Raw genomic sequence first — 58021 nt, 5'->3', positions numbered from 1 at the left:
ATTAAACCAGAGCTACCATACGACCCAGCAATCCCTGTACTGGGTATTTACACAAAAACACTGAAAGCAGTGTCTCCAAGAAATATTCGCACACCGTGTTCTCCGCAGCATTTTTCACAGTAACGACAGCCCAAGTGTCCACCGATGGATGAATGGATAAGCAAGTGGAATATTACACACAATGGATTATTCTTCAGCCTTGGAAAGGAAGGGGACTCTGACCCAGGCTACAGCGAGCAAGGACCGTGCGGGACAGTGTGCTGAGTGACAGAAGCCCGTCACAGACGGACAAATCCTGTGCGTCCTCGTACACGAGGCTCCTGCAGGAGTCAGTTCAGAGGCAGATAGAAGATGTGGTGCCAGCAGCCAGGGACGGGGGAGGGGGAGTTAGTGTTTAGTGGTATAGGATTTCAGTTTTACATGATGAAAAGAATTGGCAGGATGGAGGGTGCCAATGGTTGCACAATAATGTGAATGTATTTAACACCACTGAACTGTGCACTTAAACGTGGTTAAGGTGGTAAATTTCATGTTTTGTGTATTTTGCCACACACAAAAAATGGCTACACAAAAAGCAGTGGCTGTCGGGCTGCAGGAGGGAGGGGTAACTGGGGCACAGGGTTTGGGGTAGATAAACTATTCTGGGTGATACTGTAATGGTGGGTGCACGGCATCACATACTTGTCAAACCCCATAAAATGTCCACAGGCAGGAGTGAGTTCTACTGTAAACTATTGACAAGTTAGCAACGTGTCAATATTGGCTCATTGATGACGAGCCAAGTGTGACAGTCATACAAGATGTTCCAACAGGGAGAATGTGGGCCTGACAGGTAATCGTGGGCGCTCGGCTTTCTGCTCAGTTTTTCTGAAAACATAAGACTGCTCAAAAAATCAAGTCTATTAAGAGAAACCAAAGGCTTCACATTGGCCAGAACCAGCCATGGAGCCACTTGACACAGAGGAGGCTGGGAGAGCAGGGTGTATCTCTCCTGGGCCGGGGACATGCTTAGGAAGGTGCCAGTAGGTGACCAGACCCCACATCTCAGCCTGCAGGCTGCTCACCGCCACGAGCCACAAGTGCCAGCAGACGGCTCGAACCCACGCTGGTCAGAGCCTTGCACACACACAGCAGGGGGCATATCACCCAGGAGCCGGGGCTGGCCGAACAAGGTCGCCTTACCCGACCTCAGCCCGGCTGGCAGAGCCCGAACGCCCCTGGAGCCATGCAGCCAGCCAGCCGTGGGCGGCCTCCTCCCGCCCCTCTTCACCCCTTCTTGTGCTCAGTGACTGGGTTCAGCCCAGTTCCCTCTCTGGGCCTGCTCGGGCCTATTCAAGCTCACTAGTGATCAAGGAAAGTTGAAAATGAGGCGTCATGTTCCAATTACTAATTTGGAAAGACAGCACAGATAGAATGCACACAGCGGGTGAGGTTGGTGACCAGCACCTTTGGCTCTTGACGGTGTCAGCGGAAAGAATGTCAACCCCTGAGGAATCGATGTACGGGAACCTGATAATGAACTTCTCCCCATGTCCTAGACTGCTCGAGGGAGGGGCAGACGAGCTACGCACTTGGGGTCATAAACATGGCACTCTGACACACTAATCACATCTCTAGGATCGGGGTGTAAGGAAATAAATGCAAAAACAAGGAAATAAGCTATTAACCAAAAACTTACTCATCATAATGAAATACAGTAACCAGCCAATGGGGGAGATCCGTCGTCGAGGGGACACACCCAGCGATGAGCACCCAGCCTTGCGGGCACCACATCAGAGGGGCCAGGGCAGTGAGACTGGGCGAATCCGCCCTGCGTTTTTGCTTCCTGTCTGGGCTGCACATCTAGGGGGCGCCCCCAGGGCCACCCTCGGACTGACAAGTGCCACAGGGGCCTGGGACTGCAGCTGCAGGGAGTGTCCTCAGCTAGCGCCCGGTGGGGGGGGGGTAGGCAAGCGGTCTCATCCTTGCTGCCTGGAGGGCCCAGGTGTGCCCCCCCAGTCTCCAAAGGGCCCTGGGGAGCCCGCTCTCCAGTGCACCCTGGTTGGCCTACCGCCTTCCCCTGCTCCCCTGCTAGTGCCATCTGGGGTCACCTCCCAATCGAACTGTTTGTTCTGGAGTCCCTGTCTCAGGTCTGCTGCTGGGGGTACACCCAGGAGGACAGAGAGCCCACGTGGGGGCTGGGTCTCAGCACCTGCCAGCCACGGAGAATGGGAGCAGGGCCTGAACCAAGCACATGGTGATCACTGCACACGGGCAGGTCTGGCCTGTGGAAGCTCCTCTCCAGACTCAGGGCTGAGGTGTGGGCCCCAGCCTGCACTGGTCCCCCCACCCCCACCTCTGTCTTCCCGGACCTGCACTTGGGCAGCTCCCACTGGGTCAGGCCAGGGTCCATGAAGGAGACCTGGAAGACAGCAGGTTTCTTTCCGCACCCGCCCGGTGGCTGCATGGGGATGTTCCCCACAGGCTGCCCTTACCAGCTCAGCCTTGATAAGGGGACCAAGGTCTGGCCCATCCTGGTGATAGGAAGATCCCTATCGGAAGAGAGCAGAAGCTGAGAACCAAGTACCTGGGCCCAGGTAGGGCAGCCACTGCCGGCGTTCCCAGCCAGGGCTGGGGGAGGCATGAGGGAGAGGGGCAAGGCTTTCCCTTCTGGGACCTCTGTGCAGGGTCAGACCCCAGCATGCTGGCCTCCCCTTCCACCCAGAGGAGACTATTGTCACTGCGTCACTCTACTCCTGAATTGTCCCTTCTGTTATCAGGCTGTTAATATTAATAACAGTTGCTAAGGATGACAGTGCAAGGGTGTGCCCACCCAGACCTGGCCTTGTCCCAAGAGGGGGAAGGGGACAGTGGTGGTCTGAGGCTGGTGGTGTCGGGGGCATGTGGAGGGGTGAGTGGAGGTTCAGAGGGCCATGCTGAGCCCACCCACCTCCGTAGCAGAGGCTCAGTGTGTGGCTGTGGCAGGGCTCCAGCTGGCTCAGCCCTGGCTTAGGTCAATTTGGAGAGGGTGATGGGGAGATCTCACACCTCCACTGGGAGACTCATCTAAGAGGGTGGGGCCAAAGGTGGGAGGGGTGAGCTAGGTGTATCATTAACCTGCTGAAGGTCCAGGAGGCAGGGCTCAGCGCTATTGGTCCCCAGCCCAGTCAGGCCAGGCTGTCTCTGGCAGGAAGCTGACCTGTGTGTGTCCCCTGGAGCCAGCCCTTGGCTGTGTTCAGCTGTCCCAGTGGCCAGGTCCCTCTAGCCCCTTCCTGGTGCTGGCATGGCAGAAGCCGGCCTGGGAGGTTGGCTGCTCTGGGCCCTGCTCTTGCATTCGGTGAGTCTGATGCCTGTGTCCATTCCCACTGCCTCCCATTGGGGGTGGCAGGGCCTGCTTGGTGACAGTGAGGGAAGGCCTGGATCTGGGGGCAGGTCTTTGGGCAGATGAGGGATCCTAGGCACCCAGAGGAAGGGTGTGGGAGGGGGTCCTGGGCTGCCCACGTCTCCAGGTAATGGGGTTAGATGGACACAAGGGTTGGGGAGGGGGCAGCTGGACTGGGTGTGACTGAGTGTCTCCCATTCCTGGTCGGCTGTGGACACTGGCCGGGGGTGGGGCAGCTTCCCAGAATGGCACACTAGACTCAGCATCTGGGGCCCCACCCCTCACGTTTCTCTCCCACTTGCACATGTGGGAGGCTGGTGAAGGGTCTAGGCCCCCAGCTGGTGAGGGCAGGGGAGGCCCTGCACAGAAGCCCAGCAGGGCCCCTGGCCTTTGGCCTGGCTTGCAGCTTGGTTGCCATGGTCGCAGGTGGCCTTGTGCTCTTGTGTGCAGGGCCTGGCGCCCACTCAGCTCCTTGGAGTGGGTCCCGGACCCGTCCAGGGGCAGCGTTTCTTAGCAGGACCCCGCAGAGGCCTCCAAGGGTCCCCCCACCCGCCCCTTACTCCCTGGCCTGACCTCGCTAAATTCAGATTGGTGGGTCACCTCCCTTTCTTTAGTGACCTGGCCACTCAGGATGAAGGCCTGGCTGCACCCATCCTCCTGTCACCCCAGACAACACGGGGATTTCCCCAGTGCCGCTGGGGCACCCCCTTCCCCAGGGCTCCCTGGCACCCCGCTGTGGGTGCCCGCTGCCCGTCCCTCCTGCGCTGAGTCCCTCCCTGACCCTCCCCCCAGAACCCGCCTCTCCCCCCCTCCCGCGTCCTGACCTGCTGGGCCCATGCTGAGGCTGTCCGCTCTGCAGGCCCGGGCCGAGCTGTACACGCCCAAGCATCAGCCGGGCTACTGCGCCTCCTACGACGAGTGCGGGAAGAACCCGGAGCTGTCCGGAAGCCTGGCCTCGCTGTCCAACGTGTCCTGCCTGTCCAACACTCCTGCCCGCCACGTCACCGGCGCCCACCTGACCCTCCTGCGCCGCGTCTGCCCCGGCCTGTACACAGGCGCCACCACCACGTACGCCTGCTGCTCCCGCAAGCAGCTGGTGTCCCTGGAGGCGAGCCTGGCCATCACCAAGGCCCTGCTGACCCGCTGCCCGGCCTGCTCGGACAACTTCGTGAGCCTGCACTGCCACAACACGTGCAGCCCCAACCAGAGCGTCTTCATCAACGTGACGCGCGTGGCCGTGCGGGCGGCCGGCGAGCCCCCCGCCGTGGTGGCCTACGAGGCCTTCTACCAGCGCGGCTTCGCCGAGCAGACCTACGAGTCCTGCAGCCGCGTGCGCATCCCCGCGGCCGCCTCGCTGGCGGTGGGCGCCATGTGCGGCGTGTACGGCTCGGCCCTGTGCAACGCCCAGCGCTGGCTCAACTACCAGGGGGACACGGGCAACGGGCTGGCGCCGCTGGACATCACCTTCCACCTGTGGGAGCCCGGCCAGGCCGCGGGGGGCGCGGTGCAGCCCCTGGCCGGGCCCGTCACGCGCTGCAGCGAGCCCCGGGCCGACGGCGCGGCCGCCTGCTCCTGCCAGGACTGCGCGGCGTCCTGCCCGGCCATCGCGCGGCCGCAGGCCCTGGACGCCGCCTTCCGCCTGGGCCGCATGGCGGGCGGCCCGGCGCTGGCCGTCGTGCTGTGCGCCGCGCTGGCCGCGCTCGCCGCGGGGCTCACCGCCTGCCGCCTGCGGCCCGGCCCGGCGCCCGGCAGCTCCTCGGGGGCGCGGCCCGGCCCCGCCGGCAGGCTCGGCCTGCGCACCCACCGCCTGCTCAGCCGCGGCTTCCAGAGCTGGGGCGCGTGGGTGGCCTCGTGGCCGCTGACCGTGCTGGCGGTGTCCGGCGCTGCGGTGCTGGCCTTGGCCGCGGGCCTGGCCTTCGCAGAACTGACCACCGACCCCGTGGAGCTGTGGTCCGCCCCCAACAGCCGGGCGCGCAAGGAGAAGGCTTTCCACGACCAGCACTTCGGGCCCTTCTTCCGGACCAACCAGGTGATCCTGACGGCGCCCCAGCGGCCCCGGTACAGGTACGACTCTCTGCTGCTGGGGCCCAAGAACTTCAGCGGCGTGCTGGCCCCGGACCTGCTGCTGGAGCTGCTGGGCCTGCAGGAGCGGCTGCGGAACCTGCGGGTGTGGTCGCCGCGGGAGCAGCGCAACGTGTCCCTGAGCGACATCTGCTACGCGCCGCTCAACCCGCGCAACGCCAGCCTGGCCGACTGCTGCATCAACAGCCTCCTGCAGTATTTCCAGAACAACCGCACGCGCCTGCTGCTCACGGCCAACCAGACGCTGACGGGGCAGACGGCCCGGGTGGGCTGGAGGGACCACTTCCTCTACTGCGCCAAGTGAGTCCCCCGGCGACCAGGCCCGGCGCGCAGCTGCGGGGTCGCCCCTCTGCACGCGTCCGTGGGGCTCCCGCTCCCACGTGCGCGGCCGTCGGGCCTCCCCCGCCTCGCGCTTGCAGGGCTCCCGACACCGCAGGAGCAGCCTCGCACTTTCCCGGTTTGCAGGTCACAGGGCACTGAGGGCGCTGCTCCCGCGCCTGCTTCTGTTTCTTCTTTGCTTCCGGGGGGCGGGCCAGCAGGGAAGCTCCAGAGTGTCCTTGGTCCAGGGCAGGGGCTGTGCTCCGCCTCAGGCCCGACCTCTTGGGCTGGATGTCCCTGAGCAGGCCCCAGCCCCAGCCCCAGCCCCTCCCACCGTTTGCCTGGTGCAAGCTGGATGCCAGGAAGGCCCCTGGGCCTCAGCTGGAACCACCCACCCCACCCGGAGGGAGCAGGCGGGCAGGTGGGATCTCTGAGCTTGGACAGGGCAGACGTCCCCAAACGCCTGATTTCAGGGCCCCTCGCACTCTGGCTAAAGGCTGACGACCCCACAGAGGCCTGGTTTGGGCGGAGGTGATGTCCTCCGACATTTGCCCTGTGAGAGGAAAACTGAGTAGTGACAAATATTAATTCTTTAAAAATAGCAATAGAAGCCCATTACATCTTGACACCAATGGTATATTTTTATGAGAAAATAACTATATTTTCCAAACAAAAAAATCATTGATAAGAGTGGCATGTTTGCAAATCTCTTCAGTGTCTTGAAGGGGCCAGATTCAGTGTCCGGTTCTGTGTAGTGACAGCACTTGGCTCACCGCAGCCCAAAGAGGGAGAGGTGTTGAGCCGGCCTTTCCTGGTAATCGTGCATCTTCTTCGACACTGCACCAAAACGCAGCTGGTGGTCTTTTTCTAACCATTAGCTTCAGTGTGGTCTGGAAGCCACGTCAGTGAACTTTTGTATTCCACACAGTCAAGAGCAAAAGAAGGTAAAAAAGCCAACAGCATCGTAGCATCATGAAAACAGTTGTGGCTTGCCGACAGGTCACCTTTGTAGGGCCACACTGAGAGCCCGTGGAATAGAGGGTAAGCCCGTCTGGGGGCTTCCTGGAGTCTGTTTCCTGGGCCCCTAGGCCGCCCTCAGAGCTGCAGGCCAGAGGGGAAGCTCTGACCTGGGCTCCCAGCCCTCGCGCTGGCTTTATTCTGATTCTGGACGCTCACAACCACTCTTGGGAGGTCCAATGAGCCCCATTTCAGAGACAGGGAGGGGAAGGCTCTGCGCGGTGGGATGAGCTGCTCAAGGTCACACAGCAGCCAGGACAACTGGTGACCAAAACACTCACTCACTCAGAGCACTTGCCGAAGGGGCTCTGTTGAAGGGCACTGAGACTGGCCCACGGTCAGTGGGCTTGTAAACTGTCCACATGAAACAGAGAGATCTGACTCAGGGCCTGGAGGGTTCCAGGCAGCAGGAGGAGAGGCTGAGGGCACCGTGAGGCCTGTGAGGTGGTTGGTGGTCAGGACTCAGGGGCGGTCCAGCTCCATCCCAGGGGACCGTGTGTGATGCTCGCTCACCTGCCTTGTCCGGGACGCGATGGTCATGGAGCCTGGAGGGTCCAGGGGCGTGAGGCGAAGTGAGCTCAGGCACCCCGGTCTGGGGAGCTCTGGTCCACTCTGCACTGGGCAGTGTGCAATTTTGTCGGGACAAACAGTTCTGACCACAGGGTCAGGCAATGGTGCTGGGAGACTGGGGTGGGGCAAGGCAATGGGAGTGGCCCTAGAAAGGTCCTTCCTCTCGCTCCAGCGCCCCACTTACCTTCAAAGATGGCACAGCCCTGGCCCTGAGCTGCATGGCCGACTACGGGGCTCCTGTCTTCCCTTTTCTCGCCGTGGGGGGCTACAAAGGTAAGTTGGGTGCCCCCAGGGGAGGCCACAATGGGGAACATGGGGCAGGAGGTGCTGATGGGCTTCTGGCTGCCTGGGGTGGCCGGGCTGGTGGGGGCCTGGTGGGAGGCCACAGACCTGCTGGTCCTGCCTCCTTTCCCGGCCACCTCTTTCATCTTCTCCCGAGGCTGTTCTGATTCCCTGCTTTTGTGCCTGGGTCCACAGGACTTGCCTTTGGCTGAGAGACAGAAGTGGGGTGTAGGGGTTAGACAATGACTCAGATGAGGAAGCTGGGGGGCAGGATGCAGCAGGAGTGGGGGAGGCGAGGCAGGGGTGCACTGGAGGGTGGCTGAGTGTTCCTACTCCCAGGGAAGGACTACTCTGAGGCAGAGGCTCTGATCATGACATTTTCCCTCAACAACTACCCTCCTGGGGACCCCCGGCTGGCCCGTGCCAAGCTCTGGGAGGGGGGCTTCTTGGAGGAGGTGCAAGCCTTCCAGAGGCGGACTGCCGGCATGTTCCAAGTCACATTCATGGCAGAGGTAAGGGCTGCAGGGCCCCCGGCTCAGGGACAGCCCCGCTGACTTTGGGTGGGTGCCCTCTCTTGAGTGACCCTGGGCCTGGGCATGCCGCCTAGTGGGGTCCAAGGCAGTCAGGGGTCAGCGGGCTGGTTGGCTGTGTCCGCAGCGCTCCCTGGAGGACGAGGTCAGCCGCACCACAGCCCAGGACCTGCCAGTGTTTGCTGTCAGCTACCTGGTCATCTTCCTGTATATCTCCCTGGCCCTGGGCAGCTACACCAGCTGCAGCCGTGTGCCGGTGAGCAGGGGGAGGGGCACGGCAAGGCGCATCTAGAACCTTCCCAACCAGAGCACCTTGCTGCAAAGGAGACACAACACAGTGGCTCCCCTGGGGGACACCTCCCAGAAACATCCCCTGCTCCCTGACAGACCCCACCTGTGAAATGCAAAACTACTGGGAAAAGTGCCTTGCGAGGTGCGGCCTCCTCTTGCTTGGGGTGAAGCTGATCACAGCAGGAGGCCGACCAATCTCATTGCAGGTCGATGCCAAGGCCACACTGGGCCTGGGCGGGGTGATCGTGGTGCTGGGAGCCGTCATGGCCGCCATGGGCCTCTTCTCCTACCTGCGCGTGCCCTCCTCCCTGGTGGTCCTGCAGGTGGTGCCGTTCCTGGTACTGGCCGTGGGGGCGGACAACATTTTCATCTTTGTCCTGGAGTACCAGGTGAGCACGCCGTCCGGGCCACCTGTGAGGTGTCCTGAGCTTCCCACATCCTGCGCCGCGGTTTACCATTCACGCAGAGCACAGTGCTTTGCGTTCACTCTGTCCCGCATGCGCCCCGCTTCTGGCTCTCCGCCAGCCACATGCCTGTGCTGAGGGGGTCACACAGCACGTTGGAGCCCCTCTTGGCACGCTGCCGTGTGGTGTTCAGTGATGGAGTCTCTGCTGTTGGCGAACACTGAGGGTCCCAGCGATCCTTGGGGCAAGCGTGCCACAGACCCCCCGAAGCACACCCAGCAATCCTCTGGGCTGGCCCTGAGAAGAGGGACATGTGACAGAGCGGTGTCAGCGGGCTTTGTTCCGACTGGGGAGGGTCTCTGGGCGATGGCCGTGGTGGGGGTGCGGGCCTGTGCCAGCTGCCTTGGCGGGCCTGGACCCATTCTTGCTGTCCCCACCCAGAGGCTTCCGCGGCGGCCCGGGGAGCAGCGGGAGGCCCACATCGGCCGAGCACTGGGCAGCGTGGGGCCCAGCATGCTGCTGTGCAGTGTCTCTGAGACCATCTGCTTCTTCCTGGGTGAGCCTGGCAGCCCCACCCTGCGCGAGGAGGCTGGGAGGCCGTGGGTGCGGGAGCCCCTCCCTCTGCACCGTATCAGCAGCGGCTGTGCCCTGAGACTCAGTTCTGGCCCCCAGGTGCCCTGACACCCATGCCCGCTGTGCGTGTCTTTGCGCTGACCTCCGGCGTGGCGGTGATGCTGGACTTCCTGCTGCAGATGTCAGCCTTCGTGGCCCTAGTGTCTCTGGACAGCAGGAGGCAGGAGGTAGGGGGCCGTCCCAGCCCCACCTTGGCCAGATGGGGCAGCTTCCTGCTACAGAGAAGGCTCAGAGTGGGGTTGCAGCGGGAACTTTGTGCTGGAATGATTGAGTCCCAATGTCCCACAGAAAAGTAATTTTGTTTTGGTCATCTTGGGGAACGTGATCAAACTTGCTAAAGTACATGAACTCGCGAAATACAATATAAGTCAGACGTTGACAGGGAGCTGCTGTTACAGAACTTGAAAGTGATTCCTCAACGTAGAAAACAGAAGCAAACAGGCCAGCACACTGGTGTCCCCATGGTTCCGGGATGGAGGTGGTCCCCGGGGTCTGCTGTGGGGCCACCAGAAGGGCTTCTCCCCCCAGGCCTCCCGGCTGGATGTCTGCTGCTGCATCCGCACCCGGGAGCTGCCTTCGTCCGGCCAAAGCGAGGGGCTGCTGATCGGCTTCTTCCGAAAGGTCTACGCCCCATTCCTGCTGCACCGGGTCACGCGTGTGGTCGTGGTGAGTGGCCAGGAGCGGCAGTGTGGTCCTTACAGCCTCGGGGCAGGGGCTGCACAGCCTGGACCTCTCCTCGCTCAGGTCCAGGTGCCAAGGCACAGGGTGGTGGCCGGTGGCTGGGACTCAATGGGCCCAAGAACAGAATGTCCCCAGGTCACCTCCCACCCCCTGCTGACCAGGCGGGGGGGGGGGGGGGGGGAGGGGCGTGGCATCATGCGGGAGACCCTCACTGGCGCTTCCCTCCTCAGGTGCTGGTGTTTCTGGCCCTGTTCGGGGTGGGTCTCTATTTCATGTGCCATATCAGCGTGGGGCTGGACCAGGAGCTGGCCCTTCCCAAGGTGAGCTGCGCTGCGGCCTGTCCCCTGGGGGTGGGAGGGTCTGCAGCACACAGCAGCTGGGTGGCCTGGGCCAGGGGTCTGTTGGGGGTACAGGACCGCTCCCCATGTGGACCAGGGGAGAGGGCCTCATCACCAACCCCAGGCCACGAGAGGCAGATGGCCAGGCATCTGGAGGGGGCATGTGACACAACTATACAGGCAGAGTGACCGTCCGCTGGCTGAGTGCCTGCCCTGTGCAGCCCAAGGCACAGCTCCTTCCCGATAGACGTCGAGGATTGGGCGCTCCGGGGCAGGAAAGACCTCCCAGAGGCTCTGAGAGGCTCCTGGCCAGAGGAGAGGTTTGAGGGGGGTCCCAGCATGTGTAGGGTTTGCGGAGAAGGCAGCAGAGTGACACCACTGACCTGTGGGAGTGACGGGTGTGTGGCAGGGTGGGGAAGGTGCTGACCGCCCGGTCAGGGCTAGCACGTGGGCTTGACAGGGTCATCTAAGAGGGGCCAGGGACCTGCTGCTTGTCTGGGTGTCAGGGCTGGTGGCTGTGAGCAGCACGTCTTGGTGCCCAGGACCCAGGGGCCTCAGACAGCCAGGGCCACTCTTGGGACAGTGACGGGCCTGGCGTTGGAAGGAGCCCAGCCTGGATAGTCATCTGCAGGTGCTGCTGGCCTTGGAAGTGACATGATGAGGGAAGAGTGGATAGCGGGACAGCATCTTTCAGTCGCAGGGAGTGCGAGCCGGCAGCACGTGCAATGACCACGTGCAATGACCACGTGCAATGACCTTGCCACCCACAGTCCCCTCACAGGGGCTGACAGTTGTTTTCAAGCCTTCGTCCAGGACACCCACCATCTGGTCTTTCTCCGCGATAGTGTCATTGATTTATTTTTGTTCCTAGGTAGAGGCCATATTTGTCTGATTCTTTGTATGTCTTGTGGGTTTTTTGATGAAAAATGGACATTTGAGTCTTATGTGGTAACTCTAGACCTCTAGAGATCAGATTCTCTCCCTTCCACAGGATTTGCTTTTTTTTTTCTTTGTAATTTGACTGTTCCTGGTGTCTTCATCCTGGAAATTAGCCTGAAGTGTAAAGTTAAAGTCTTATCAGCTCTTTTCTGAGCCTTGTGTTTCCCTGGCTTTTGTGATGACTTTGCTTTTGAATTTCCTATTCCTTAAATGCCTGGCTTCCAAAAGGAAAAAAAGTGGAAAAAAACGACAACCCCAAACACCAATAAATCAGGCATTTTTCCTTTACATATGTTGGAAGTCACTTCAGCCTGAGGTGGTGGAGGTCCCAATGGCAGCCTGACTCTGTGCTCAGCGAGATCAGAGAAGCAACCGGTGGTCAGAACCCAGATCCCTGACATCCAGGGGTGGGGTCCTCAGAGCCCGCCCTGGATCCTGCAAGCTGTGTGCAACCTGCGCCCAGAACCCGTGTGGCCGCCTTGCCTGCCACAGGGCTGGGAGGACGAGGGACTGGGAGCTGCAACCACGCTGAGCTGAAATCGACCCAAATTAACCACAATTCACCAGCCACATCTCTCTCTGGAAGCTTCAAGCTGTCACTAGTCCCCAGAGTTCCAAAATAATTGCACAAGACAGATAGTGCCAGTGCAGGTGTTGTCCGCGTGGGGAGATGCACTCCTGGTGCTGCCTGTTCCTCCATCTTCCTCAATGTCACTCTGAAGATTTATGGTGTACGAAAGGGACAGGCCTCAGGGTGTGCTCATGGATGCTTACAGGTGCACACGCACATGGGCTGTGGTCACAGACCAGCCTGGTAGACTGTGGCTGTGCCAAACAGGGGATGATAAGAAGGGGTCAATTACATGTACGTGCATGTTTGTGTGTTTGTGTGTTCACGTAGGCTGGAGATTGTAAGCTGTGCTTTTACCTCCTTGAGTGTATTCTGTGCATAGTCCTGGATGTGTGCACCTTGTGACGTGAGCTTCTGTGGGTATACTCTGTGAGTGTACACCTGTCTGTACCTGACGGCACATCCATGAGTGTGAGCTGGAGCGAGCCCCTGGCGATGCGTCTGGTCTGGCCTTACTGACTGTCCTCCATTCCAGGACTCGTACCTGCTTGACTACTTTCTCTTTCTGAACCGCTACTTTGAAGTGGGAGCCCCAGTCTACTTTGTCACCACCGGGGGCTACAACTTCTCCAGCCAAATGGGCATGAATGCCATCTGCTCCAGTGCGGGCTGCAAAAACTTCTCCTTAACCCAGAAGATCCAATATGCCACTGAGTTCCCTGAGCAGTGAGTTCCCCGCCCACACCCACGTCCGTACCCCAATCACTCTGGTGCCCTTCCTGCCTCTCTGACCCCACCCCGATGCCCACTTGCTGCCATGTGCCTGGCGAGGCCCAGTGTGGGTACTGGGCCACTGGAAGGAGTCGCCGCCTGCCTGACCTCCTCTCACTGACACTCAGATCTTATTTGGCCATCCCCGCCTCGTCCTGGGTGGATGACTTCATTGACTGGCTGACACCGTCCTCCTGCTGCCGCCTTTATGCCTTTGGCCCCCATAAAGACGAGTTCTGCTCCTCGACTGTCAGTGAGTGAGAGGCCTCTGGGGGCTCCTTGCCCACCACAGCTTGGGAAAACTGAGGCAAGAGAAAGGCAAAGACTGGCGAGGCTCCTTGAGCCCCTCATGCGCTCCTACAGGGTCAACTGGGGTGGGGGCACCAGCTCAGAGCACACGTGTGGGTGACCGGGCCCAAACTGGATGCCCAGCTGGATCGCCGGGTGCTGCTGCACTTGTGTCCCTCCTGAGTTGTGCCCATGCTCCCAGGGCACGCGGGCTCTCATGGGCAATGGGAGTTGGGGGGGAGCCGAGGTGGCACGCGGACCTGCCCCTGGAGCAGCTGTGTTTGTAGGTGGAGTGGGGAGGCCACGTGGGGCTGTTTCTCTGCCCCACACTTTTCCTTCCTCACCTGACCATCGGGGCCAGCAGGTTCCATAACAGAGAGGAGAGCCCCTCAGTTAGAGAGAAAGGCAGAGTGCTCTAGAGCACACGGGCTCCTGTCTCCTGCTAGGGGCACGGACCCAGCCCGTGAGGACATGGGTAGCATCAGGGGCCAGCTGGGCTCTCCGGGAGCTGCTGCCCAGAGCCCCTGCTGTCTTTGTAGACTCCCTGGCCTGCCTCAAGAGCTGTGTGAGCCTCACGCTTGGCCCCGTCCGGCCGACGGTGGAGCAGTTCCACAAGTACCTTCCCTGGTTCCTGAATGATCCGCCCAACATCAAGTGTCCCAAAGGGTAGGCCAGGTGGGGTGCCCACTGCGGAGGGCGGGGCCATGCAGGCCTGGGGAGCTGGTCGCGGCCACGCCTTTACTCTGTCCCCACCTCACAGTGGCCTGGCAGCGTATAGCACCTCCGTGGATTTGGGCCCGGATGGCCAGATTCTAGGTAAGTGCGGCTTCTACGGATGCCCAGTTTCCCATCTTCTCCCCTTGCTCCTCCATGGAGGCTTCTAAGCACCTCCTTGGAGGTCGGTTACTGGGCTCCTGGTCCCAGGCTTCACCCCTGCGTGCCCTGCTTCCTTCTCCCCACCCCAAATCCACAAACCAGCACCTGGGACCATTGGCCCTTCGCTCCATCTGTCGGAGGCAGGGCTGCTGCGAAATCAAGCTGCAGGCCCCTTGCGGCAAATTTATCGCGACTCCCAACACAGTGGCGGCTGAGTCCTGAAGCCAGGTCCCTGGGAGTTTGGAGGGCGCGGGGAGCGAGCTCTGACCTTGGCCTTCCTCTCCAACCCGCGGCAGCCTCGCGCTTCATGGCCTACCACAAGCCCCTAAAGACGTCCCAGGATTACACGGAGGCTCTGCGGGCAGCTCGGGCGCTGGCGGCCAACATCACCGCTGACCTGCGGAAGGTGGCGGGCACCGACCCGGCCTTCGAGGTCTTCCCCTACACGTGAGGCTGGGGGCCGGCTGCGGGGTGGGGCCGGGAGGGGCGCCCCACAACCCACGGCCCGCACTGCGTTCTCCTCCTGAAGCGGCGCAGGCCGGGCCGCGTGTGACAGCCGCACCCCCGCAGGATCACCAATGTGTTCTACGAGCAGTACCTGACGGTGGTGCCCGAGGGGCTGTTCATGCTCAGCCTCTGCCTGGTACCCACCTTCGCCGTGTGCTACCTCCTGCTCGGCATGGACCTGCGCTCCGGCCTCCTGAACCTCTTCTCCATCGTCATGATCCTGGTGGACACCGTGGGCTTCATGGCACTCTGGGGCATCAGCTACAACGCCGTGTCCCTCATCAACCTCGTCACGGTACCGCAGGGCGCTGGGCCTCACGGGCACACCCCCTTCTTTGCAAGGGTAGACGCTTTCCCTGGCCCTTGGGTGCTGAAGCCCCCTGTGCCCACAGGCGGTGGGCATCTCCGTGGAGTTCGTGTCCCACATCACACGTTCCTTTGCTGTCAGCACAAAACCCACCCGGCTGGAGAGGGCGAAGGAGGCCACCATCTCTATGGGCAGTGCGGTGAGTAGGTGGGCTGCTGAGGAGCCCTGGGCAGGGGGCCTGCCCACGCCGGCCTGACAGCTGCCTGGGGCCCCTAGGTGTTCGCGGGCGTGGCCATGACGAACCTGCCTGGTATCCTGGTCCTGGGGCTGGCCAGGGCCCAGCTCATTCACATCTTCTTCTTCCGTCTGAACCTGCTCATCACGCTGCTGGGCCTGCTGCACGGCCTGGTCTTCCTGCCGGTGGTGCTCAGCTACCTGGGTGAGTGCCAGGCCCCCGCAGGCACTGCCCACGCTCAGGGAGGAGCCTCAGGCACAGTGCGGGCACTCGTTGTGCCCTCCGGGACAGCCCAGCCGAGAGCACAGGCGCTCCTGGTCTGTGAGGTTCTTCCTCGTAACACATGAAGACGTTTTTCCTTGTCAGCGGACATGCATGTCAGACAGTGCTGGTGGCTATAGGCTCCTGGCCTTTTAACCCTGACCTTCGGCATGAAGTGCATTCCATGCTGAGCGGTGGCATGCACGTGACACCCGCACACACAGTGGGGCAGACGGCACACAGGACAGTGCTGCATGTGAAGTGCTCAGAGCTTCTGTCCCGTTCTGTCACCCACTCACATGTGCTGGTGTGATCTTCAAACCTGGTTTTGTGACTCTGACGGCTGACAGCTCAGTTTGGAGGCACGTCCTATAGTGTGGATGAACTACGCCCGTTGAACAGCACACAGCTGCTGGTCCTTAGATTTTTTTTCCGACCTTCCTGACTATTCCTGGTGCTGCTGCCCATCCTGTGGCTGACTCTGGCCCCGCCCTCCCATGTTCCCTCCAGACAGTCCAGTCCTAGAATTGTTCATGGCGACTGTCACAACCCTGCAGAAAGGTCACCATTTCAGCTTCTACCAGTAACATCTCTAGTGCCCACTCCAGTTTCTTTCTAGAGCATGGTCATTTGTCCCCACCCTGCGATTTCAAGGAGCCCCAGGGTGAGGGTGTGGCCCTGTCAGGGTGGGCAAGCGGGCAGCAGTTCAGTTTGCCCAGGGATGGTGATAATATGGTAACACGGAGCAAACATTTGCAGAAGGCTGTTTGTGCCCCAATATATATATGCCTGTCCTCCTAGCACCCCTCCAGGTAGATACTCACAGCTGGGGAAACTGAGGCCATGGCCCAGTCACAGGGCAGCTCCAGTGCCCACCCCCGGTGCCCCAGTCTTTTGCAGGGATTTCCTGACCCTCTTGGGAAGGACAGTGTGTGTTGGTGATGGTGGGTGGGAGGTGAGCAGCAGTCCTGGGTCGGCCTCTGGGAGGGCCCCAGAGTGTCGGCAGGCAGGGAAGGAGGAACTCGCAGGTCTCACCCCTGCAGAGTGGCCTAGAACCTCCCTGCAGTGTGGGCCCTTAGGCAGTGTCCCAGAAATGAGAGTGACAGGCACAGAGACCCCAGACTCAGGCCACTCCCTGCCCTGAGTCTGTCAGCAGTGAGGACCAGCTTCTCCCAGCAGGGAGTGCTCGCTGAGGTGTGAGCATGGGACGCTCCCAGAGACAGGAGAGGGGGAATGCACAGGCTGTGGGGGTGTCAGGGCTTCCCCTGCCAGTCATGCTGACGGCGGGGTCTGCTCTGGATGTTGGAAGGTCAGAGGGTCCGGCGCAGATGACAGCTGAACTGGCTGCTGGTTTTTCGGGGTTGTGTGGAGCGAGGGACGGGGTGCAGCGGGGGGGCTTAAGACTCAGCTGCAGACCTTTCTTGGCTGCACCGCCCAGCTGGCTGCCTCGCTGACCATGGTCCTCTCTGTCTGTCCCTCTGCAGGGCCTGATGCCAACCCAGGCCTGGTGCTGGAGCAGAAGCGGGCAGAGGAGGCGGCCACGGTCAGGATGGCTTCCTGCCCAAAGCACCGGTCCCCGATGAGCCTGGCCAAAAGCATCTACGTCAACTACAGCTTTGAACGTCCTGCCAGCTGTGAAGTTGGGCAGACATCGTGATGCACAGGGCCCCAGCCAGGCTGGAGAGGCAATGAGGACTCCCCAGTGGGAACGTTGACCCATCCTCCCACTCAGGGCCCAGGAGAGGCTGTCCCTGTGGGAATGTCCACGATGGGCACCTTCCGGCCAGCAGGTCCCTGATGGGCCCTCAGCCCTGGTAGCAGGGACCTCGTTTCCAAGCAGTTGGCACAGAATAGTCGTCTTCTCCCTGAGACCTGGGTCTCGGGTGTCCAGGAATAAGACACACTTCTTGACAATTGTTCCAGACTCAGAACTCTCCCATAATCTCCCACTTCCTACCCACCCCCCTCCGGTGCTTCTGGAAAAAAAGTCCCACTTATGGTGCCAGCCTTTAAGGCTCTTCAGCGTCCCTGAGAGCCTTAGGGAACAGACAGCAGGACCCTCACCCTGGCTGCAGTTTCTGCAGAAGGCCAGGGAGAGGCTTCCTGCCGGTGGGGGAGGACAGCAGAATGTTCTGGAAAACATACTGTCATGGATTGACCTCACTAGAAATGGCACTTGGTTTGGCCTCCAGCTCCAACCATTATTAAGACCTCCAATGGAGGCCGCCAGTGTGTCTGCAAGGCTGCGTGAGCTCCTGGGGACAGGCCGGCCCTCCCACCACTGTCACATGCCTGGAGCACTGGCCAGGGCCTCAAACCAGCCCAACCATGGTCCCGTGAAGTGTAGACCGAGGAATGCATCTTGCTCAGTGCGTACACACTAGTACTTAATAAATGTCTATTGAGGAGAAATGGTGTTTTATGTCACATGTCTTATTCTGGCTGCCTCTGGGTTTAAGATAATTTTTGTACATTACACAAATACCACATGTGGAAGGGTGATTTATGGAGATGTTAGTTTGTGTTTTCCCCTCTGCTTTTGCAAGAAAGTAGCCAGGCTATCATGTGCCCTTTCTTAGAAGTGACTTTCAGAAGCGGAGGCAACTCCCCCACAAGCAGGAGGCCCAGAGCCTGTGGGTCTGGCCAGTGCAGGGACCTGCCGCTGCTCCCTTCCTGTGCAGGGCCCTCAGCTGGGAGAGCACGGAAATACATGTGTCTAAACACATGAGGCTACGTGTACATACAGAGAGTTCTATCCGCAGCCATCTGCATGTATATTGGGCTAAACACAAGCTCATTCTGATGCCCCCAGCTCTAACCCACCACCACATGGATCATTCCAGGCTTCTCTCTTACTTCTCTGTAACCAGCCATGCGAACAGTGAGAAGCCTGGCTCCACCTTCCACACCACTGCCTCAGTTGCTCATTTCCACTGTGCAGATGCACGATTTTCAGAATGGATAACCCTGCCGGGAAACGTTAGAATGAAGTTTCCTCGTGCAGCCCCTTGGCCCCGCCCACTCCACTCATTTCCGGTTTACCCAGGTCAGCATCTCCATTCAGTGGGGCTGTCTCATACATTGGTAATAGATTGTTTTGTCACATTCCGCATTCCATTTCGAGCCCCAATCTCTTGATTGTTTAAAATTTGTGCACATTAAGGTCGTTCTTGGTGCTATAAACGTCTCTGGCTTTGACAATACATGTGCCAGGTGTCCAGCAGCAGTCGCGAATACAACAGCTTCACCCATCCGACTTTTCCTCTCACCCAAACCCTGGCAAACACTGCTCTGATTACCATTTCCACAACCCCGCCATTTTTCAGGATGTCATACTGCGTGGCAGCCTTCTCAGACTGGCTTCTACTCTGAGCAATACGTTTTCAAGATCCACCAACATCATTCTGCTGCTGGGGTGCTCATTCCTTCTTGCTGACAACAGTGTTTCACTATGTGCATGGACGAGTGTGTTTATCCATTCATCTCTTCAAGGGTGTCTTGGTTGCCTCCAGTTTTTGGCAATTATGAGTAAAGCTGCTATAAACATCTGTATGTTTTTGTGTGGACAAGGTCTTCAGCCCAGTTGGGTGAATACCTAAGAGTGTGATTGCTGGATTGTATGGTGAGAGTATGTTTAGCTTCCTACTCACTTTAGATATTTTATTTACTTTTTGAACAGAGAATGCAAGCACATGGTACCGAATTCAAAGGTGGCTTCCTCTGTTCTGTCCTGTTTCCCGAGTCCCCTCTGCAGAAGCAGTTTCTGTCGACCTCTTGTGATGCTTTCAGATAGCTTTCAAAACCTGGAAATACAGCAAGCAGATGGCTGCATGTCCTTCCCAAGTCAGACTGAGGCATTACGTAACAAGCCCATCCCAGGACTCCCTAATTCTCTAGGGCGGCGGTTCTCAAGAGTATATAGTCTGTGACTCCTGGGTGGTCTCCAAGATCAAAGTAATAAATGCGGTTATTTGCTTTTTCACTGTATAGACATTTGCAATGATGGTACAAGAGCAACGGTGGGTAACACTGCTGGTCTTAGCAGGAATCAAGGCGGTGGTTGTGTGTACTCAGGCTGCCGTAACAAAGTACCACAGACTGGGTGGCTTAAATGACAGGAATTAGTTTTCCCACAGTTCTGGAGTCTGGAGTCAGGGTTGGTGTCTGGTAAGACCTCTCTTCCTGACTCGGATGCGGCTGAAATGCTGCTGTCTGCACACGCGGCCTTTCTTCTGTGCGTATTCAGGGACACTGTACCTGTGTGAGTGTGTAAAAGATCCATTCTAAGCAGGACAAACGAATGGATATTGGTGTGACAAAGTAGGAAACATTTATTGATATGTTTCAGATTCCATATTGCACCTAATCTCTAAGAAACTACCACTAGCCGAATTTGGGTGTAGTTTCAAAGAATAATAAAGTTAGTTGAAAGGACAATAAAAACAGTCCTCTCATTTACAGTCGCTGACTGTGAGCTGGGCTTTCTTCATATACATCAATCCCAAGATATTGCTGCAGGGTTTGGGGCAGCAGGTGTCATATCCTGCTGTCTTCTCTTTAGCCAGATGCTGAAAAGATTCAAAACTGTAAAACTATGCTACTCTTTTCACTAAACTTTTCTTGCTTTGAAGAACATTATTTTTTTCATAAAAATGTTAATATGTAATGTGCTTTTCATAATAGATTAAAAATGAATACTTTAAAATTTTGTTTTAATCTCCCACACGGTAACTATCAATAAGCATAACCCACATGAAGACTACCGGAGTCTTCAGTAGGTTTTAACAGCATTAAATGGGTCCTGAGTCTGAAAAGTTTCAGAACCACTTCTCTAGGGCAATTTGAGTTTGACTTTATTTACAATTCCTTAGAACCCACACACCATGAGGATATATGTTGTTAACTTGTAGATCTGAGTCGTTGAGATGCGAATCATTTCCTATCTTCTAGGAAAGGTAACCTTCGGTTTTACCATCATGTAGGACCCCAGCTAGCTTTGCATCCAAGCCAACAACCTGGCTGTTTTCTCAGTAAGGACCCAGTTCCTCCCACTGCTGCGAACCAGCTTTATCACGTCACTGTTGACTTCGTTAATTAAACTGTTGAAGAAAATATTTGACACAGTTTTTAACTTTCGTAGTTGGACAACACGTGGGACAGGTGTATGTACACTGTGCACACGCACGTTTCCCAATGATGGCCCACTCGACTGTCGCGCACCTTTTCCACGCAGCTCTCGGGCACGCACGCACTCTACGTTCTCACTTCCACTTACGAGGCCACCTTGCATTTCACCCACCCTCTGTCGTTACCGGGACACACGCCACAGGCGCGCACGCAACGTTCCTCCACCCACCCATCAGCGCAAGGCTCGCGCGGTCGCGCCGGGCAACCAGGGATCCGGACACCCGGGCGGTGGCGCGACCCACAGACCACGTGACAGGACCGGGCCACGTGGTGCTGCCCCCGCCGCACTCTTCCGCCCGTTTCCAACATGGCGACGAGGCGCCCGCAGTCGCGCAGCCCCTGGCCCTCTGGCGTCTAGGAGCCACTTCGGGGCCCAAGTGCACCCCTCAGCGAGGCAGCCCGGGGAACCAGCGGGGCGGCGGGGAGGGGCCCGCGGCGAGACCGGCCAAGCGCAGAGCCGCCGCCGGGGCCGAGCGGGCGCGGACCGGAAGTTTCGCGGGTGCGCCAGCGGCGGGGCCGTTACCGCGGCGCGCCGGAAGTGGCCGTGGGCCGGCGTCCGGGCCGCGCCTGCAGTGAGCGAGCCGTCCTCCTGCCGGCGACGCCATGGAGCCCGGGGCGGCCGAGCTGTACGACCAGGCCCTGCTGGGCATCCTGCAGCACGTGGGCAACGTCCAGGACTTCCTGCGCGTGCTCTTCGGCTTCCTCTACCGCAAGACCGACTTCTACCGCCTGCTGCGCCACCCGTCCGACCGCATGGGCTTCCCGCCGGGGGCCGCGCAGGCGCTGGTGCTGCAGGTGACGCGCGCCGGGCGGGCGGCGGGGTGTGGGGCGGCGGGGGGACCCCCGGCCCCCGGCCATTGCCGGCCCTCGCGCGTCCGCCCGTCGCTCCGCGGCCGGCCCCAGCTCCCCCTCCGGCGCTTCCCGGCCGCTCCTCCTGGGGCCGGGCTGCGAGCGAGCAGAGACGCTGCGCGCGTCACGCTGCCCCCCGGTGGGAGCGGGCCCGGCTCTCGACGGCCTGGGTGGCACAGGGTGCTCGCGTCGGCAGTCGCTCGCCGGCCAGGGCCAGCCTGGCTGTCGCAGCCCGGGACCCCTGCAGGTGCCAGCGGCTGCCGTCGGGACGGAAACGAGCTCCTGGACGCCCCAAGCCGCGGACTGGAGGAGGAAGGCGGACTCTGGCGATCGATGGGTGTGGTCCCCTTGTTGCAAATGTGACGTCCCAGGTCAAAGGCAGCACGTTTGAGCGTGTGTCTGTGTGTCCCAGGGTACGTTTACTGTGTGTCTGAGGTCCCGTGAACACTCACTGGAGCTGGCGACGTACCTTGGAGGGTCACAAGCAAGGCCTTGCTGCTCGAGTTTGCACTCCGCTCAGACAGGCAGCGGTGCACGGTGCTCCGGCTGTTCAAGTAACGGTCTCTCCTTGTGACACTTGTTACAGTTAAGGAGGGAAGACACAGGCAGTGCCAGCCGCGCGAGGCCAACTGTGTGACAGCATGGAAGGAGAGGAACAGAAAGGACGGTTTGGAAGTCAGAAAGGGGAGGTGGGACTGTGATGGGATGGAAGTGGGTCTTCAGTGGAGCCTTGAGCCTTTCGCTAGGAACTTGAGAAAATGGAAACGCAGGTGGCTCCTCCCACAGTCCTCCAGCACTCTACAGCTTGTACAGTGCTATCCGATGTGACCCGGAGTCTTGCTGCAACCTGTGGGTTGCTCAGGGATTTCCCGGTGCCTGAGGAAGAAACCAAAGCTCGCAGTGTTTCAGTAACTAAAGATAATGCGGTCTAAGGAGGGGTGGAGTTGGGTGTCGGTCTCAGCCCTGAAGGCTCTCCCTCAGCCTTCCAGTGGCCTCGCACCGTCTCCCTGACGGCTCCTAGCAGGCCCTATGACAGTTTGCTACTTTCGTGGCTGTTCCTGTGGAGTAGATGCGGTTGATTTTTTTGGCAGGTGAGGGTGCTAGCTCAGCAAGGCCAGGTGATTGACCAGACTTGTAGAGCTAGAACTCAAAACTTCGTTTTTGTGATTCCAGATTTTTCTGCTCCATTATTTAATCATTCCACGCATGGTAGGGTGGGAATGCTGGGATCTAGGGTGACTGCAGCTTGCAGAAACGGCGCGGAAGAGAAAGGAACAGTTATTACGGTGGGGGTTTTACAGGCCAGGACATTATCTTACTTAATGCTAACACAACCTGAAAGGGTGGGCTTTGCCCTTGTTTTACAGATGAACTGACAGGTAACTCATTTCGCTGGTATCTATATGTAAACCTACTACGTTCACGGTTAAGACTTCGTGACCAGTTTAAGTGGAGGTGAGAGCAGGGCAGGGCAGGGCAGGGCAGGGATGAATCAGAGATGATCCAAGGTTTCAACCTTGGGCGGGTGGAGTAACGATAACTCATTAACTGTACTGTCACTTGAGTTTGGGGAAAAGCCTAGTTTTAGACAAGTAAATTTGGGAGTCGTAGACAGAAGCCCCTGCCCCCAGGCTGTTGGGTTTGGGACTGGACCTCAGGGAGCCAGAGACCTGAGTGGTCTGAGGGAGAGAAGAGCTGAAGGTGGAGGATCAGGAAGGGAGAGGAGAAGCAGGAAGCTGCAGAGTGGGAGGGCTGGGGGAGTAAGTGTCACAGAAACTGAGGGGGACAGTCCTGCAGAGGGTGGAGAGTGGTTCTGTTTCTGGAAGTGGCTCCCGCCCGTCAGTATTGCCCAGGAAGTTTACCAAAGCAGACATTCCCTGATGTCTTGGTTGGAGGGTCAGGGTGAATCCTGGGAGCTGTCCCTTAACTGCAGGGGCGTGTGGCAGGACATCTGTGAAGCCGGGTTCAGCACCACACAGTTTTGTTGCGGGTGGGACACCAAGGTACTGAGTGAGGACAGGTTTCCAGTTATAAAACAGCTAAGCCGTGGGACGAAACACACAGCTTAGGGTGGTAGTGCTATTGTGACAGCGTGCCATGCGACAGGGCATGGCAGTGGTCGTGGGGATTACTGAGGGTCCCGCGGTCAGTCGCTGCGTATATACCTGAAATGAATGGGACACTCACCGGGGCCTCAAAAAGAAAGAAAAGATGCCGGGTCAGAGCCAGGGACTTGGTACCACTCAGTGTCACCTTCAGTGGTATTGGATGGCCTCCTGACCTCACTGTGCTCGTGGGCCCCTGACTTGATGGCAAAAGAGTACTTCCTATGGCCACCCCACCTGAGAAGAGGTGCTTGGGGTCTCTTCAGAACACAAGCAAAGAGGGTTTGGATGGGAACCCATATCAGGGAACAAAAAGCATTCCCTGATAATTTGGGGGGTGGTGTAAAACTGGTCAGACTTTTCCTCCTAATTCTGAGGGCTTGCACAGCATGGATGCGCAGCCAAAGGCCCCTCATCAGGAAAGATGAAGGCAAAAAGTGCGTTTCTCTCCGTGATATGGCAGTGTGTTCTAAGGAAATAGTTCAGAATGACATTTTGTTTGTTTTCATTGACGCTGTTGATCTGGGAGTCTCTGGCCAGCCTGCGTGGGAGAAGCCCGCCCAGGAGAGTCAGGAAAACCGGCACCGTTTGTCCCTCATGGAGCTCGTGGGGAGACCTTGGGCCAGTGACTCTCCCCTGTCAGTTGAGAAGGTTGGTTGGAGGTCATAGGCGGCTCTTCCGGGCCTGTGGTCCGTGATTCTAGAAGGAGTGAGAGCTGGGGGTGCTGGTGAGCAGAGAGGCAGGGCTGCCGTGGGACCATCAGGCAGGGTTCGCGGGGTCCCTGCTGTTAGAGGAGCCCTGCTGTTGCTGTTTTTGTGGAGTTAAGATGAAGGTCTGGGGTGTCAGAAAGATGAGCAGCTCCAAGGGCAGAGGGTCAGGGTCACAAATGTGGATGCCGGAGAGCTCACGTTTCAGAAGGGGGAGCGGGTCGGCATCGTCTCCTGTCTTCAGCCTCAGGCCTTTGTCTCCCCGCTGCGTCTGTCAGTGGTTTCCTTTCCTCACTCACTGCAGGACCTCTGGCAGGCAGCTGCCCTCGGAGCCCGACTCCATTGCCTTTGAAACGGTAGTGCTCCTTTTCTCAGCACTGTCATGGGTCTTGAGAGACTTTGCCAAACGTTTGGCTGGCTCAGTGTGTTTGTACCTTCTTCAGTCTGTCCCCCGCTCAGTGCCCAGGACACGATTATTTAATGTCGGGGTATGTCCTAGCCTTTGGAAATGGACTCCTGCCCACTGGTAAAACATTTGTGGTTTTTCTTTTATCATAAGACAACTTTTTTTCGAGCAGTTTTAGGTTCACAGCAAAATTGAGGGGAAGGCCCAGTGTTCCCACAGCCCCTCCCACATGCAGCCCCCCCCAGAGTCAGGACCTTTGGTACAGTAGATGAACGCACACTGACGTGTCATTATCACCCCAGCCAGCAGCTGTAGGCTTGCTCTGGGTTGTGTGCGTTCAGTGGTTTGGACAAGTGCACTGTGTCACGTGTCCATCATCACAGTGCCACACAGAGTGGTTTCACTGCCCTGGCGTCCTCCATGCTCCCTCCCCCCTAAACGCTGATCCTTTTACTGTCTCTATAGTTTTGCATTTTACAGAATGTCACATAGTTGGAACCATTACAGCGTGCAGCCTTTTCAGACTTAGTAACTTTAGCCTTTTCTGTCACTTAGTAACATGCACTTGAGGTTCCTGCGTGTCTTTCCGTGGCTGACAGCTCGTCTGTAGTGCTGTTAACATCCCTCTGTCTGGATGGGCAGTTTGTCCACCCACCCTCTGAAGGACATCTCTGCTCCTAGTTTGGAGAGTAGTGAATAAAGCTGCTCTAAACATTCGTGTGCGGGGTTTTGTGTGGAGTTAGTGTTCAGTGTTGTTGGCAAACACCAAGGGGCACGGTCGCTGGGTGACTGGCAGGTCTGCTCCCACCGTGCTCCTAGGCGGGGTCTCCCAGCCTTCTGCCTTCAGTAGCCACAGGGACTTTTTCTTGAGGACCCCGCCTCTGGAGGCTGTGGTTTCCCGAGGAACACGGGCCTGCCTTTCGTTGAAGGTGTGACCAGACCCCTTCCTTCCAGGAAAGGGTCCCCTCCATAGGTCCAGGGTCCAGGAAACCCCTCCACGTTTCTCTCATCAGCAACGCTCGTTTGCCTCATTTTGAAGGCCTGGCGGGTGTGACCTCAGCCTCTGCCGTCAGCTCATCATATGTGGGTCTGTCCTGGCTGCACTTCCAGGGTTATGTGTGTCCTTGGACGTGTTCGGGCCATGTTTCATGTGCACTTCCTGGGGGGACAGTTCCAGCACTTTTATGGGCGTGACTGTGTCCCAGGAGAGACGGAGGCAGGGCTGGTTTACCTTCTGCGTTTGCAGAGAGCGGGAGCTGTCAGTAGGAGGCCGTGCTTTGCCTGGCACATCATGGAGGTTTGTTGGGCTGAATTCCCAGCCTTCGGAGACCCAGGCCGCCGAGCCAGGGAGGCCGCTGCCAGCTGCGCACAGTGCCTGCTGCTGTCCTGCGAGGGAACTTCAGCTCCATCTCTGCCGTCTGCCGTCTGAGCTGTGGGCCTGAGCAGCGCTCAGTACCTGGGCAGCGAGTGCTTTGCACGGCCGCGCAGCTGGACGGCAGCTGGACAGACGGGCTGAGGGTGATGGCGGCAGGGCCGTTCAATCTTGCATCGTGAGACGACAAGTGGGGCTCCTGCGGCCGTGGCTTGTGAGGCCTCCCTGGTCGGGTTGGAACTCCCCCAGGAGGGGACACTGCTTGGCAGCGGTCGGCCCAGCCGAGTGCATGTCCCTCCGGCCGATGGCGGCGCTGTCCCCCTTGCTGCCGTTCCTTCTTACTGTGTGTTGCTGCACCAGCCCTCGTGTGGTGCATTCTGGGAGGTGAGCTCATTGGTGCGTGGCTGTTTCATTTCAGGTGTTCAGAACCTTTGACCACATGGCCCGTCAGGACGATGACAAGAGGAGGAAAGAGCTGGAGGAGAAGACGAGGCGGGAGGACGAGGCAGCTGCGGAGCAGGAGCTGGAGGCTGGCCCCACTGCGGACACGGATGTGGACCCAGCCGGACCCGAGCAGCCCCTGGGCCGCTGGGGCGCCGGGCGGGAGGAGGCGGAGCCGCAGGGCACAGACACGGGCGCTGTGGAGGCCCCGAAGGAGCCCCCAGCCCCCCCCAAGTAAGAGCTGCTTCTTTCTCGCTGGGCCCGGGCAGCGGTGGGTGTGAGTGGGCCTCCCTGGTACTACGCTGACCTGTCTCAGCGTTGCCTGAGCTCTTCTTGTGTGCAGCTGCGTGACAAAGCTTTGTGGCACAGGGTGGCAGGGCAGTGGCCTCAGTGTCCTCCTTTTTCTCCTGGTTGGATCAGGCCGGGCCCGCCTGTCACATAGTCGTGAACACTGGCCGTTGGGAGACTTGCCCCAGTCCTGTTGCCGCCCTTCCTGCGGGGGCGTGTGCCCACGGTCCTCTCCGCCTCAGGGAACCCTGGAGAGGCCGTCAGATATGGGGGACTGCGCACCCAGAGCCTGTAGACACTGCCACCTGGGAAGTGTCTACCCTTGGGCGAGCTATGTCACCTTCCCACGTTTCCTGTGAAGTGGGGGTGGTCACAGCATCTCCTTCATGGGTTTTGGGGTGACAGTGAACCTGGCCGAGAGCTGAGTGCCCTTCCGGTCAGGCCCAGAGCCGTGCTCCTCACTCTCCGGCTTCATCCCCTGTCGGGTGGGGGTGGGGGGGCAGCCCACGGTCCTTGTGCATGAGTGTCAGTGTCGGAAAGGCTCCTCTGGGCCGGCGGGTGTCGCTGTAGCTGGGCTGGGCTGCCTCTGGCTTTGCCTTCATAACCACGAATAGAATTCCTTAAAAAAGAAGAGAAAAGGAAGAAGGTAGCACCGAGAGTAATTGTGTTCCGGAACAAGTATTTCTTCCCTGGGAGCTGGGCCTGGATGAGGGACAGAGTGCTCCCACACTGACCTACTCAATGGCTGTGTGACCTGGGTGCAGCCCAGCTGTCCCTCTGCCGCCCAGGGAAGGGGCCCACAGAGCCGCAGAGGCTGTCTGACTCGTGGCTGTGGCGGCCCATGTGGGAAAGCCTAGGGAACAAGGCTGCTTAGGAAGCTACTCCCTGATGTCGCTGCCTTTGGGTGGCGCGGACTTTGTGTCGGCAGTGGTTTCACACTTTGCCTAAAGTCACAGTCAGAGGTAGGGCCAGAGCTGTTGGGAGCTGAGGCAGTAGGCAGCGGGCTCAGTGGGCTAAACGGGATTCCAGGAAGGGCAGCCACTCCTAGTGCCGTCAGAACTGACACTACCAGCTTCTAGGTGAGTGAGCGTTTTCTGTAACACTAAAGAAGTGTGACTTTTATGCCAGCTTATTTTTTTCCATTGGAAAACGGGTATGCATCTCACAGAGGACGAATTAGGAAGAATCTAAATGCAACGCGAGAGCAGACAGAATATATCAAGCCTGCACCAGCTGCCTCTCCCCCACGTTGTTTCATCAGTGTTTAAACTTCCAGCTTTCACTTAATAGCCTAATGAACAAACCATAAGAGGTTTGTTTACATCTACAAATAAGGCTCCACTACACATTGCTTGTTGTTGACCCTCAATTTTTCTCCTTTCCTTTCCTCAAAATTGATCCGTCAGAAAACTCAAGTTGTTTGTGGGCTGAGTCCCTGCGCTCATGACTGCTGACTTGTCGTGGGGCAGTGACCGACAGTGGGTTTAGGGTGGACGTTGTGGAAAGCTGCAGTGTGTAATGGGAGTGAGTCTCCCTAAGGACAGCCACTGCCCGTGTTTTCTTCTGGAAAATGTTTCATATTGTATGTATTTTTCTTGCTGCATGTGCTGCGCCCTCTGTGTGAATTGTTAGTCTGTGCTGGGTCCGCCTCCGGCAGGGACGGTCTTCCTGTGGCCAGCGCCCTCCTCCTGGTCGCAGTCAGGTCCGGCCCACGCCCGAGCTGGAGGGGAGCAGGGGCACTGCCTGCAGTTCTGGGCTTTAAAATGCTGATCCCTGGGCCCGCCCCAGGAGAGCTGATTCTCCTGGCCTCGTTGCAGCCGCGGGGGGGTCTTCAGACGCTTTCCAGGTGACTGACTGTAGCTGAGGTATCTCTTGATGGCCTCAGAGCTTTCCACCCTGTCCTGTCACATCTCATGAGCCCCTGTGGCGAGTATAATGGGGTTGTCCCCAGTCTGCTGCTGTGGAAGTGGCATGTGTGCTTCTCGGAACACGTGCTGGACCTGTTCCCAGGCAGGGATTGCTGGGGCACAGGGTCTGGCAGTGTCGTTTGGTGGCTGTGGCTAACTTGGCCCCAGACAGCCCGGCAGTCTGAGCCACCCAGGTACCCGCTGGCGTCCCTGACCCACTTCTTGGCTGTTGTTAAAACACTGTCGCCTCATTGTTTATATTTGAAATGCCACTCACTGTGTGTATGTCGGAGTCTGACTGGCTTTGTGATGTTTCTGTGTTTTTCCTTTTTGTTCTGTGTGTTCACAGATACTAAAGCATTTGTGTCTCTGTGTGCCATTCTTTCCCATAATGCATCTGACACCTGAGATCGAAGGCTTCATCTCCCCTCCCCCAGGCTTTTTTTGAACATTAATTTTTCCAAATGAAAATGAAGGTCAGGTGTGAGGCTTTGATGCTACTATGGAGTGGAACCTTTAACGTCTGTTTACTTTGTGGTCTTTAAAAAACTTCCCATTTTAGATAATTCAGATCTACAAAAGAAAGTTGCAAACATCATTTCGAGAATTCCCAGCGTCCCCAGCTGCTTCCAGAGGGCCTTCCTCCCGGCCCTGGGTCGGGCCACGCCTCCTCCGTCTCGTCTCTCACGACCTTGACACTTACCGTGCCGACCTTGGTAGTCTGTCACTCAGTGTGTCTCGTGTGTCTGGCTTCTTGCTGAGGTTCTGTCCCCTTTGTAACTCCTCAGTGTCTGGGCGGGGACACTGAGATTACCGGCATCTGCTTCTCGTGCTTGCGCAGTGGCCTTAGCCGCGTCATTCACTTGGAGGGGCCCCCCGCCCCACACTCCCTGGGCTGTGCTGTGAGAGGTGCACCCTCACTCATTCTGCATGCAAGTGTGTGTGTCGGTGCTCAGTTACGGCCCACCATCCTGTCCTGTCAGTCGGTGTCCCCTCAAGGGGACGTGTCCTGTGACATCGGCACCATTCCCCAAGCACTTCTCTGTGTTCTGGTGGCCCAGGCTGCTCCTGTCGCCCGCATGTGGCCGTCCTGCCTGGACAGCCTCGGCTCTGGCTGGAGAGCCATCTGAGCCAGGAGCCAGCTGTGCTGTCGCTTTGGCGTGTCACCTGCCAGTCCTGCTGGAGGCCCGTGTCCCCTGCAGCTGTTCTCATCGTCCCCTTTCTCTCCTGCCTTCCCCTTTGGAGTCAGACACCCTGGTTGAGATGCCAGCTCTGGCACTACTCAGCTGTGTGAGAGGTCATGGCTCTCAGAGGGGGCTGTGGGATCAGGGAGTGCTGAGCGTTGGGTACAGGTGAGCTTTTTTGGGGTATGTGGACCTGCTGTGGGGCCCGGCAGGTGTCATTCAGGTTGGCCTGTGCAGCCTCTGCTTACCCCATGCTGCTTACCAGAGTGGGGTGGGGATGGGCATGGGCAGTCCAGGCCTGTGGTGGCCTGAGCTGTTCGGGATCTGGGGGAGTTTCTGTGCTGACTGCTCTGTGGGGGGATGGCTCACAGCAGGCACAGCCTTGGGGCCAGCGAGGGGCCATTTGGAAGGAGACTAGCCGGTACCCCTCAGGTTTGCGCTGTGGTGGCCCTGAGCCTGGACACTGGACAGAATCTCCTCCTCATGCAGAGGGGCAGTGTTCCTGGCCCTGCAGGGGCGGGAGACAGGTCTGGGCCAGCCCCTGTGAGGCTCTGCCCTGGCCAGAGTCCTGTGCAGGCTGGGGGGCTCCCCAGACCTCCCCGTCTGCTGCTGTTAGCCATGCAGTGAGCGCGCAGGTGCAACTAGCTGTGACCTGTAAACACTGGAGCGTTTTCTGGGGAGGGCGGAACAGTGGAGGGGGAGCGTCAGTCCAGGTGCCTATGCCCCCCCCAGGGGGACAGACTTCCAGGTCATTTCTGCTCGTTTCTGAAGGTGCCCCCGGCCTGGCAGGACGGGTGCTGCGCAGAGCGGGTACAGTGGCACCTCACCTACTCCCTGAGGCCTTGGCGCTCCTCGTGCTCACACTGGGCAAGGTGGCGCAGCCTCCCCCAGGGCCTCTCCATTCCATGACAAGCAGGGTCTCTGTCCATTAGCGCTTTCTGTCTGGGCATCTGCCTGGAGGTCAGTGGGGGATTCTAGGTGTCAGTTCCATGTGTGTCCATCTGCCAGGTCATCACGCAGTGGGCATGCTGATGACATAGGAGGGCTGCGTGCGTTTAGTCACCATGACTAGAGCCCTGGGAATTATGCCTTTTCTGTGCCATTTCACAGCAATTCATGAAATGTTTGTGAGCAAAATGTGTCTAGATCTCTGCCCAAGTTACCTGAATGTCCCTCAGGGACATGGGTCATGCCCACTTCTCCCAGTATCATGAGTGTTCTGGAAGATTCCTATTTTGGAGTGATGGACACCACCCAACATGCTCTGTGCTTCTGGAAAACCCCCTGGGTCGTCTGCCTGCCCAGCTGGCCGGCCTGAGCACGGCGCTGTTGGCTGTCAGCGGTTCCCATGGTCACCTGCTCATCGCACATGTGGTCCTGGGCTTGGGCGAGTGCAGAGCAGGGTGGCAGTGCCCCAGGACCTGCCACGTCACAGCTGTCTGGTGCTGGTTGCAAGGCTTCCCTCCTTGGTGCCCTCCATCTCGCTGCTGGGCTGAGAGCCTGGCTAGGTTGCGTTCACGACTGGTGCTGCTGGCCCGGCAGTGCTCACAGGACTCACTCCCGGGTTCCAGTGACGTGCCTGGTGCCTGCCCTCTGCTCGCACTGGCTGGAGGGGCCATTGTGGGGGCCCGGGGGCTGACACAGAGACTGTGAACAAGAGGCGTATTCTCAGCCTGCCGAGTTCTGTCATAGCTGCCATTCCTGGCAGCCTGCCGCGGACGAGAAGAATACTGTCTGCAGAGACCGGGGCTGCAGCAGCCTTAGCGCCTCCATGGAGTATCATTACTGCCTGTCGCTTTGGCCGTTCCCTGCTGGGCATGCCTCCCAGGTTGAGCTGTTGTCCAGCGTGCAGATGGCCACACTCTGACCAAGGCCCCGGTGTGTCTGGGAAGCTCTCCGTCAGCACGAGTCTGAGCGTGCACATGTGGAGTCGTGCAGACAGGTGGCGCCCAGAGGTCACAGCTGGGCCTGAGCAGTCCAGCCACGTGTACAAATCCGGGCTGAGGCCAGACCACCTGAGCCCGAGGTGGGTGCTGCGTGTCACCTACTGCCTGTCAGCTCCCCGAGTGAGGGCTGTGTCCCCATGGCACCAGTAGCTGGCTTTGGGGACCTGGGGCAGGCGAGTCCTCTATGACTTGATGTGGGTGACGTGCTTCGTGGGACCGGCAGGTTGGCGCTGAAGACACAGGGCCTGATTCCCCACCGATCGCGTGACTTGTGCTGAAAGTCCTGCTGGGAACTGTTCTGCAGGAGGACGCGGTGGAGTGACGCAGCCAGAGTCCCAAGGCCTCCGTTGCCTCCTGTGGGGGAGGTGTGGCCGGCACCGTGCGCCCACACGTGCACACTGTTGTGAAACACGCCTTGGCACTGGTGGAAAGCCCTCCGCTCGCTAATGTTTGCCCCAAAGCAGCAGGAGCAGGAAGTGATAACCCTCCAGGTAAAGCAAGTGGGCAAACATCGCCAGGATCTGCTGTGTCGGGCTGTGAGCGCTGCAGCCAGCGGGGAAATTAAACAAAGGGAAAAGGCTCTTCCGTTTGCTTTTCAGAATTGGGGGGTTGGGGAAATAGGGGCAATGGGGAGGAGGAGAGAATGCAGCCGCAGACGCAGGATCTTGACCAGAAAACGTTCAGGCCGCCAAGTGTTCGGTGGCACGTCCTCGTTACAACTCTGGCTGACTTTCTGCCTCTGCTGCTGATTGTAGAAATGGCTTCTGTGCCTCAAACACTAGCGCCGATCCCTCCTCCCTGGAGCCGCCCCACACGCAAGCATTTCATCGAATTTAGGTTTTAACCATCGGCCTTTTCTTCTGATGGGACGAATCTTGTTTTTGCTTCTCTACCTGGATATAGTAAAGATACTTCCCCATAAAAACGTAAAGTACAGTGTGCTTTTCTCATTTAGGTTTAGTTTTGTGCATTGGCCCCATTTGTCGGGCAGCCCGCCTCTCCTCGTTCCCACCCTGGTCAGGACTGGGGCAGTTTCCTACCTGAGTGCCAGCTGTCTGCAGGGGCTGTGTCCCCTCCCCTCGTTTTTCTTCCCTCTCACAATCATCGTGGTCATTCTTGACGTCCCGCTTGGTCTCCATTTAATTCTGGGCTTGTGTCTTTCCTGGACTCCCCTCCCCCTGCTGCAGTCTGGAGGCTGTCCTGCGCTGCCCCTGCCCAGGGTGGGATGGAGGCGGTCAGTCCCAGGTGCCCTGTCCCGACACTTGGTCCAGTGGCAGCAGCCCCTCTCATTGCAGATGTTTTCTTGATTAAAACTGATTTCAGAAGATTTTCTTTTTTTACTTAAAAATATTTTGTTTAAAAGATGCCAACTAAAAGAAAACAACTAACCCCCAAATTCCAAAACTACGTAAGTTAATTTGAAGCCCAGCTGGTAGATATTTCAGGCTTTGCAGGCTGCTTGTCCTGGAGCCAAGAGCAGCTGGAGATGCTTTGTAAATGGTTGCCGCTGCTGTGTTCCAATAAAGCTTTATTTACACAACGGGCTGGGCTGTATTGGCCAACCCCTGGCCCACAGTGTTTCAGGCAGTACCTCAGTAACACTTCTAGAACAGAACAGGTAAGCCTTACATCCACTTGAAAACATTCTGCTTTCTCAGCCCTCAGTACAGAGCCATTCCTTCCGGCTCAAGACCTTTTACCACCTCGAGCTCCCCGGTGACCTGGCCTGGTCCCCTGGTCTGCTTGCCATACTGCCTCTTGCAGTGCTAGTGAACGTGCTGCTGGCGCAGTGACCACACTGTCCCTGCCCAGGTGTCTCCTTCCCAAAGCCCCTCACGCTGGCAATGCAGGCAGCCTGGCACTGACGGATGACACTTTGCACCTTTCTGCTTGGGCTGGGTGCACGTGTTTCCCCAGCTGGCGGTAAACTGACGGCGGCCTGAGCCTCCAGCAGCTCCTGTCCCTGGGCCCAGGGAAGGCCCACCACCCCTTTCGTTCCCTCCTTTCCCGTTTTTCCCATTTTGACTTTTATAGATCTCTCTGCTCAGATGTTGAACTTGGTCAAACCCCAGTTCTCTGAAGCAGGACTTGAGCTTTACTTATCAAGGCTGTTTTGTTTTCTGATGTCACTGTCAGAGATATAGACGGGGTGTCTTCAGAGCCACCTGCTGTGTCCCAAGGTGCGTGTGGCAGGCCCAGAAACCACAGTGGGTCTTGCTGATAAGACACGGCGTCACATTCACCTCGTGTAGGACAGACAGTCTCAGAGGTCCCATGAGGCCACAGCCTGGGAGTCACAAGTGTGATGCGAGGTGGGTCTTTCAAAGTGAGAGTGTGGGGGTCCTAATAGGATGGGGTGAGGACAGCAGGGTTGGTGGCACTGAGGCTGGGCGTGGAGGTCAGTCGAGGCCAGTGGCGCAGTTGAGCGTTCTTTGGGGAAGCTGCTGGCTAAGGAGGGTAGGGGACGAGAGCCAGGGGCGTGGATGTCCGGCACGCGCCTGCCGAGTGGGGGTTCTGTTTCACCTCGACTGGACCTCCTGGCCGTGTGACACTGTCCCTGGTAGGCAGACACTGCACTTCTGAGTGCTGGTTTCTCTGGGCTGGTTATAGTTCAATTCGAAAGTCTGCTGGGTAGGGTACTGATATAGTCAAGCTGGTCATAACTTTTCTGATTTTGAATGACTAGGAATAGAAAATTGAGTTAGAGGCTAAGAATTCAGCATTCTTCAATGGATATATTTATGGACTAGGTTATCTAATTTTTGTCTTAAAATGTGTATTTCACATTAATGTATTTGCAAAAATCGGAATGCCTCTTTCCCTTGTTAAAATAATTAACATGATTTAAGAAAAAGTCTCAGTATAACAGTTCCACTTTTAGTTGATTAAAGAGTTTGTAGTAAACATCGGCTGACCATCTGATGCAGATTCTCAAAGGTGCCCCTAAATTTGGATTAGCACCCATCAAACTACTCATGGTCATATTATGAGACTCCAAGTACTTTGCCTCATTTATTTGATGTAAACACAGAACCATCTCATATTTTTAACTACAAAATTAATTTTAAAACGTTGAAAGGAAGTTTTCACAGTGTACTTGTTATGAGACTTTTTTGTTAAACCAAGCCTTCCTTCTGGTTGGTGGACAGTCTCCTGGCGGAGCTGGGCCAGTGCACATGGTGACCACGGCCAGTCCTGTCCTCGGCTGGTCCTTCTGTGTCCCTCAGCTGGACTTTATATTTAGACAAAATTCTGGGATGACTGGTCAAGAGAAGAGACTACACAGGAAACCAAGGCTGAGTGCAGAAGGAGTAATAACTCTAAAAAAGAGAGATTAAAAATTTAGGAGAGAACATTCTTAACACTTTTTTTTTTTTAGATTTTTTTGGGGAAGGGGGAACAGTGTGTACTTCCAGGCCTTTTTTCCAAGTCAAGTTGTTCTTTCAGTCTTAGTTGTGGAGGGCACAGCTCAGCTCCAGGTCCAGTTGCCATTTTCTAGTTAGTTGCAGGGGGCGCTGCCCATCATCCCTTGTGGGAGTCGAACCGGCAACCTTGTGGTTGAGAAGACGATTCCAACCAGCTGAGCCATCCGGGAGCTCAGCGGCAGCTCAGCTCAAGGTGCCGAGTTCAATCTTAGTTGCAGGGCGCAGAGCCCACCATCCCTTGCAGGACTCGAGGAGTTGAACCGGCAACCTCGTGGCTGAGAGCCCACTGGCCCATGTGGGATGGAACCGGCAGCCTTCGGAGTTAGGAGCACGGCGCTCCACCCGCCTGAGCCACCGGGCTGGCCCTGGAGAGAGCATTCTTGGCAGAAGGATACACGAGTCCCCTCCAAGCTCGGGAAGGGAGAACCTTTAAGGACCTGAGACAATTATAGTGATAATCTAGCATCTTGAAGAAAGTAGGGAGACAATTTGTAATCCAGGGGAAGACCTTTGTAAACTACAACGCCAACAAAGAATTCTTATCAAAAATACACAGAGCACTTACCTGAACCAGGCGAAGGACAAACAGGCGATCAGGGGTCTCAGGAAGGAGTCCTGTGGCCAGTGAGCACTGACACTCGGGAATGTGACAGGGCCGAGCTGCCTGCTCACTCATGGTGTTTAATTGGCAAACGGCATGATGGAGCTGAGCTGCAGGGTGTCCTTGGAAGTCGGGGCCTGCCTGTCTCTCAGTATGGGCCCTGACTCACCACCCACCCAGCAGATCCTCTCCTGGGTGTGGCGCCAAAACAAGCCCTTCCAATTTCACATGACACAGGAGGGGACAGCCTGTCGAACGCCACCAACTCCCCTGCTTCCTCCCATAACGTTTTGTGATTATTGTTTCAGCTCTCTCCCTACCCCAACTTCACTTGTGTGTCTTGTTTGTTTGTTTATTATTTTTTTAATTGGAGAATATTGGGGGACAGTGTGTTTCTCCAGGGCCTGTCAGCTCCAAGTCGTTGTCCTTCAATCTAGTTGTGGGGGGCACAGCTCAGCTCCAGGTCCAGTTGCTGTTTCCAGTCTTTAGTTGCAGGGGGCACAGCCCACCATCCCATGTGGGAATCGAACCAGCAACCTTGTTGTTCAGAGCTCGCGCTCTGACCAGCTGAGCCATCCGGCCGCCCCTTTGTGTCTGTTTTTGACAAGTCCCAGAAATCACAACATTTCACCCATCTTCAAACTTAATGTAATGGCCACAGCCTCCAACCCCGTCGTCCCCTGTCACCCAGTGCCCAGTGTGTGCTCAGCTTTTCCTGATTGTCTCAGAATGTCTTGACAGTTGCTTTTCACATTGCAGATATGGCATTGGCTGTTGTGTCTTCTTCCTTTCCTAACCCCCTTCTCCTTTCCATGCGTCTTACTTGTAAAGAAATTTAGAACTTCATCTGTTGTCATTTCCAAACTCTGGACTTGGCTGCTGGCATGCTGACGCCTGTGATGAACGTGGTCTCTGCCCGGCCTCCTCCCTGTAGCTGGTGGTCAGATGGGGCTGGCGTGGATGTGATGTCCCTGTGGAGGCGCCTGCTCCAGATCATTCCATGTGCAGACTCCTGTCCCATTGTGGTCGCAGATGGTGATTTTCTCACCCTGTTATATCTTTTTCATGTATTATCTGGAACCCTTATAGAGGAACTTGGCTTTCCCGAAATTCTGGTTCCCGCAGAACCATTTCACTTACTAATTTTCAGACTGAGTTGGACGCTGGTCACCAACTTTTATGGCACATGCGCTACTGCACTTTATCTCCCAACTTCAGCTTCCTGGCGGGCCTGTCTTGCCAGCCAGCGCTGACTATCCGGAGTGCGGGGTTCCCTGGGCTGGCGGCCGTCCTCCCCTGAGCTGACGGCCGGCTTCAGCGGAGGGACGCAGCGTGGCTTAGGGGAGAGCGGAGCAGCGACAGGCACCACGACGGGCCGCTTTTATTCGCGAGGCTCTTGGCCAGGGCACTGGCCTGACTTCTAAGCTCCGTGAGGACCGCAGGAGCGACGCTTTTCCTGCCACGAGGGAGCTGCACTCGGACGCGACTGCAGGTCTCCTCTTTGTCCCTCCCCTGGGGTTTCCCAGGAGGCTGAGTGGGTCAGAAGTTGGGCTCAGAGATGCAAATGAAAGCGAGACTGGGCAGCGCTTTTGGAAGAGCGGAGACCCGTGCATGCCCATGTGCGTGCCATACTGCCATCTGACCTCTGGTTCTTTCTCAGGGGACAGGAGCAGTTCCAGAGGAACCCCGACAGCTACAATGGTGCTGTGCGCGAGAACTACACCTGGTCGCAGGACTACACAGATCTGGAGCTCAAGGTGCCAGTGCCCGAGCACGTGGTGAAGGGCAGGCAGGTAACTGGGCTCGTCCCGCTGCTCACGCCGCTCTCCCCCGCACGGGTGTCGCCTGTCGTCTCCCTCCCAGGTCTCCCCTCCATCACCCCCACCTGCCTGTTGAAGCCCGTCAGGTCAGGAGTGGGGTGCTCCCAGCCGGCCCCGCCAGCTTCCTGTGCTGTGTGCATAGCGCCTGAGCTGCGTCTTTCTAATTGCAGTGTTCTCACCTCCTGTATGGCATTTAGTGTCCACGGAAGACACAACCAGTGGGCAAGGCTGCTTCACTGCAGGAGAAGTGTGGTCCCCAGGGCAGAGCAGAGACCCGCCGTTCTGCTCAGCTGAGCTGGCCTCTGATCAGGAGGCCACGTCCCATGGGGGCTGTCACATTTACAGCATGAGTGGACCTCCAGCTCACTCGAATCCTTTAGTGGGAGGGAGCCAAGTCCTGGAGAACCCTGCTGAGAATGACATGATTTGTAGGTAGTTGTAAACAGGTGGGCTTCACTGTAAAGAAAAAGATCCTCGTGCGGTGTGTGAAGTGGCCTGTCAGCGTGTTGTGTCCTCAGTATAGAACACTGGTTGTGCCACAAACTGTGTCCACACTTAGTCCTCCTGAGGACCTGCAGCCAAGGGAGTAATCTGTCGTATTTTATGGGTGAGACGTTGAGGCCACAGAAGTCACTCGCTCATCCAGGCTGACGTGGCTCTTCAGCACACATCCCAGCCTTGTGCCTGAACAGGGCGCTCTCCAAGTGAGGCTTGGGTGACGGCTGAGTGAACTGGTGAAGCGTGGCTCAGTTCCAGGAGTCTGCTCCCTGCGCCCCACTCCTCCCTCAAAGTGAGTACTGCTGCTCCTGTAGAAAGGCCCCGGGGCACGCGACACAGGTTGGGCTGCATTTATGTTTTCTGGAATCATCACCGCGTCACGTGGCAGCAGCTCCTGCTGGTCTGGGTATGTGTGCACATCCAGGCTGGGCGGCCTCCGAGCCTCGCTGGTCCCCGTCCTGAGGCTCTGAGCACAGGTCCCGTGCTGGCTCCCGGGCTGCCCCTGAGACAGGCCTCCCATGTGCAGGAGTGAGGTGGGGCCGCCATCAGCACCACTGCTCACTCCTCCCTTCCTCCCTCCCCCTACCCCATCCCAGGATACGTGCCAGGGCTCGGGCCCCTGGTCGCTGGACTTCAGGATCCAGTTGGACCAGGTAACTAGTGGTCATCTCCTGGGAATCGCTCCTGCTGACCATGTCCCCGCTGGTCCTGGTAGGCCATGGTGGGGCACGCTGGCCTTCCTGCCGGGCTGCTTTGTCCAGCATCTTTTAGGGTGACTGAGGGTCAGAAGTTGATTGCTTTGGTTGGATTGACTTGTATGCGGGTGAATAAATTCTAAAAAGTGTTGGTGACCATATTTTATACTTCATTACTGGCTGAAAAAGTTGTGGCTTCCTGGTCTGTCGGCCAACTTTTCCAGGAGCTTCTGGAGCTGTTTCTAAGGACTACATTAAAACCAGCCTAAAGCCAGCAGGAGACCCAAGTAACCTGATAGCTCTCTGTACTTGCCACAGCCACCCCGGAGAGCTGCCCAGTGAACACGGCGTGTCCCACGTACACGCTAGTGATAAGGTCGTTGTAATGATCCTGCTTTGCCACAGGCAGCGTGTCCTGAGGGTCCTGCCTTTAGTCCCATTGCACTCAGGGACAGCCGTCACATGCCTCTCAAATGCACTTGCGACTGACTGCTAGAATGGTGTGCCCACTTCCACGGCAGCTCACAGCGGCACACAGCAGCCTGTGGCAGCTCGTGCCAACCTCGGGCTGCTCAGGGCAGCCCAGCTCCCGGGAGAGCCGTTGTTCACAATCTAAGCTATAGAGGGCGCAGCTCACTGGCCCTTGTGGAAATCGAACCAGTGACCTCAGCGTTAGGAGCACAGCGCTCCAACCACCCGAGCCACCGGGCAGCCCCAGGTTTTCTTTGTTTTTTAAAGGTTTTTATTAAGATACAGTATTACTTCAGTTTCAGGGGTACTCCATAGTTATTCAACATTTATGCACCTAAAGAAGTGATCACCATGATGAGTCCAGCAACCATCTGACAACGTCCCACGCTATCACAATATTATTGACCAAATTCCCCATGCTGTATGTTACATCCCCATGATTGGTTTGTTTTATACCTGGAAATTTGGACCTCTTATTCCCCTTCACCTTTTCCTTTCCATTTTTAATTTTTCAATTACAGTTGACCATTCAGTATTATTGTAGATTAATTTCAGGTGTACAGCATAGTGGTTAGACATTTATGTAATTTACATGGTTGAATTTTTCTGTTTTTCTTTCAATAGTGTTCTTGTCTCATGGCATTCTTTTTATACTGTAATCTTCTAAGAATTCACAGTCTCTCCATTTCTTAGTGATCTAAGTGTTTCAGTCATACCTCCCTTTTTTAAAATTTGGGGAGGAGTTTATTTTGCATCTCTTGGCTTTTGCTGGGCCAAGGTTTTTCTGAGTTGTCACCTTCATTCTGGACTGGCTCCTTTGCAGCTGTCCCCTGAGGTAGCTGTCCCCTGAGGTAGCTGTGTGACAGCTACCTGTCAGCAGTGTTTATTTTGGGTTTTTTCCTTGGCATCTAGTGATTGCAGTTGCTCAGCCGGTGGGCTCGCTTGCTCTGGGCTATTGGTAGCTCTTCCTGGAGGGGTGCGGGTGGGAGACACTGCCTGTTGGTGGACGGGTCCTGGCCCCCTTCTCCAGCTGCAGCCTTGCCTCTTCTTTACTCACTGATTTCTGTGGAAATGGACTTGCCTCTCAAGTGTAGTGGGGGACAGATAAGGGGAGACTGCTTTGGTGGACCTCAAGGAAGAACTTCTCAAAACTGAGCTGTGGTCTGAAGCACTAGCGGTGTGGGTAGGTCTGCCTCGGGAGCCTGGAGCAGGGTCATGGCGTAGATGTTGGTGTGATGGCTGACGTCAGCTGTAAGAGTGACATCTCATTGAACCATAGGATTTTAATGCTGGAAAATTGAGGCCCAGAGATTGTTAGTCTAATCTCTCATTTTGCAAATGAGAAATCTTTTGGAGATGCAAACTGATGAGGCCCCGGCCCCCACCCCCGCCCTGCTTGATCAGTCTTCTTTTGAGTGGAAAGTGTCACATTGTTACAGAAGTCATGCGTGGATGACACTGAGTGACAAGTGAATTAATTTCCTCCTCAGTGTTCTCCTTCCTCTGAGAGATTGTGGGTGGTCGTTGCTGACTAGTGAGGTCCTGCATCTGGCTGGTGGGCTCACGGCCGTGAACTTTTGCAGCTTTGTCTAAATTCTAATGGTTTTTAGTTTAATTGTTATGGAAGTGAACTCATGGAAGGCCGCATCTCATTTGTCAGTAGCTAGCAGCCTAACAGAGTAGGAGTTTTATCATTTGAAAGTGATCTTCTGTTGTATTTGATTAGGTAGTGGCATTCCCAAATGCAGCTAAGAAGGAACAGACAGAACTTGAAACTGAACAAAATCAGGGAGATAGAACTGATGCTGAAAAAGGCATTAATGTTGATTTTTAAAAACTGTAATTTTAAGAAACTGGTCTAGGGGCCGGCCCGGTGGCTGAGGCGGTTGGAGCTCCGTGCTCCTAACTCCAAAGGCTGCCTGTTCGATTCCCACATGGGCCAGTGGGCTCTCAACCACAAGGTTGCCAGTTCAATTCCTCCAGTCCCGCAAAGGATGGTGGGCTCCGCCCCCTGCAACTAGGATTGAACACGGCACCTTGAGCTGAGCTGCCACTGAGCTCCCGGATGGCTCAGTTGGTTGGAGCGTGTCCTCTCGACGACAAGGTTGCCGGTTTCGACTCCCGCAAGGGATGGTGGGCTGCGCCCCCTGCAACTAGAAAACGGCTACTGGACCTGGAGCTGAGCTGCGCCCCCCCCCCCCCCCACAACTAAGATTGAAAGGACAACAGCTTGACTTGGAAAAAAGTCCTAGAAGTACACACTGTTCCCCAATAAAGTTCTGTCCCTCTTCCCCAATAAAATCTTTAAAAAAAACAAAAGCAATAAAAAAACCAAAAGTGGTTTAGTGTGTCCTCACCATCTGCTACTGTCATATGTGGATAAGGATGGTTGGGGGTGTTCTGGGTTTGATCCAGTTGCTACGTTTAATTACAGACGTGGTCAGTATAAATGGCTTGTAAATGTGGGTGTGTTCCTCAGGCATTTCCACACACAGTGCATTCACAGGTGTGTTTGACCTTATTTCCTGTGCAGAAGGGAACACAGTTGCTGGCATCGTTCTTGGTCCTAGAGGGGCCTCATCAGCACGTCAGGGTGATGGGCGCTGGCCCCTAACAAGACCTCTCCCTGCTCCTGAGCTCTTTCCCAGGGTATCTGGACTTCTGCTCCTGCATTGGTACCACCGTGCTGTCCTTCACTGGTGTCTCAGCACTTGTCACGTGGAATGAGGCCATTTCTGTGCTCCCCGTACACCCACATGCTCCCCAGTCTTTTCTGCTATGCCCATATGTGGACATGTTTTCAGTTCTCCTGGAATGTGTCGATGTGGGTCCTGCTCCATGGTTCACCTTGGGAGGAGTTTGCTAAACTGTATTCCAAAGTGCTTGCACTGTTTTACATATCCAGCAAAAATACGTGAGGTTCCTTTCTCCACTTCCTAACATCTGCTGGGTCTATTTTTGTTTCATTTTGCTTTTTGTTGCCACCCTGATGACTGTCAGGTGCTGTCTTCACTGCTTTTGGTTTGCGTTTCCCTGATGACTGATGATGCTGAGTGTCTTTCATGTACTTACTGGCTACCTGTGTATCTTCTTTTTCTTTCCCCTTCTTCTGCCTCCCATCCCCCCCACTCCCTCACTCCGGTTCAAGCCGTTGTTTCTCAGTCTAGTTGTGTAGGACACAGCTCCCTGGCCCATGCTGGTATTATGAGCCTTGTCCTCTCCCTGGCTGAGGAAGTCGGTCACCAGTCATTGGTCAGCCGCTCATGGCAGCTCTCACCGGCTGCCGGCCATTCACACTGGCTCATGCCCGCTCACGGTGGCTACCGGCTACCGGCCCACTCATGGCAGCACACAGCAGCCCACGCCAACCTTTGGCTGCTCACAGCCGCCCAGCTCCAGGGAGAGCTATTGTTCACAGTCTTAGCTGTAGAGGACGCAGCTCACTGGCCCGTGTGGGAATCGAACCGGGGACCCCGGTGCTCCAACCACCTGAGCCACCAGGCTGGCCCTTGTATATCTTCTTTGGAGAAATGTCTATTCAAGTCCTTTGCCCATTTTAAAATTGGGTTGTCTTTTTATTGTTGAGTTATTGTGTTCTTTTAAACTCGTGATCTTATTATACTTTTATTAGTTAAATATTCTGCAAATATTTTCTCACATTTTGCGAGTTGTCATTTCACTTTCTTGAGAGATAGTGTCTTTTGAAGCACAAAAGTTAATTTTTATCAAGTTTAATTTAATTATTACTCATATATCTCTATTTGTTTTTGGTTGCTGTGCTTTTGGTGTCATCTACAAAACCATTGCTACTCCAAGGTCATGAAGATTTACACGAGATGTATTTAGGTTGTCTTTTCTGTTTACTTTCACTGGGGCTTTGTTTCTTCATGTGGGTTCAGGTTACCATCTAGTCGCCTTTTATTTCAACCCGAGGGGCTCCCTTTAGTATTCTTATAGGGCTTATGCGAGAACATACAGGCCTGTGAAGGATGAATTCTCTCTAATGAATTGTCTGGGAAAGTCTTAATTTTACCTTCATTTATTTTTTTCTAAAGGATGGAGAATTTATTCAGATAACGTTTAAGGACTCATGTATGCTACATTAGGATAATAAGACTTAAGGCAGAGATCTCACTTTGCCTGCATGTTTGAAGAATAGAGTTGTTGGATGCAGAATTCTTGGCTGACCGACTGTTCCCTCTATTTTAGCCCTATGACCACTGCATCCACTGCCTTTTAGCCTTCATGGTTTCTCATGACAAATTAGCTGTTACTCTTGAATATGTCTTGTGTGTGGCGTGTTGCTTTCCTGTTCCTCCTTTCAAGATTCTTTCTTTGTCTTTGACCATTTTGACACCTCGACTTTGATGCAGCTAGGTCTTAATCTCTTCGAGTATATTCTACTTGGAGCTCCTAGAGCTTCTTGGATCTCTAGATTAATTTTTTTGGTCAAGTTTGGAAAGTTTTCACCCATGGTTGTTTAAAAATATTTTCTGCCCTTTCTTCCTCTTCTTCTGTGACTCCCATTGTGCGTGTGGTGGTGTGTTTAGTGACGTCCCTCAGGTCTCTGAAGCTCTGGGTTTGTGCTTCTTATATAAGGTTGAAATAAGAAATAAGATTGAAATAAAAAATGAGATTGAAATAAGAAATAAGATTGAAATAAGAAATAAGGTTGAAATAAGAAAATATGCAATCTCTTCCTCACACTGAATAATCTCAGTTGTCCTATCTTCCAGTTTGAAGATTCTTCTAACTGCCTAAGTCTGCTTAGAAGAGACCCTCTAGTGGATTTTTAACTAATTTTTTCCTTTTGAATTCCATACTTTGCCTTTGGTTCTTTGAAAAAAATTATATCCATCACTCTGTTGCTCTTCTCTCCTTACGAGTATTATTCACATACTTCCCTTTAGTTTGCATGTGGTTTTCTTCAGCTCTTTGAGCGTATTTACAACAGCTGATCTATAGACTTTCCACTAAGTCCATGTCTGGGCTTCCTCAGGGACAGATTTTATTGATTGCTTTTTTCCTTGGTGCATGGGCCATCTTTTCTTGCTTCTTGGTGAGTCTTGTAATTTTTTGTTAAAAACTGGGCATTTTAAATAACAGTTTCACAACTCTGGAAATCAGAGATTCCCTTCTCCCCATGGTTTGTTGTTTGGGGACTTGATGTAATTGTTCTTGTTTGTTTAATGACTTTTCTGAACTAATTCTCTGAAGTCTGTGTTTTTTATTGTGTGTGGCCAGTGACGTCTCTGCATGGGCAGCTTAGTGGTTGGCTAATGATTGGACAGAGATGACTGGCCGGAACTGGTAAACCTCTCTTTGTCAAGAGGCTCCATGTCCACATTGGGGCGTGCCTTTAACGCTTGGCCTTCCAGCACAGAAGTCGGCCGTAGCCTTCACCACCTGCGCGTGCAGAGTCTGAGTCAGCCAGTGGTGAGAGCTTAGGGCCTTCGCATGCTTTCTGTGAGCATGTGCCCTCTGTACTCCCAGGAATATTTCCAAGTGCTTCAACATCCCCGTGGACACATTGCCCAGCTTTTCCTTTCATTTGCCCCATTGTCATCCATGACCTCAGTCAGCTGCAAAGTTAAAACACTTGCCTGTAATTGTTTTCAGCACTCCCTGGAAAAAGGCTTTTCTGAGTCTGCTCAAAAACAGACAGCCTTGCAAGTGGGGTCTCCCTGGGAACTGTCATCCAGTCAGATAATGGCAGTTCTTTGGAACGAAGCTTTGAAAGAGCTCCATCTCCATATACTCCCTCTGGTGGCTGCCAGGCGGCACCAGGAACGTGGGCTGCTGAGAGGCTGGAGAGTGCGGATGGGTCTGGGGCAAGTAAAATGTCACAGAGCTCACGGTTCTGGCCAAGACACAGTTGTTTTTCTTGCATAAATGTTCCGTGGGGTCCTGAAAACCTTTGGTTAGTTTCCAGAGTTCAGAAAAAGTAGATAATTGACCATTTTTGTAGTGTTCTTGTTGCTGTTTTGGAAGTCCTTACTCTACCATTTTCACTAACCCCTTTGGATGAGGAATTTCTTGTGCAGTTTTTGTTTTCCTGGAGTTTCTTGCTGCCTTTCTTCGTCTCTTGTCAAAAATAGTGTGCTTTTGTCCTTCCCTCAGAGTTACCTAGACTCGCAGCCACGCACCGCATTGTGTAGAAGTCACTCTCTTCCTGAAGACCCCTCTCTTGAAAGCCCGCTCACTGCTAACGCCAGCCTGTCCTGGTTACTGCTGGTGCTGTGCTAGGCTTCCACCCGGGCACGCCTGTCGCTGCCCTACGTTAAGATCCCTGCTTGTGGATCCCGATTGGAGCTTCCTCTCCCCCCCCCAGCCTTTTTGAGATATAATTGACATATAACATTGTATTAGTTTAAGGTATACAATGTTGTGAAATGATCACCACAATAGTTTAGTTACAAGTTCTTTCTTATGATGAGATCTTTTAAGATTTACTCTTTTAGCAACTTTCAAATATACCGTGCAGCACGGTTAAGTAAGTCACACCCCAGGGCTCACTCATCTTATGACCAGAAGTTTGTACCCTTGACTCCTTTCACCCAGGATCTTCCTCTGTTTGAGTTTCGTTCTCATTTTGTTGTAATATAGCCTCATGTAACTTGCTCAAAATGATGTGGTAAATACAGAGTTCTCGAGTGTCTTAACCTGTAGCTATTTTAACCTTTCACTTGTTTCATAGTTTGGGTGTGTGTAGAAATTCTAAGGAAAAAATCCTCCCCTCAGAAGGTTGAAGGCTCTTATACCCAGTGTTACTGTATCCTACAGACTCGTCCATTCAGGTTCTTGGTAAGTAAACTTTTTTCTTTCTCTTTGGAACTTTTCAGACCTCTTTAAAATGCTTGGTGCTATGAAATTTCACGTTTGTATAATTCATCTTTCACTTTGCTTATCCCTCAGTGGGACCTTTCTGTCTGAAGACACATTTTTCTTACGCCCTGGCATTACCTTGTCCCCGTCCTAGATTCCGGATGTCGCGTTCATTGCCTGGACTGGTCTTTGTCTCTACCTGGATTTCTTTGATTTTATCTTCCAGCTTTTCTATGGAAAATTTTATTGCTGACGCTGCATTTTAAGTGTTTTTTTCCTGTCTGATTCTATTTTCATGTTGTTTTCTGGCTCCACCGGTGCCCCATCTTCTCAGGTCTGTTGAAGGTGCACACTGGAAACATTTCAGAATGTCCTTCCTTCCTAGTTAGCTCTGCAGTTTTTGTTTCATTTTCTTTACCTCAGTCTGTCTTTTCATGTTGCTGGTTTCTTCAAAGGACACACTCCTTAGTTCCCTATCAGGTTTTTTATTGAAATGTGTGTTTTCCCCATTCTTGTGAGTACAGGTCAGTGTTGACTTTCTCTGTTCTGAGTCTGGGGTCCGCTCCTCCTGGTTCCGCTGAGAGCCAAGGGTCGCTGGGCCAGCCTTGCTTCGCAGCGTGTGGGAGCTGGGCACCCCACCGGGGCCCTCAGGCTGCTGGTCACTTTGTTTGGAGCACGGCCAGCAGTGCATTCTCATCCCTTTCATTGGCACAGCTGTCCCGAACTGACTCAGCTGCTCCCCCTCAGGGGCCTTCCGTGCCTGCTGTCAGCTGGAAGCCCCATGAGGCCATGGGCTCCCAGAGGCGGGCCTGTCACTCGTCCCTGTACTGTCCTGGCCTTTTCTCCTCTGGCTTTGTTCCTGTCATCTCTGGGTCACAGAGCTCAGGAGACGGCCACCTGTTCCCAGAGCGTCTCCTGGTGTCGTGAACCGGACCTCCAGGACTTACCCCCTAGCGGGCTGCCCCTTGGAGCGTTGGTCCTTCCCGCGTGTCAGCTTGCCCACATTGGAAAGTGACTGTCTCCCGCACAGCTGGCTGTCTTGGCTGAGCCTCCCCCTGCTGGCCAGGTGTGTGCTGCACACCCCCGTCCACAGCTGGGGACACTGGTTGGCCCTCGATGGCCTGGATCCTGCGGGCGTGGTGGTGGGCGTGGGGTGGGGGTGAAGCTGGGCTGTGGCCCTGGCTTTGCAGAACCAGTCGAGTAAACAGTTAATCCTCCCGGAAGCTGGGTGTGTGTGGAGACTGTGGACGCAGTGACATGGTCACTTACTCTGGGCAGCACTTTTGTCCCCTCCTCTCCTCCCTCACGTCACAGCTCAGGAAAGTCATCTCCCCCTTGTCCATCTTTTTTGTTTATGGGATATTTAAGGCATCACAGAATCAGGTGCCACTGACAAATGTAAACTCGGATTTGAAAGTCCTGTGACTTACAGGCTTTCTTTTCAAGCTGTTTGTAAGCATTTAATGAGCACTACCTCGGGGCTGTTAGAAATGCCAGGTCCCCCTGCAGTGGCCTCTTGTTTCACACACACATTATGCAAATACTATTATGGAAAGACTTCTACATTATAAAACACAAGGATTTCAGGATTTAAAAATAGGAAGTGAAACAAATAGAAATAGGAGTCCTGTGTGCTTTCTTTTTCCTTTTACTGACCCAGTGACTCCTGGGCACACCGTCTTTGGTGCCTGCTGCCAGGTCCACACAGGACAGAGCCCATGCCCAGCAGCCCCCCAGTGTGCTTGTAGAGACCAGGGAGAGGGCACCCTAGCGCGAAGTCCCAGAGAAGGGACGGAGCTGGGCTTGTGGAGTGGGGTTCCCAGGGAGCTGACAGAACCGAGCACCCGGCTCCTGGGCAAGGCTGAGCCTCAGAGGCGGCCCAGGCTCCTGCAAGGTGGCAGGTGGGACGGGTGCCCACCTGCCTCTGGGGCTTGATCCCTGGGACTGCAGAGGGCCTGTGGAACGGCAGCACTGGCACACATCTGCGTCCCGCATGTCAGCCAGTCTTGTTACTTAGAGTGACCGTGTGCCGATTTTCTTGTTCCGAATGCCTGGTGACTCGAGGATGTCTTGCGTCTTGTCCTGTGGTCCTTTGCCAGGTGCCTTGGGAACAATTGTCCCCTCCCATTTCAGAGCTTACCTAGGTCACCACCTTCACACATGAAATGATTCTCTTCTGCTCTGTTGCAGGTCTCGGTGGCCCTTGGCAGCAGCTCCATCCGGGTGGCCGTGCTGGAGGAAAGTGGGGAGCGTGTTCTGATGGAGGGGAAGTTCACCCACAAGGTCAACACCGAGGGCTCCGTCTGGAGCCTGGAGCCCGGGAAGTGCATTCTGGTGAGTGCGGGCGGATGGCAGACCCAGGGGAGGGGCTTGGCCCTGCACTTGGGGACCCCAGCCCCACGAGCTGTGGAGACCTCGCTGTTTACAAGCCAAAGGTTCCGTGTGTTCCCAATTCGATGACTGTTTGCTGGTGACATGTGGGGCCGCGCAGCTGGGTGACACTGTGCTGTGGTGTGTGGAGAGCGTATGGAACAGCTGCCAAGCCCGTGCAGCCCTGGGGGCAGAGCGCCCCGGGGGCAGAGCGTGGCGCGAGGTCGCCAGGCCTGGCTGTGTCTCACTGTCACACCGCAGGACCTCCACTCCCGATACCGTATTCGATGGCAGGCCCTGTGCTGGACACCCGGTGATTGTGGGCGGAAAGGGCTCCCAGATGTCGTCGCCAGCCCCCAGGACCTGTGATGGGACTTGGCTGCACACGTGCAGGGTGCTCTAAGGGGCAGCGCATCCTGGGTTACCCGGGTGGCTCACAGTCAGGGAGAAGTGTCACGAGAAAGACGTGGAGATTTGAGACAGGAGACTGGAGGAATGAAGTGAAGTTGAGGCAGGGGTTGGGGACACGTGGTCACAGCCCTGTTCCCTGGAACCTCTGGAGGGAGCACGGCCCTGCATCACTGTGGTCTGGGACTTTGGTCTCCAGACTGTGGGAACAGATGTCTTGTTTGAAGCCCCGCTTGCAGTGCTGTGTAATGGCAGCCCCGGGACATGGTACAGGCCTCACCTGGCAGGGTCTGTGGGGGCCTGTGGGACAAGGGTGGTGACTCAGGTGGCTGTCACCTCCCCAGAGTCCTTGGTCCTTGGAACCTCTGCCGCTCACTCTCAGCCGCCCCTCCTGAGCTGTGGACCCGCATCAGCCACGCCAAGCAGGCTTTCAGCGCCAGCAGGGGTGGCAACTAAAACCGGGTTGCAGCTCTCACCTCCCTCTCTCTCTCCCTCCCTCCCTCCCTCCTTTCCTCTCTCCCTCCCTTCCTCCCTCCCTCCCTCTCACATGCGAGTGTGTTCAACGCGGCCTCCTGGTTCCCAGCCTTCCCCATGTGCCTTCATGCCAGAACCTGCGTCGGCTTCCGTCCTTGTTGGTGCCGCCACACAAAGCTGGCACCCTCAGCCCGTGGACGTTCTCTGGTCAAGGTGAAGCTGGTCCCCACTGTTGACAGGCTCACAGATCACTTAGAATTGGCACGGTGGCCGCAGACTGTCACAGGCCTTGGCCTGCCTGCAGCTCCCTCAGGAGCATGAGTTTCTTTCCAGGCTATTCCACCGTCCCCTAGATGGTTCCTTCAGATGATTTTCTTAAGTTACAGGCTGACTGTAGTTCTTGGCCATTGGCTACGGGCTACCCCCGAAGGTGCCACGACTTGGTGGTGTCATCAGCCCCGTGTGCCTGCCAGCCCTGAGCCTATTCATTTTTCCCCTCCTGCTGGCTTGTGTGCCCCCTTTACTCATTTCTGGTGGTTTTCTAGTGAGCATGTGCGTTTTTCCATGAGGCTCATGGTCTTTGTTCCCTCTCGCTGGTGGCCTGGAGGCCACTGGCCCTGGGAGGCATGTCCTATATCACTTGCCACCTTCTTCACAAATGCAGGTTGCATGGTGTTAGCATGTTGGTGACAGCACAGAGCTCTGGGTGGAAGGGAGTCCCTGGCATGGAGCGAGCCCCTGGCCCTCGGTGCCCATGCCTCCGAGACCCTCACACTTCTCACTGTGCCCAGACCCTTGGCATCGTCCCTAGCCCCGGGTCCCAGCAGGGAAGAGCACAAGTTTGGAATTATGAGGGTGGTAGCCCGAGGCAGCACATTCGAGAGTGTTGTAGAGAAGCGACCCAGGGAACAGAAGGGATGTGCCTGAAGAAGCGTGTGCAGGCCGCTCGTGCAGTGGACGGAGTGCGCCCTCCCGGTCCTGCCGCAGCCATGGGGACACCTCCTGCCTTCCAGCCTGGGTGGTCTGGCTCCTGCAGTAATCCACTGTTTAAGTTAAGAAAGGAGCTGGCCACACCAAAAACCAGATTGCTCGTCCAGTGCTGCCTTGGGCGCATCCCGAGAGGCCAGTGGTCAGACTGGGGTCCACTCCATCCCTGCAGCATGGCTGGAGTTGAGCGGCTTCCCTGATCTTGTGCGCCTCCCCTCCACAAAGTACCACCCACGACTCACGCAGGTCCCCTTGGCCCAACCTGAACCCCGGGACACCGGCTCCTTGAATAGAAACAAGGTTCCATGACTTCCAGGAGAGGGAGGTGAATGCTGGGGAGTCACCGGTGGGGGTGTTCTCATTCATGTTGAGTTCAAAGTTTCTACGAGGACGTTCTGGGAAAACTTCAGTCAGTGGCCTGGGAGATTCCCCAAGAAACCGAATCTCCGCCTGGGACCAGATGAAATGAGCCTGGAGGAAGGCAAAAGAAAGAGGGCGTGTGCCACCAGGTCCCTGAGCATCACATAATTAGGGACAGGTGTGACGGATAGCCCACGAGACGTTAGGCGTCCAGACATCCGTGCTGAGGTTAATGGGCTCCATCATGGAGCAGCAGGCCGCCGCTGGCTAGTGCACGGCACCTGCTCGGGCCAGAAGCAGCGTTCCCCACCATCGCTGCTGGGGCGGCTGGGATCGGGCAGGAACGCCCTGTGGACACCGCCAGGTGCCTTGTGCCTGCAGGTGGGCCACCCAGGAGGAGCGCAGCACCTGTGCAGTGTTATGTTGGGGTGCTTCCCTGAGTTTAATCATGGAGAAAACACCGGACGAACCCCACGGGCGGAGCAGTCTGGAAAAACAAAACAGTAGAATACAGCTGTAGAATGTTCCAGACGAAAGGGGACAGGACCACACACACACAGGCGGCCTGGACAGGATCCTGAGTGGGAAGGAGGTGAGCACAGTCATTAAAGTGCTTCCGTGTCCTCGGCGGGGGGAGGCGCTCATCGAATAGTAGGGGTGAAGGGCCGAGGTGGTTCAGAAACAATGCCGGGTTCGCACCGTGTGTTACACACTCACGCGGTGACGTGTGCACAGACAGTAAAGTGAGGCTGTGTGGATCTAGGGAAGGGGTGTTTGTGCTGGAACAAGTCTAATGACTTACAAGTTTGGAATTACTACAAATGCAATGTTTTCAAGAATGAGATCACAAATAAGCGCTCGCAAGGGTGCCCAACATCACATGTTGAGATGTGAGTTAAAACCCCAGCGATGTGTCACTTGACACTGGAAAGAACCGACAGTACTAGGTGCTGACACCACTGCAGGTGGGAGCGCGGAATGGCGACCAGAGTGACGGAGTCATGAGGTCAGCGACGCCGAGCATGGGGCCCAGCTGGGCACCAACCAACCACTGTCTGCAGGCACGCGGCCCGGGGTCAACCTCCCTGTCGGGAGCAGAGTGGACACGCAAGGCTGCAGCCACATGGTTCCATCAGCGACAGGCAAAGTGGACAGGACCAGCAAGAAGGCAAATGAGCGTCGGGCGAGGGGGCAGGGCTCCTGGGAAGGGCCTGGGCAGCTTGAGGACGCCAGGATGTGCACACAGAGGGGGGATGTATGCACTGTGTGCCAACGGCCTCCACAGCCCCGCCTGGAAGAAGCCACAGCGTTAAAGAGCCCAAAGCAAATGTTAAACCATCAGCCGACTTTATTAGAATCGTTTCTAGACCGGAACCCTTGAGCTGCATTCCAAGAACATTTCCCCTGTGTCCTTCTAGCTCTTTGTCCACACTGTTCAGCCTGATACGGTATCATGGGTGTCACCTGCGTCCCTATGTCCTCCATCCAGCCAGTAACCCTTTCCTCAGAGTGAGTCACCTCCCTGCCCTCCTGCACGACGGGTCTCATCTGGTCAGTGTGGCCAGTGCGAGGGGACCGCCTGCCAAGACACCCAGTGAGCCCAGCCGCTGGCCGCTGACCATGGCAGGATGCAGCCTGGGTGCCGCCCGTGTGGTCCTGAAACAGGTGCCCTTGGCGCCAACTTCAGGCAAAACCCCAGTGTTCTGCTCCTGTTTCCATGGTGCTATCCCCACCTCTGAGTTCTTCCCCACCCCGAGCCCCCTCCCCGGGCTGTGCCGTGAGACTGGGTGTGGGCACTTCCCCTGGCCTGGAGGTGAGCCACGTGTGGTGGTCGCAGGACTGGAGGAACCTGGCCAGGGACGAAAGCAGGAAGGCGCCTGGGCATCGGGGGTAGGGGGCTCACTATGGGCTGAGCGGGCAGTGCCTGCTCCCAGGCCCTGAGCGGGCAGGAGACGGGTGCTGAGCTTGGAAGCAGCCATGGTCATCAGAGGGGTAGGGGGTGGCCTGCAGGGACTGTTGGAAGGACATTGAAAAAAGGGCACGTTTGGGGTTGAGCCCTGTGGCAGCTCGGGGAGGCTGTAATGGGGACCAGGAGTGGGCGGCGGGTGGCTCAGAGGTCTGGTCAGAGTGGGCGGGGATCCTGGCGGTGGAATGGGTGTGGGGTGACAGACAAAGGGGGACCCCAGGTGCCCCAGATTGCAGTCCTGGGACATCAGAGCCAGGGCTCCGTGCAGCGCACTGACCCATGTGTGCCCGTGCCCAGGTGAGCCTGAACAAGGCAGGGGAATACTGGTGGAGCGCCGTCCTGGAGGGCGAGGAGCCTATCGACATTGACCAGATCAACAAGGAGCGCTCCATGGCCACCGTAGACGAGGAGGAGCACGCCGTCCTGGACAGGCTCACCTTCGACTACCACCAGAAGCTGCAGGGCAAGCCGCAGAGTCACGAGCTGGTACGCCTGGGGCTGCAGTGGAGGGGGGCTTGTGTGGGGACTGGACGGGAGTGGGCAGGGCGGTGGGGGTGTGGGAGGTCAATGGGGACCCTCGCTGCAGGGCAAGACTACCGGCTAGGTCCTGACTTGGGCAGCTCCAGCCTGGTCAGCTTGTCACAGCCCGGAGAGGGCAGTGGTTTCACACCTGGACAGAAAGGCGCCTGTGCACACAACCCCAGTTGCACGGCATGGGTTTCCCGCTCGCAGGGACCCTGCCCCAGGGCCAGCACAGGCCGGACCCCGAGGACCAGTGAGCAGGAAGTCCTTCTGAGTCACTGTGGATCGTCAGAGGCCTGAGAAGTGCGTGTGGCCAGAGGGAGGCTATGGTGTCAGCAGGAGGTTGGTGACAGGAGAGGAGGTTCACGCCTGAGCAGCGCAGGGAAAGGACTAGTTGGATGAGTGCAGGCGTCTCCCCGTATCTGGGGGGCACCTTCCAGGACCCCAGTGATTGCCTGAAACTGTGGACAGTGCCAGCCCTGTTCTGCTGCACGTTCAGCTTCTCGCTTACAGGAAGCACCTCAGGGCTTCTCGTTGGTGGCTCTGACTCGCCAGCATTACGGCTCGTGCACTTTGGGGCCATTATTCAGTAAAACCATGACAGTCGATCTGATCACCGAGACAGCTGCCACGTGGCTGCTGGGCAGGGAGCGTGCAGTGTGGAGACGCTGGACAAAGGGACATTCACGTCCCGGGCAGGATGGAGGACGGCTCGAGATTTCATCATGCTGCTGACAGTGACGCACGATTTAAAACTGACACACCGTTTCTTTCTGGGCTTTTTCATTTAACGTTTTTGGACTACGGTTGACCACAAGTAACAAACCACAGAAGACAGAACCTCAGATGAGTGTACATGACTCGATTCTTCCTTCTGTTCTAATAAGTGGGCTCGGGGAAGAAAGGGCTGCTTTTCTCAGGTTGATTTTGGGTTTCCCAGGAGCCGCGATGGGGAGGGCGTTGCTGGGCACTGTGGTTTTGTTTCTCGTGCGTCAAACGCAGGTCCGATTCTTGGGGGCCTCGTGTGGCTCCTGCATCCTGGCCGATGAGTGCCCGGGACCCGTCCCCTGGGGGCCTGCAGGGCTGGCCTCCCTGTGCTCACTGCACGCAGGTCAGGTCGCGTTGGCCGGGCTCCTCTTCACAGTATGAGCTCCGGGCCCCAGCAGCTCAGCCGGGGCTTGAACTGTGCACTGGCTCCAGCCTCTGTCTTTCCTCCCGGTGTGTCTGAATCTTCTCTTGGACCAGCTCCTTGACCCACCAGGGCTGACGGGACGGGGGTTGGGTTGAGGTTGGCTGTCGGGAGGGCCTCGGCCTGAGTTTAGGCTGCGTTGCATTTGCCCATGGCCCCTGGACGAAGAGCACTCTCAGCGCAGCCCGATGGGAAGGGGCTCGTGCAGCCATTGGGGGTGCCCATCTGTAAGTGGATGGGCGCGGAGCCCTGAGGCCCATGCAGGGAGCAGGAGGCTCCTGATCCGGAAGGATGTGAAGAGGACCTGGGAAATGCTGTGCTTAGGGTGGAAGTCGTCCTGGAGGACTTGCCGTGCACATGCCAGCAGCGTGCTGACCTGGCTGAGCTCGGCGCCCCGCAGGCCCGAATCCAGGGCAGGTGGTACACGTGGCCAGGGACCTCCTGGCCTTGTTCCCTCGCTGGAGAGGTGACTCGGGTGGACTGTGCTGAGGGCCTGGCCCTGCAGCAGCACTGCTGCCTGGGCCTCATGGACTTCTTGGGGATTCCAGAAGGAGCCTACGCAAAGGTGCCCCCCCCACCTGGCGGTCCACGTGAACTGTCCTCCCCACGGTCTTGGGGGGAAGCTTGGCCTGGGAGCAGATTTGGGCCTCAGAGGAGATAGCAGCGGGAGAGAAGCCACAGGCGTTGTGACACTTTGTGGCGCTGAGGGCTCCACAGCCACGGATGATTCAGCCAGAGTTCTGTTCCCTGGAGGAAAGTGGGCCCCCAGGGAAAGGAAATTGGGCCACGGGTCCGCCTCAGATGGGGGCTGTGGGGAGGTGGGGCGGCCTGAGGAATAGGTGGTGGCGATGCTGCTGCATCGTTTCCTGAGGGGCAGGGACCCATGGGGTCACGGGCGAGGGCTGCCCTTAGAATGCGAGTGACAAGGGCAGTGCCACCCGGGACGCTGCCTGCTGGGACTGCAGCTGTGAGCGACAGCAAGTGTGCTCAGGTGGGGTGCAGAGTGGTGGCAGGCCCCGGAGGACGGTGGAGGTGGAGGCCTGGCCCTCGTCCCCCCTGCCGGACACGGCCTCTGCTGGCAGTGGATTGCCATGGGTGTCGTCTGTGCCACGTGAGCCTGGTGGTGCCTAGACCCTGTGTGCCCGCTGCCTTTTGGACAGCGGGAACCTTCCCTGCACTCAGTGTGTGGGTCCTGGCCCTGCGCTGGCTCTCTCCCACGTTTCTTGGGGTCACAAGGAGGGGGGTGGCTCCAGCTGGGGTGTTCACGGAGGAGGGAGCCTACAGCTCGGGGCAATACCTCCCTCGGGTGCAGTGTCCTGCAGTCCCCTGGCACAGGCCACACTGCCCAGCCTGCTGCTGCCCCTGGAGACTGCATCTCCCCCACAGGCCACATTGGCTCCGGGACTGGCGGGTCCACAGTGGGATCTCCTGAGGTCTCCCTCTGAGTCACGGGCCAGGTCACTCTGGACTATCGAAGGGTACAGACCTTGATGCCACCAGCCTCCTCCCTGGGCCGTTGGAGTTTGGGCAGAAATCCTGGGTGAGAAGGGACAGCAGCTCTGCCGTGAAGGTGGCCTGAGCTTTGCTGGTGACAAGATGGAGGTGGACTCCATGCGGGGAGCCTGTGTCACATGTCTGCAGTCACCCCAGGCGGGTCCTCTGGAGGAGGAGGCAGTCCTGCTTGGACGTGCGGGCCTGGTGATTGGGCTTAATCTCTGTGTTTTCTGTTGTAGAAAGTCCATGAGATGCTGAAGAAGGGGTGGGATGCTGAAGGCTCTCCCTTCCGAGGCCAGCGGTTCGACCCGGCCATGTTCAACATCTCCCCAGGGGCCGTGCAGTTCTAGTGACGAGGAGAGGACGCCCTCGCCATGCCCCTCCTGCTGGGACTTGCTGTCTGGTGGCCTCGCCTTCCTTTCTTTCAAGGGCGAGCGGCCTCCCCTGCCCGGTGTCTACAGACTGTTCCAGAGCAGGGTGGGCCGCACGGGGTGCCCAGGACGCCTGTCCCAGCAGGCACAGCTGGGGCCTGCTGCCCATCTGCCTGCCCGCCGTGTGTGTGCGCTGCTTGCTGTTCTTGTGCTGGGCGGCGGGGGTCGGTATGCACGGTGGGGCGACCCCTGGCGGTGGGGCCTCTTGGCTTGACCTTGCTGCGTGGTCACTGCAATCTCGCTCGTTTATAATGTCTAGTGTCATGGAACAGCCGAAACCAAGGTCCTCACTGGTTCTGGATGTTGGGAGAAAGTCTTACGGCCACAGTCACAGCAGGACCTTTGACCTCTGACCCGCAGCCCTGTCTCTGTCCCTGGCGCTTTCCTCTTTTCAGACCTGTTGTCAAAGTGAGCTGGCCCGGGTGCCCTCGGGAGACCACATGCGCTGGCAGCCCCCAGGTCATTCATGGAGGAGCCCGACCACACAACGGCACTCCCAGCTCTGCTCCCCTCTGGGGCCTGCAACCTGGGCACCCATGTCCACATGGCTTGGCCCGCTGGGCTGCAGAACGAGGAACCTGTATGGCAGATGGTCCTTCCAGAGGCTTCCACCTCCAGCTGCATGGGTGGGCTGACTCATCATTGTTACATAGGCAGGCTGCTCGCCAGCTGGCTTCCCTGGGTCCCTGGAAAGCTTTTGGTCACTGTGATGTCATCCTGGGAGCATGGACACCAGGTGGCTGGTGAGCGCGTCGCGAGGGGCACGCGCTGCATCCACAGTCAGTCGTCACCAAGCTGGTCCTGGGCCTTCGGGGACCCCTGTCAGGGCCCCAGGCCTCACGTGTGCATCTGGTCTCCTTGTCCTGTCCCTGTGGGGGTCTCCCGCAGTGACGAGGTGGGGTGTGGTGCCTGACCTCAGCGATCTGGGAAAACGTCGAGAGCTGTGGACACTGGTCAGCCGTCTTTTTGCCCGATTTTTTTTTAAGTGTTGCATCTCTCCCTACCCCGCCAGCTATGACAGTGGCGCAGAGACCTCTGGGAATACCAGGCGGCTTCGGTCACGCAGCTGATGATTCTGCCCTGGGGTCTCACGGGCACCGTCTGCCGGTCGCTGCCGCTGCTTCTGCCCTGTTTTCTTTCTGCAGACGCGGCAGCAACAGATCGGCCCCTGAGCTCCGCCCAAGGATAGCGGGCGCCCGCCTGCGAAGCCGCCAGTCTGAGTGTGGGTTTGCAATAAATCTGTATTTAAGCGCTCTGCGTCTGTGACTTGTGCTGCTGAGATGCTCTCCGTGGGGTCGTTCCCGAGTTCCTAAGTCCGTCCTGAGCTCCGCACACTGGCGGAGCCCACAGCTCCCAGAGACGGCTGTAGCCGTAGGGCTGGTGTCCATCCCCAGCAGGTGAGCGCAGAGGCCCGACGCCTCCGCCCAGGGCCTCTGCGCCCCATGGGGGAGGCGCCTCAGGGCTGGGCGGGCCGCAGGACAGGAGGATGCGGCCCACTGGCTGCTCCTGCAGACCCTCCAGGAGCCAGAGCAAGCTTGGCGTCCTCGTCCTCTGACTTCGCATTCACCTCCACCAGACCTTCACTTGATGCCGGCACTGGAGACCCTGACAGACAGCCCGCTCTCCTTCACAGACCCCACCCCTGAGGGGACTGTCCTGGGCCTGCTCCCTTCCCTTCTCTAGGCAGGAGGGTGACCTGACCTTCAGAGTGTTACTGTGGAACTCACCGTCCTTGCCGCGTTCAGGTGTCCAGCCCAGTGGCATTAGGCACGTTCACACGGACGTGCAGCTATCATCTCTTCAGCCCCACACCTTTTTGCTCTCAAGTGAA

The 58021-nt window shown here is 56.7% G+C and overlaps 2 protein-coding genes across 2 annotated transcripts; both read left to right on the top strand.

The window, feature by feature from the left end:
• Nucleotides 1-3262: 3262 nt before the first annotated feature.
• NPC1L1 (NPC1 like intracellular cholesterol transporter 1) lies at nt 3263-17671 on the top strand (the record flags this gene model as incomplete). The annotated part of the gene is made up of 19 exons (XM_081080060.1): nt 3263-3316; nt 4221-5743; nt 7521-7621; nt 7970-8142; nt 8288-8416; nt 8658-8840; nt 9297-9411; nt 9528-9655; nt 10017-10154; nt 10400-10489; nt 12553-12743; nt 12917-13041; nt 13616-13742; nt 13837-13892; nt 14249-14399; nt 14523-14754; nt 14852-14965; nt 15043-15205; nt 16747-17671. The coding sequence occupies 19 exons, from the start codon at nt 3263-3265 to the stop codon at nt 16917-16919; spliced, it is 3966 nt and encodes a 1321-aa protein (XP_080936186.1). The 3' UTR covers nt 16920-17671.
• Nucleotides 17672-20747: 3076 nt separating this feature from the next.
• NUDCD3 (NudC domain containing 3) lies at nt 20748-57445 on the top strand. Its single transcript, XM_081079440.1, has 6 exons — nt 20748-21244; nt 26307-26563; nt 37341-37473; nt 48180-48323; nt 52852-53040; nt 55999-57445. The coding sequence occupies exons 1-6, from the start codon at nt 21053-21055 to the stop codon at nt 56107-56109; spliced, it is 1026 nt and encodes a 341-aa protein (XP_080935566.1). The 5' UTR covers nt 20748-21052; the 3' UTR covers nt 56110-57445.
• The last annotated feature ends 576 nt before the right edge of the window (nt 57446-58021 follow it).

The sequence above is a fragment of the Rhinolophus hipposideros genome (genome assembly GCF_964194185.1).
Source record: "Rhinolophus hipposideros genome assembly, chromosome: 18".
In the NCBI taxonomy this organism is placed as follows: domain Eukaryota; kingdom Metazoa; phylum Chordata; class Mammalia; order Chiroptera; family Rhinolophidae; genus Rhinolophus; species Rhinolophus hipposideros.
The sequence above is the reverse complement of the archived record's forward strand: the minus strand, read 5'-3'. Positions and strand labels throughout refer to the sequence as shown.

Coding starts and splice junctions, on each gene's coding strand:
- NUDCD3 (XM_081079440.1), top strand. CDS start 21,053: ATGGAGCCCGGGGCGGCCGAGCTGTACGACCAGGCCCTGCTGGGCATC. Junction 26,564..37,340: donor GAGCCCCCAGCCCCCCCCAA/GTAAGAGCTGCT, acceptor GTTCTTTCTCAG/GGGACAGGAGCAGTTCCAGA. Junction 37,474..48,179: donor ACGTGGTGAAGGGCAGGCAG/GTAACTGGGCTC, acceptor GCTCTGTTGCAG/GTCTCGGTGGCCCTTGGCAG.